Source organism: Papio anubis, chromosome 6, assembly GCF_008728515.1.
Source record: "Papio anubis isolate 15944 chromosome 6, Panubis1.0, whole genome shotgun sequence".
Taxonomy (NCBI): Eukaryota; Metazoa; Chordata; class Mammalia; order Primates; family Cercopithecidae; genus Papio; species Papio anubis.
The window spans coordinates 49,683,853-49,755,941 of record NC_044981.1 but is presented as its reverse complement, the minus strand read 5'-3'; the positions used below and the strand labels follow the sequence as shown (position 1 = coordinate 49,755,941).

Sequence of the window (72,089 nt, the reverse complement as noted above, 5' to 3'; positions counted from 1 at the left end):
TCTGCAGACTGACATTGCAAAAAAAAAAAAATACTTTGAATATGCAAACATGCTTGGGCAGACCTTTAGTTAAAACAAAGAAAGAGATTTAATGCATTTCCAAAACTTGATTTTTTTTTTCTTTTTCAATGAGAAATTACTGGGGAAGGTAGGGGAAACTTTGGGTGATTAGAGATGGCTTTACAATTCATGTTCAGTTCATTTCTGGACTCAATTTATCTAACTCTATCTCCTCTTCTCGCCTTTTCTGCCACTATATTAACCTAAACTGCTAACTGCAATGGCTCACCAATTGACAATTCATGGATTAAAGAAAAAATCCCATGAAAGATAAATGAAACTTTCTAGTGACTAGTTAAATTATTTTCATACCCATATTTCTAGAGCATAGTTTCTTAATCTTGGCACTGTTGACATTTTGGTATGAATAATATTTGTTGGGGGGTGCTGTTCTGTACATTTCAGGATGTTTAGCACCATCTCTGGTTTCTACACGCCAAATGCTAATATCATACCCCCAGTTGTGACAACGAAAATGTCACTGGACTTTGTCAAATGTCCCCTGGGGTGGCAGAATTGCCCCAGTTAAGAACTAATGATCTAGAGGCTCCAATCCCCTCCCCAAGCCATCTGGGAAAATAACAGCCATGGAAAATACATAATTGGTATTTTCCCAGACAATAAAGAAGCATCAGTTTGTGTTCTTTACTCCACTTTCAAGTTACCTGCAGCCCTTGCTTACCTCCCTGGTCTCTTCAAATCCTGTATAGGGCTATAGGTATATCTATTGGCCGTTAGTAGTATCTTGGGATTTGGAAATAGGAACTGGAGGATTGGTGTTTGTTTTTATTTGATAGTTTTTGAGGATCTGTGTCTATTGATCTTTGATGTCTTCCAGATGGAATACACAATGACATACAATCCAGTTGCTGATTTTTTAAAAAAGGACCATACAGCAGTTCCCCCCTCCCGCAAGAAAAAAATTCCAGAAAGAAAATGGGTGTAGCACAAATCCAGCCACAAAGGAGAACCACTGCAATGGGAAGTAGTAACTTCAGAGATGTAGCATAACAGAGCTATAGCCATTGAGGAGGAAATCAGAAAAATGAAGGATGTCTGCTTGACAACCAAGGCTGTGTACCTTTCAGCACTCTGGGACAATAAATAGATTCAGTGTTCTCCTAAGATTGACTGGCACTTATACTATATTATGAGTGAGTGTGTCAAGATAATAACAGAAAAGTACTATGAATATGCAAAGAAAATGATTGCACAACAGTCTCCATAACTCGGGGGGTGGGGGTGGGGTGGAAAAGACAAGTGGCATAGCCACACGCTGTGTGCAACAGTGTGAAACTGGTTTTACTGGCCTCAAAAGCCGCCCGGCACTTGGCACTCCTCAAATGCCAGCACTGTCCTGAACCATATGTAAGGATATAAATGTAACTCTTGTCTTGTAAAGAGCCTTGATTACCAGGTAACTTTGTGGGATATTTTGGCAGTTTGCCCAAGCCCCCAGAGGTGTGTGCTGTTACATGTCAGCTATGAAAATATGCTACTGACATTTTTTTTTTTTTTGCTTGAGTGCTATGCACTGAAATAGTACATTTATAGTTGTCCTTACCATCTCACATTTTTCTTAAGAACTGAACTCAGAAGAGACTAAGGAATAATATATTTGGGAATGTATGCCTTTAGACTCCCCCACTTTGCCTGTGCTAACAGTCTGGGAAAAAGCAAGCGAAATTAGAATGAAGATGAGAGATAGGCTAGATTCAAATATTTTCTACCCAATTGTTGAAAGGTCATTCTAAGCTTCCATCCCTCCTCCTCACTTGCCAGTAACTTAATTCTTGCAAGGAAATAAGAATGTTCATTATTTTAGCATTAAGTAAAGAGCAACCTGCTGGTTCCCAGGGTAAGTTTCTCCTTGTGTAAGCATTTCTCAGATTTATAGTTAACCGGTCAGCTGTTCCTCTCCAATGCCTTTTCCTTGCTCCCTATAAAGTATCTAGAAATACCCATTTTCCCAACTTCTCCCATACTTCAAACACCACCAGTGTTAGTATGCCCACTTTGTGGCTCACTAATAAGGAAGAGCACAAGCTCCTTTTTTTTTTGAAGCAAAGACAGCCATGTTGAGCCTACAAAAGCATCCCCAAAGGATAGTTGGAGCTCTGGCTTTGCAGAGAGGAGAAGAACCTTGGTACTTTAAGCCATGTACAGGTTATAGTCATAGCTGGACTCATCTCCTTCAAAAATTAAAGAGCAGCAAATGTATATTGTAAACACCTCAAAAATTCACGAACTACATTTCACCTCTAACAATAGTTTTGACAACAACTACAAGACAAAGTTGTGCTTTGGAATTTAAACAGGCAAGATGTTTAATCCAAAACTTTCTTTCAATAGATATCTTGTTTATTTATTAAGTAAGATACCTAATAATGGTAATATAATGGTTATTTGTTTAAATAGCAGCTCAGTGTCTAGTACATTATTTTGGCAAATCATAGATGTGAAATAGAGGCAAGTTGGATGAAGGTTTGTCCACTATTGCCTGTTCACTTTGTTAAAGTTTGTGATAATTGCATTCTGCATTTAAGGAGCCTTCACTACCATTGTCACAATAAATGCTTGAGGTTGCTGTGGCCTTGGGCATTTTTTGTCACATGAGCAAAGGAAGGCGCTGAAGAGAGTTCATAGTGTGTGGAATGATCACAGAACACAGCCCGCATTCACATCTTAGTTATAACTTTTGCTTGCTTTGTGACATTTTCCAATTGACATTTTTTAAATATTGAAGATAGATAAAATTACATGAACAGTCCAAGTGCAAGTATTAAAGAAATAAATACATAGTCAATTTTGTGACAGGTCACATGCTTAAAATATCTTGGGAACTGGAGCAAGACTAGTATGTGGAATGAATGGGAAGATTGCTCTTCCCAGCGATCTCTTTTTGGAAGCATTATCAATCTGAAATATTTCTTTCTTTGGTAGTAAGGGCAGATGCTACATTTCTTTGACAATAGCTCTTCTCCAAGGGAAAACTTTCAACTTTCAGATAAAAAATGTTTAACTTCCGTATTTTGCTTGTTAAGAGAGGGAGAAAATAAGTTACTTATTTCTGATTATACTACTTTATGCTATTACTCTAGGCAAGAAGACCTTTGTAGAGGATAAATAGCTAAGCTATTTAATTAAATTAACTAATTGATATATTTGAGGTATAATAATACTTGTCCTAGGCATAATTATCAATGTGGTTTAATTATTTCCTTTTTAATAGTGGTTTGTATACAAAAAGTTACTAAAATAGAGATTTTAGTATAAATCCTTAAAAGAGAGGAGAAACTATTTTTACATGAAGTCTATATTACATGACATTTGAGGGGATCCCCATATTTTTTCACATATTTTAATAATTTTGCAGATTGAAAAGCTAAAAGTAATAGCTTTTTTGAATACTGGTTATCTTGTCTCCAATTCTGTTTTTTTTATTATTATTATTTTAATAACAGGGTGGTACTTTTCCCAAGTCTCCATGAGTAATAATGTATGAAAAAGAAAACAAAACACTTTTACAAATTTAAATAAAAGGAAACCAATACTACATTATAACAAAGAAACACAAATTCTATATAATTGCAGAAAGGAAATTTGCTAATTTATAGCCAACATGTTAAAATACTAAATATTAATACATTTCAGTTCTGCCTTCACTTAGAACTAGTTGAATCATGAGCCTTATCAAGGAACCATTAAGTGCCTGAGGTAGGCCCCATAGGAAGAGAGCAACCCTCACCTGTTTGCTACTTCCTTGAGGCTCAAAAAAATCAATTTAAAAAATAATAATGTGAGCAAAATCTTTACAGAAAACAGGAAAAAATACAATAAAATCATCGTGGGTCCCATGTATAAAAACTTTAGCTTCTGCACAGCAAAAGAAACTACCATCAGAGTGAACAGGCAACCTACAGAATGGGAGAAAATTTTTGCAATCTACTCATCTGACAAAGGGCTAATATCCAGAACCTATAAAGAACTCAATCAAATTTACAAGAAAAAAACAAACAACCCCATCAAAAAGTGGGCAAAGGATATGAACAGACACTTCTCAAAAGAAGACATTCATACAGCCAACAGACGCATGAAAAAATGCTCATCATCCCTCACCATCAGAGAAATGCAAATCAAAACCACAATGAGATACCATCTCACACCAGTTAGAATGGCCATCATTAAAAAATCAGGAAACAACAGGCGCTGGAGAGGATGTGGAGAAATAGGAACACTTTTACACTGTTGGTGGGACTGTAAACTAGTTTAACCATTGTGGAAAACAGTGTGGCGATTCCTCAAGGATCTAGAACTAGAAATACCATTTGACCCAGCTATCCCATTACTGGGGATATACCAAAAGGATTATAAGTCATGCTGCTATAAAGACACATGCACAGGTATGTTTATTGTGGCACTATTCACAATAGCAATGACTTGGAATCAACCCAAATGTCCATCAGTGACAGACTGGATTAAGAAAATGTGGCACATATACACCATGGAATACTATGCAGCCATAAAAAAGGATGAGTTTGTGTCCTTTGTAGGGACATGGATGCAGCTGGAAACCATCATTCTCAGCAAACTATCACAAGAACAGAAAACCAAATACCGCATGTTCTCACTCATAGGTGGGAATTGAAAAATGAGATCACTTGGACACAGGAAGGGGAACATCATACACTGGGGCCTATTGTGGGGAGGGAGGAGGGGGAGGGATAGCATTAGGTGATATATCTAATGTAAATGACAAGTTAATGGGTGCAGCACACCAACATGGCACATGTATACGTAAGTAACAAATCTGCACGTTGTGCACATGTACCCTAGAACTTAAAGTATAATAAAAAAAAGAAAAGAAAAGAAAAGAAAGGGAAGTACGCTACACATAGTAGGCATTCAGTGAAGTTTTCCTGATCATAATTACCAATTGTTTATTATTTTATGGCCACAAGTTACAACCCTGCAGCTCTGAAATAGACCTGATACTTAGTAGAAAATCTACAAGGGATCTGTAAGTAGTCAAAAGCCAAAGAATCCACAGTCAGTCTTCCATGCCTCCTTAAAAAGACTTCACATACTGACAGGGAGAGTTGTATGCCTATAATTGCTCCCCTCATAGAAATGCAGAGAACAGCACCACTGTTCTATAAGAAAAAGGGAAATGACAATAAGATTAAAAGCAGGGAGTGTTGATCATTACAGCCCAGAAAAAGAAAAAAAAAAGTTTAGTTCTCCCCAACAACTACCCCTCCCTCCAAATCTAACAAATATCAGATACTGATGGTACCTCTTTTGCTATTTGTTCTTGGATGCAGAATTCTTCATTAAAGTTGAGGGATTAAATATAGCACTTTAGCTAATTAATTATAGTTTGATCGTTTTGACACCTCCAAATGACTCAGCCACATACCTTGAAGCTTTGTCAACTCAATTGCATCTTTATTTTTGTTGCCTTTAACCAACAATGAAGACTAATGCCACTCTTTCTAGTTTTCAATCACCTCTACAGAAGTGCTCCCCTGGCAATGTGCAAGGACAGACCTAATTAATCCCTCATCTGCCCTCTGTGGTGTCTATACATCACACTGGCAGTTGGAACTGCTGCTTGTTTTAAGGCTATTGCTGGAATGAAAAGCTCATCTGTTTTTCAATAATTTTACCACAGGTGGTGATTTGTAATTAGAAAGGGCAGAATCCAAATTTTGGTGTGTGTGTGTGTGTGTGTGTGTGTATGCACGTGTATGCTTGCATGTGCTTTGTAATTTACAATAGGCGCTTATTGTAAAAGAGAGAAGAGGAAAATAAGCAATAGTATAGCAGGAGAAAAGCATTTTTTTGGCATTAAGCCCAACAACAAGATTTTTTTAAAAACTAGTAATTTTCATTTTGATTTGTGTTTTCTCTCTTTTTTTTAATTGATAGAGTCACATAGAAATTAGAGATTGAACACCTGGAGAAACCCAAAAGACTCTGTAAAGTCCAGGAAACTTTAGGACTCATTGCTGTTCCCTGGAGGAGGTGTATGCTGGTGGTAAGTGTGGAGGCAGATCAAGGAGAGTCAAGGTGAAAACCTCCTCTTTTGACTTTAGTCTCTTTTGGTTATCTATTCTATCCCTGAAGAGAGGCATTGTGTTCTCATCGCCATCCTAGGTGAACCTTGCTGTGACTGGAAAGATAGTTTACCTTAAAGGAAGCAGTCTGGTGAGCTTTAACAAAACAGCAGAAAAGGAGATTTTCTTTTAGGTGAATGGAAAAGCTCGGATAAAGGAAACTTAATACCTTAATACCAGGACTTGGTCTATTAGCCGTCACTATATTGCCATCCCCTGACTCTCACCTTGATCACTCTCTTTGCTCTTCTTGGTCTCTTCAGATTCTACTCTCTACTCTTCAAGGTATTGCTCTTCCATGAAGCCTTCCACGCCCAGCCTAGCCTGTCATTCATCTTCTACAGACTATGTGGCTTACGGTCCTTTCTCTGGCCTGGGAAGATATCAGGTAGATATCCCACCGGTACCATCAATTAACAGTCTGGGCATCAATGTCTTGCTTTTCCAACTAGACAGCAAATCTATAGAGGAAAACGGTGCTCTTTGGGGTTTTCTCTTGCTTCCAGAACCACATTGTAGAGTTGGTTTATTGATACATATAGGTCAAATTGAATGGGTCATTAGGATTGCCGGTACGAATTGCACAATGGATACTGAAACTTTACTCACATGCTAGAGGAAGGAAGGTTATATGTAACTGTGAGAAAAAAGTCAGGAGAAAAATTCCTTAGAAGAATTTTAGTCTGAGCACTAACAGAATTTCCTAGGCTGCAAGCATTATGAATCATCAGAAACAAATTTTCATATAGTCATACGCAATGTTTTTTTGTTTTGTTTTTGAAGAACAGTCACTTTACTTTCCAATTATAGTTTGCTTTGGGAAAGGTGAATAAACATAACTTCAGTATAGGTTCCTTTAAAGTCATAGGCTTGTATAATTGTGGAAGCGGGTGTTGATAGAGGATGGTAGGGTAGATATGGAGATATAGAACACTAATCAGAAATAGTTTTTGCCAATCTGTATTCGTTTGAATGGGAAGAGTCTATCTTATCCTCCTTGGCATCATGAAAAGAAAATGGCACATTGTGCTTCAGAAACATGAGATCCATGTCAGAGATCAGGACACTCTTTCACATCAAGAGATTTCTCCTTTAAAAGGAAATCTTTGTCTTGTTTTCTAGGGCTGTCTCTCTATAAGAGCAGCTTACAGAACCATATTCCATTATGTCTTTATCCCCTTATACCTGGTGATTGTGGGAAAGAGTTAATACAAACAATTAGAGGGCATCTGGATCCTATATACGTTGTTCTCTCATTTAAATAGTCAACTGGATTTTGAGTGTAGCAATATCCTCACATTCTTAATTTAATATACATGAAGAATATTGTCTGCTATTTACATCCAGTAGAAAAAGTGAATGCAGATCCTGTAAATACAAAGAATAGCCTGGATCAAAATTTTTAAGGGCTATATTTTTTACATTTTTGCTTTGAATTTTATGGTTTAGACGTTGGGTTTTTTGGTTGTTGTTGTTCTCCAAAACACCTCATATCTCTCAGTTCAAACTGGCTTGCCCAAATATTAATGCTTCACCGTATTCTCTATGCAATATTTATTTTCAGCCTGATTTCTGACTATTTCCCTACATGGATCTTCTTTCCTAGTTAGATTTCTGTTCTCACACCCTACAGACATGTATATAGATCCTCATTTCTAGGCCTTTGCACACACACCATTCTCTTCACCAGTGATAACCTCCTCAGATCTTATTATCGTGTGAAAATGTTATTTTTATTTAATGAACTATTCCAGTTGACCATGGTGCCTTTTTATGAATTCCCTCCTGCTAGCATTCATACCATGCTAAAAATCTCTACTCCCAGTACCAGGACAATAAATCATATTTTTCTGCAAGACATCTCTGTATCTCTATAGTTATTGCTATTTTATTCTGCTAGCATCATTTTACACACTAATGCTTTATTTCTCTAAATTGTATGCTTTCCTTTTCTTTTGTCTTTCACAGTACTTAGCATGAAGCAAACACTAAATAAAGATTTGATAATTTGCTTTTAAATAACACATTCAGTATAGTCATTTCATTTTATGAATGTGTACTGCAATTAGAGAAGGGGAAAACATATGATATTGTACATCTCTGCAAGAGGATCATAAGCCTAATCCATATACCATAGAACCAAGGTTGATGGAAAGAATTGTACTTTTGCAAAATTGAGAAAATTTTTCAGACTTAGACCTACACTGAGCTGCAAGAGATCTTAGAGCTAATCTTCTGTAGCTCTTTTTAACAAGTGAGAAAACTGAGACTCTGTAATAAGTTATTTAATTTTATATCTTTTCATTGTGTAGCTGGATAAAGTATCAATATCAGCACAATTTAATATGCTTCCTGTTTTCAAAATCATTTTCATATACACTGATTTTCCTATTATTGTAGCAATGTAAAACATTATTATCCTTCTTCTTCTTTTTTTTTTTTTTAGATTAGTAAACATCTAAAAGTTCACTTGCTCAGTTCACAATGGAGCTAGAACCAAGACTTGTATTCTAGGCCATCTCTCCCTGGAAATCTCTTTCACACTCCCAAAAGTCAAATTTATGTTGCCAACTCAGAACTCATCTCTGATTACTTCTGTGTGTCTGTGTGTGTCTGTGTGTTTGTGTATGTGTGTGTGTGCTCATGTGTGTATCTAGATAATTCTCTGTCTTTCTCTCTCTTCTTCTTCCCATTTCCACTTTGGTGTCTCAAAAGCACATCAAACTCATTGCATTCGAAGACGAACTCATTATGTTTTCCAAATAGGCTCATACCTGGGCCTGCTCCAGTCTTTTCTAACTTGGTAAAGAATGTCCCCATTCATCAAAATGTGAAAGCTGGAAGTCTGACATTTACCTTGGGCAACTCTCTCACCCATCAAATCAATTTAGCACCACGGAAGTTTAGAGATTTTACCATGTAGATATCTCTCCATTTCACTCTTTCTTTGTAGAATGACTCTACCCTCGTCCATTCTGCTTTTGTCTCTTGCCTCACTATACAGTTTCCTACCTGGTCTCTGTAGTTCTACTCTGTCTACCAACTTTACTCTGTTCCTCCACACCTCACCAGGATAATCTTTTAAAAATATATAATTTGATTATTTCACCAACCTGCAAAAACCCTGCAATGACTTTCTATTACTCTAAGTATTACAACTAAAAATCTTTAATCAACTTTAGATCAATGCCTCTCAAATTTTAATGTGTACACAAATCAGCTGGAGATATTTCTAAAATGCAGATTTTGACTTGGTGGGTCAGGCTAGGGCCTGAGATTCTACATTTATGACAAACTCCCTGTTGATGCCAATGCTGGTGGTCGACAGATGATGCTATAAATAGCCAGGTCCTGGAAGATCCTTACCAGTCTGGCCCACTACCTTCAGGTGTCCTTCTGCTGTTGTCCTCTGTACTCCAGTCACAGTGGCCTTCATTATTTGAAGTTGTCATGCTCCATCTCAACTCAAGCCTCTGAATATGTCATTTCCTTTCTCTAGGGTGTTTTTCATCTGTCCCCACTTTTTTCCAACCCCAATTCTCATGTACCTGGTTTACTCACATTCATCCCTTACAGTTTATCTTCAGACCAGATCTGATGCCTGATTATATTTTCCTTCATGACAGTTAACACTTTGGATTCACATTTTTACATTGTGTGATTATCTGGTTAATGTGACCCCAGACTTTGTGAAGACTGAGAAGTAAAAGCCAAGAACTGTGCACTCAAGGTTTCAGAACCTCTGTTACAGGTTCCTCTCTTGACTCCCTCAACAAAGAGCTGGATACTAAAAGATGACATTATTTAATTACTGGATCAAATTAAAGATGAGCACCAGACACCTGAATGCAGGCCAACGCTGCTAAGGAATAGAATTTTCTGCAGTAGCAGTTAAGAGGGAGCAAGACCCTCAACCAGGTGGCAGGCTCGTTGACTACTAGTTCAGGCTTCAAACCTGGAAACAGTCCCAGCCCCCTAAGGACTTTATTTAGCCCTGTTTGGCCTTGATTCTGCTGTGAAAACCATCCACCGAGGGGCCCAGGAGGAGTAACACACACTAGTGCTTTAGAACACAGGTCTGGGCCGGGCGTGGTGGTGCATGCCTGTAATCCCAATACTTTGGGAGGCTGAGGTGGGTGGATCACGAGGTCAGGAGATCGAGACCATCCTGGCTAACACAGTGAAACCCTGTCTCTACTAAAAATACAAAAAATTAGCCAGGCATGGTGGCAGGCACCTGTAGTCCCAGCTACTTGGAGGCTGAGGCAGGAGAATGGCTTGAATCTGGGAGGCAGAGCTTGCAGTGAGCCAAGATCATGCCACTGCACTCCAGCCTGGGAGACAGCGAGACTCCATAAAAAAAAAAAAAAAAAAAAAAACCACAGATCTGCTGATATTGGTCCCAGCTGTCAACCCAAAACTAGCCTATAACTGGGCTCTAGCATCCTTTAGCTGCGGTTTAAAGTCAGTCCTACACATACGAGGATGCAGAGGTAGATACATCCTCCTGAGCCCTGGGGCAGGCACCAAAATTAGCTGCTGAAAGGGCCTTAAATCTTGGCTTCAGCCCATCTTGGCTATGATCAGGAAGTAGTTCTACCCAGTCAGGCACCTTCCAGGACATGATCATCTGGGTCCCTGTACAGGCTTGCCAAGCTTGATCCCTTAGAAATTCCTGAAATAGCCCTGTATCTTGGCCCCAATCCCTCTCAGTTGTAATCTAAGAGCAGTTCTGCCTGTCCTGGGACCCAGAGGGAAGCATGTATGTCAGTGCCCCTGTAGGCTGACCTGATGACCTCAGTCTCAATGTGGATCTTAAAATGGCACTATAAATCAATTACATCCCCTCTCAACTGCAGACTGAGAATGGGTCTGCCCACCCAGGAGCTCAACAAAACACACACACACACACACACACACACACACATATAACCCCAGAGATAGATCTGAAGACCTCATCCTTGACTGTGAGCCTTGAAGCAGCCCCTGTGACTTGGCTCCAGCCCCTCTAAGCTATAGACTGGAACAGTACTTTTCTATGTGTGAACCCCAATGAGTGATCTGGCAGGTGCCTTCCCAGGGAACTTGAGAAAGCCACATCTGTCCACATACCTTATAATACGTTCACTGTCTGCATATCCATATCTTAGTGCCAGTTCAATGGACCAATCTAGTCCACCCTGGGACAGACAGGTTCCACGCTCACTAGAAACACTGGATAACAGATACACCAACTTACTGGGCCCCACTGTGGACCTAGAAGCAGCCATGTGACCTGGCTGCATCCCCACTTAACCATGATCATAGAGGCAATCCCATCAACCAGAGAACTATTATAGCAGAAGAAGACCTGCCAGAACCAGTCTATAAAGACTGGAAGAGGTATGTGTTCCTTCTATTGTACAGATCAATATAAGACTACACAGATAACAAATAGTCAAGCAAACATAGCACTAGCAAAAATAACCAATGAAGCTCCAGTAACCGACCCCAAGGAAACAGAGGTCTATGACTTGCCTGATAAATAATAATGCAGAATAATAATCTTAAAGAAGCTCAGTGAGATGCAGAATCCAGCAAAAGTTAGAAAAATAATGCAAGAAAATGTTAAAATTTTAATGAAGAAATTAAAAACATAGAAACCAAATAGAAATTTTGAATCTGAGGAATACAGTGATAGAGTGAAAAAACTCAATAAAGAGCTTCAATAGGAGACTCAATCCTGCAGAGAAAAAGAATTAGCAAGCTTGAAGATGGGTTACTTGAAATTAGTCAAATAGAGAAAAAAAAGAAATAAGATTGAAAAAAGGGTAAAGAAAAAGTAAGGAAGCCATGTAACACCTTCAAACGTACAAATACATTGATTATGAAAGTCCCAGAAGGAGAAGTGAGGGAGAAAGAGGCAGAAAACATATTTAAATATTTGCTGGCTGAACACTGCATATATCTTGGAAAAGATGTGAACCTCTGGCTTTATGAAGCTTAAAGGATCTCTAGAAAGATCATTCCAAAGAAGAATGTTCCAAGACACATTTGAATCAAATTGTCAAAAGTCAAGGACAAAAAGAGAATCTTGAAAATATCAAGAGATAAGAGATTCATCACACAAAGAGGAACCTCTTCTATAAGGCTTTCAGTGGACTTCTTAATAATAAGCAAGCCAGGAGGGATTGAGATAAAATAGTCAAAGTGCTGAAAGAAAAAAAATCTGCCAACCAAGAACATAATACCCATAAAAGTTATTCTTCCAACATGAAGGAGAGATAAAGGCATTGCAAGACAAAAGCTAAAGGAGTTTATCATCATGAGACCTGCCTTCCTACCTTACAAGAATTGCTAAGGGAAGTTTTCCAAGTTAAAACAAAATAATGCTAAGTAACAACATGAAAGTATAAAATTCATCAGCATAGGTAAATATATAGTCAAATTCAGAATGCTCTATAGTGTAATGGTGGTGTGTAAATTACTTTTAACTCTAGTATAAAAGTTTAAACAATTTAAAAATAACTATAACTAAAGTAAGTTTTTAATGTCTGCACAGTACAAAAAGATGTAAAGTGTGGCATCAATAGCATAAAATGTGTGTGTATGGAATAAAAGTATAGTCTTGTTAGTAGTTGAAGTTGACTTGTAATCTGCTTAAATTAGAATATTAAAACTATAAGACATTTTATATAAGCCCCATGACAATCACACCCACACAAAAAACCCTCTAGTCAATACACAAATGATAAAAAGAAAGGAATCCAAGTATACCACTACAAACATTCAACAAATCAAACAGGAAGACAGCAGAATTGGAAGAAAGAACAAGGCAACTACAGTTAGTAAACAATGAAATATCAACAGCAAGTCATTACCTATAAATAATCACATTAAATGTAAATGGAGTAACTTCTTTAATTAAAAGATATAGAATAAATTAACAAAACAAGACCCAGCAATATGCTGCCTACAAAAGACTCACTTTAGGCTTAATCACACAAAAACTGAAAGTGAAGTCGAGGTAGAAAAGGATATTCCATGCAAACAGCAATTGAAAGAGAACAGGGGTGGTCATATTTATATCAGACACAATAGAAAGTCAAAAACTTTCCTTTAGGCAAAGAAAGTCATTATATAATGATAAAGGGGGTCAATTCCTCAATAAGATATAACAATTGTAAGTATATAGGCACCCAAGATTATAGCACCTAAATACAGAAAGCAAATATTAATAGATCTGAAGGGAGAGATATAGTGCAATATAACAGTAGCAGCAGACTTTATTACTCCACTACTGACAATGGATAGATTATTCAGACATAAGATCCATAAAGAAACATTAGACTTCAACTACACTTTAGAACAAATGGACCTAACAGACATATGCAAAACTTTCCATCCAACAGCAGCAGAATAGATATTCTTCTTAAGAGCATATGGAACATTTTCCAAGATAGATCATATATTAGGCAATAAAAAGGGTAAACACATTTAAAAAGATTGAAATCATACCAAGTATATTTTCCAACCAGAATGACATGAAACTACAAATCAGTAAAAAACAGGAGGAATTTTAGAAAAATCACAAACATGTGGAATTCAAACAACATGCTCCCGAAAAATCAGAGAGTTAAAGAAGAAATCAAAAGGGAAATTTAAAAATATTTTTAAACAAAAAAAAGAGAGATGCAGCATATCCAAACTTATGGAGTACTACAGCAAAAGTACTTTTAAGAGGGAAGTTTATAGTGATAAACATCTATATCAAAAAAAGAAGATTTTGAATAAGCAACATAACATTACACTTCAAGGAAGTAGAAAGAGAAGAACAAATTAAGCCCTAAGTTAGTAGAAGGAAGAAAATAATAGACATCAGAGCACAAGAGAGAAGACTCAAATTAGTAGAATTGAAAAAGGGAGCATTACAAATGAAATCAAAGAAATATAAAGAGGCCAGGGACACGGCAGACCATGTCTGTAATCCTAGCACTTTGGGAAGCAGAAGCAGGTGGATCACCTGAGGTCAGGAGTTTGAGACCAGCCTGGCCAACATGTTGAAATCTTGTCTCTACTTAAAATACAAAAAATTAGCCGGGCATGGTGGTGCATGTCTGTAATTCCAGCTACTTGGAAGGCTGAGGCAGGAGAATCACTTGAACCCAGGAGGCAGAGGTTGTAGTGAGCCAAGACCGTGCCATTGCACTCCAGCCTGGACAACAGAGTGAGACTCCACCTCCAAAAAAAAAAGAAAAAGAAATATGAAAGATAATAAGTCTCTACTATGAACACTTATTTGCCACCAGATTGAATAAGCTAAAAGAAATGGATAAATTCCTAGAAACATGAAACCTATCAAGACTGAATCATGAAGAAATAGAAAATCTGAACAGACCATAACAAGGAGATTGGATCAGTAATAAAAAGTCTCCCATTAAACAAAAGCCCAGGACCTGATGGCTTTACAGCTGAATTATTCTAAACATTAAGAAAATTAGTATCAATTTTTCTGAAAGTCTTTTAAAAATGGAAGAAGTGGGAATACTTTCAAACTTACTTTATGAAGCCAGCATTACCCTGATACCAAACCCATACTACACTACAAGAAAAGAAAATCATAGACCCATATCCTTGATAAACAGAGGTGAAAAATCCTTAAGAAAATACTATAAAAATGAATTTAATAGCATATTAAAACGCCCATTCACCATGATCCAGTGGGATCTATCGCTGGAATATAAGGATTTTCCAAAATATGGATATTAGTAAATATGATATACCATATTTACAGAGCAAAGGACAAGAGCCATATGATCTTACCACTAGGTGCAGAAAAAGCATTTGAAAAAATTGAACATTTTATAATTAAAAACTCTCAATAAATTAGGTATACAAGGAAGGTCCCTCAACACAATGAAGGCCATATATGACAAGGCCACAGCTAATAGCATACTCATGGTAAAAAGTTGAAGACTTTCCCTCTAAGATCAGAAACAATAAGGAACGCCCACTCTCACGACTTCTATTCAACAGAGTACTGAAATTCCTAACCAGAGCAGTTAGGCAAGAAAAATAAATAAAAGACATCCAAACTGGTAAGGAAGAAGCTAAATTATCTGTTGGCAGATACGTGATCTTTATGTATAATACAAACCCTAAAGACTCCACACACACACACACACACACAAACTAGAACTAACAAATCAATTTAGTTTAGTAAAGTTGCAAGATACTACATTAACATACAAAAGTCACTATCAAGCATATCTATGCCCTAACAATAAACTACCCAGAAAACAAATCAAGAAAACAATTCCACTTATAATAACTTAAAAAATCAAAATACTTTGGAACAAATTTTGTCAAGGAGGTGAAAGAGTTTTATATTAAAAACTATAAAATATTGATGAAAGAAATTGAAATCACAAATGGAATATATTCACTGTTCATGAATTGGAAGAATATTGCAATTCATGTAATATTCATGAGTGGGCATACTATCTAAAGCAATCTACAGATTCAATGCAATCCTGATCAAAATCCCAATGGCATTTTCCAGAGAAACAGAAAAAACAATCCTGAAATTTACACAGAACCACAAAATACAATGAGTAACCAAAGCAATCCTGGAACAAAAGAGCAAAGCTGGAGGCATCACATGACTTGATCTCAAAATCCACTATAAAGCTATAATAATGAAAATAGCATTGTACTCTTATAAAAATAGACATATAGACCAATGGAACAGAAAAGACAGCCCAGAAATAAATCCACATGTTTATGATCAACTGATCTTTGACAGAGTTACCAAGATCACACAATGGGAAAGGATAGTCTCTTCAATAAACGGTTTTGGAAAAACTGGATATTCACATGTAGAAAAATTAAATGGACCTTTATCTCCCATGATATATGAAAGTGAACTCAAAATGGATTATAGACTTAAACATAAGACCTGAAACAGCTAAACTACTCAACGAAAATATAGGCCAAAAAAGCTTCCTGACATTGGTCTGGGCGAAGATTTTTTGCCTGTGACACCAAAAGCACAGACAACAAAAGCAGAACTAGACAAATGGGAGCACATCAACCTAAAACATGTTTGTACTGCCAAGGAAACAATTAACAGAATAAAGACACAACCTGCAGAATGGGAGAAAATATTTGCAACCATAAATTTGATAAAGGGCTAAGATTCAAAATATATAAAGAGCTTAACTCAAGAGCAAGAAAACCAATAACCCAATTTAAAAATGGGCAAAGGACCTGAACAGACACTTCTCAAGAGAGGACATACAGGCCAACAAATTCATAAAAAAGTGCTCAACATTACTAATCCTCAAGGAAATGCAAATTGAAACCACAATGATGTATCTCCTCATATCTATAAAAATGGCTTTATCAAAAAGTCAAAAGATAAGTTTTGGTGAGGATGTGGACAAAAGGGAACCCTTGTACACTGTTGGTGGGAATAAAAATTAATTTAGCCACTGTGGAAAAGAGCATGAAGTTTCCTCAAAAAATTAAAAATAAACTACTGTAGGGTCCAGCAATTCCACTTGTAGGTATTTATACAAAGAAAAGGAAATCACTATGTCAAAGAGATATTTGAATTTTCATGTTCACTGCAGCATTATTTATAATATTCAAGATAGGAATCAACTTTTGTCTATCAACAGATGAATGGATAAATAATATGTGGCATGTATATACAATAGAATACTATTCAGCTTTTAAAAAGAAGGAAATTCTGTTACTTGTGAAAAACTAGACAAATCTGAAGAACATTATGCTTAGAAAAATAAGCCAGTAACTGAAAGACAAATAATACCTGATTTCATTTACATAGAGAATCTAAAAAAGTTTAACTCAAAGATGCAAAGAGTAGAATAGTTGTTAACTGGGGCTGGGAGTGGGGAAGAAGGGGCAGAGAATGGGAAGATATTTGTGAAAGTGTACAAAGTTTCAGTTAGACCTAAGGAGTAACTGCTACAGATCTATTTTACAGCATGGTGACTCTAGTAAATAATAATATGCTGTATACTTGAAAATTACTAATGGAGTAGACTTTATATTTTTATAATAAAAATAAGTATGTGAGGTGATAGATATGTTAATTATCTTGATTAAATAATTCAACAAAGTATACATGTATCAAATATGTTAATTATCTTGATTAAATAATTTAACAAAGTATACATGTATCAAAACATCACATTGTACATACATACATACATACATACATGTATCAAAACATCACATTGTACATACATACAATTTTTCGTTAGTCGATTAAAAATAATTTTAAAAGTTAAAAAATGTGAACTCACTTTTAATAATACATTTTATTTAAACCAAAATATCATTTTAGCATATTTTTTGCATACGTTTTACTTTTCAAACAAACTCTTCAAAATCCAGCATATACTTTATGCCTAGAGCACATATTAGTTCAGATTAACTACATTTTAGGTACTCAATAATCACATGAGTGATTTTAGGTACTCAATAACCACATAATCACAATAATAACTCACTAATCATGGTTAGTGGCTACCATATTGGACAACACAGCTTTAAACCATTTGGCCTCTTTATATATTTCTCAAATGAATATATGATTGAGAACATAAGCAAAATGAACACCTAGAAGATGGTACAGGCAACAACTGCAAATCTGCGTCATCTATGTTGCTATAAAAATGTCATCTTTTATCTGCTGATATTTAGTGTATGCACAGGCTCCTCCTAGTTGAGAGCCTTGTCTTGTAAGCAACTTTCACTATTGAGAATATTAAAATGAAACTGGAAATAGAGACTAAATGCATTTATTTCTGTACCAATATGACTGAATGGTAGAAATAGTTTTAAAACATATTGTACTTGATTTTGAATCTCAACAAAGGTGACTGAAGGATTCCTGGTTTTATATCATTTGCACACTCCTAATGAGCAACTGACAATTCCAGGTAACATACGCAGCCTGCATATATTTACATGCATTAGTACTGGCTGATGAGTAGAAACAGCTTATCAATAAAGCATTTAAGACAAATTCTTTATAATTACTGAAAAAGCCATTCATAAACAAGTGTGTAACTTTGAAATTAATCAAATGCACTCCTTAATCTGTGCTGCAAACAGTGCATAATATATACTTTTGCCAAGTATTGTGTATTTTCATTCGTTAACTCTAGAGATCTTAATTTTACATACAAGATGATAGATGCATCCATTCTATTAATTTTTTCATTCTTTCGACAAACATTTATTGAGTACTCTTATGTGCATGGTGTCATGCCTGTGACTGAGAACACAGTGACCAATAAAGCAGGGTACCAACAGTTCATACTTTAGATAGTCTAATTTGGAGATGTAATTCTTGCATATTAGTCAAAGAATTTTTACATGCATTTTAAAGACATTGAAAAATAAGCTGCTAAACAAACATAACAAGTGTTTTTGTTAGGCCTGTAGAAGTTTCCCATGCCAACAACCTAAGAAAAGTGTTCCCTAAACCTCACCCTCTAAATTCCAAGAGAAGGTCACTTTCAGGGTTTGTCCACAGATGTACTGATCAACATATCCATTAACCACATAGTAAAATAGCCGTTTACCCCAACATCACTTGTCCTCAATCTCTAGGGTATTAAAGGGTAGAGAAATGGGAAAGAAAAGCTGTTTCAAATATCATCAGAGCTCCACTGCAGTTCAATTTCAGGCCTTCGTGTAGGCCATCTTGCTATGGATTTCTGAGGCTTAAATGCCCACTTTTCCTGCTCACACAATGAGGTGGGCCCAAACTAGAACTCTAATGCTGCATCATCTGCTTGCCAGCAGCATTGTTCCTTTCTCTCATTTGTTCTTTCTCACTCTCTCTGCTGGCTGTCACTATATGGAGTTTCTTGCCATCTTTTGTGTGCCTGCAGGTCTCCAAAGCTCACCTTTTCTTTGGTCGAAAAGAAAACAATACCCTTTTATAGTACCTAACTCTTTCAGAAGGGAGAACCATAGTAGAAGTTCTAGGGCCTCTATTGAATCACAGCACTGTTTCAAGATAGTCTTATCCTTAGCACGGTGCATATTTCCTAGCAAAGGGGTTGGATATGGGAGGGTCAGAAGTAGTCTCTCCCCATATTCTGAATCTCTTCTATGCCCCCACTCTCCGGCTCTGCTACTGGGTCTAGCCCCACTTGCCAGACATTGCAAAAGAGTTAATACTTTTCTCCTAATTTATCTACTACCCAGTGGCACTCTGGATTCGATCAAGCTCCCTCTTCTCCCCTAGATAGGCTGGCATATATGCATAGTGGACAAGACTCAAATATTTACTTATGGAGCTCCTTGGCCTTTGGTTGGACACTTATTTATTTTATTTTTATTTATTATTAATATTATTTGAGACAGGGTCTCACCCTGTCACCCAGGCTGGAGTGATCTCGGCTCACTGCAATCTCCACCTCCCAGATTCAAGGGATTCTCATTCCTCGGCCTCCTGAGTAGCTGGGATTGCAGGTGCACGCCACCACACCCAGCTAATTTTTGTATTTTTAGTAGAGATGGGGTTACACCATGTTGGCCAGGCTGGTCTGGAACTCCTGACCTCAGGTGATCTGCCTGCCTTGATCTCCCAAAGTGTTGAGATTACAGGTGTGAGCCACTGTGTCCAGCGTAGACACTTGTTTAATTGTCTCTGAACATTGTGTGACAGCTGAGGGGGTTGTGATCACCAAGAGAACATGAAGCATTGCCAGCAGGTGTCAGCTCTCTCTATGCTGAGAAACCCTCTTGTGCTAGACGCTTACACTTTACATATGTTGGGCATTAGTGTTCATAAAGCTTAAATAATAAGCCTCCAAATTTCCAGTTTTTATTAATATGGTTATATTAAAGAAAAAGGAAATTGAATTTGTGCATGTGTCTCAATAAGAGTAGTAATTTCAGTAAATCTTTGTGTGCACAGTGCATGAGAATGTGCAGATTCTCTGTGCCCTCCCAAGGGGTAGCCTCGCTGAAAGAGAAGTGAGGGTTAGGGAAATGGGAATTTCAATGTAAGTGATCATTAAACTAAATAATAACACGTCAATCCAGCCTTTGAAAACTGAATTTCCTCTTTAGCAACTAATTAGTGTTTGTTGTGTACCTGCTCTTCGAATACAGGCCTCACTTAGATTAACCTCTTTGTGACAGGGAATAAATTCTTACAGAGATCATCACACTCAGGGTGTGTTTTTTCTGAAAAAATAAATGAAGAGAATATATTCCATATAAGATCACAGATTTTTATTAACTTTCATGGTCATTTTAGAGAAGCTATCGCATATGAAAGTTAATAAAAAATTAAGTTTTCAACTTTACATTCTAAATATATTTTGATTTATTAATATATTGCATTTATGGCTTTTCTTTTCTAATAACTCTGCCAAGAATTAGATGGATGAATAGATAATCCACATAAACTCAAAATCCTTTCTCAGGATTTTGCTCTATATTAGGCATTCTTATGTGCTTTCTGGGATTTGTCTATTGAATCAGCGGCTTTGACAATATTGAAATGAAAAAGTCAATTGAAAATGTTTATTCTGTAATATCTTATATATTATAAACCGTTATAGTTCCTCCCAATGAGGCTCTCTGCTTTCTGTAAACATTGGCAGGTATCAATACTCACTTCATTGATAACAGAATATTGCTAAACTGTTGGGTTTGATGTAAAGGATGAACTTATGTTTGAGTGATTCAGTAGGGGACAATCCAGTGAATCACTGCTGGCCCCTTTCTGTAACCTTCCAGAATAGATGACTTAGGGTGATGTGCTCTGAAAGATAGCAATGGACACCTTTGTTAAAGTGAGGCCCAATATTCCCCAAGTAATTTCATGTAAGATGAGATTACTCACAAATACTTCAAGGTATTAAATCATACTCTTATTACCTGTGCATATCAATACTATATTCCTAATTTCCACTCCATATCACTACCCACAGGCATTGTGAAAATATAAATTATTAAGTAGAAAAACAATGAATGGTCCATTGCTTACCTTCTTCCTCACTTTCCACTCCTCTGCTCTTGATGAAGGGAAAGAAATTGGAGAACAGGATGCCAGTGTACCCGCCTCTAGTCACAACTTCACTTCCAACCCTTGGACTCATTCCTAACTTCCAGTTTTACTACCTACCTGGGAGAATAAACAGACAAGTTTTCTGAACATTTCTGCAGACTGCCTTAAAGATTCCCTATCAGCCCTTATGTTTGTATGCTTTATGCCTTGGAGGGGATTTGGCAGAATTGAGATTTTTACATCACCTCTGGGAGACACGGCCAGAAATCCAATAGTGTCTCTCATTCTCTCAAGTAATTTCCTTCACCATTGACTTTCAGTTCTAGTGTCAGATGGTATAGTTGGTAAGTCGAAATCCTAACAATCAACCAACTGTGGTTTGAAGTGGCAGCTGACTGAAGCCAATGTGTGCTGGGCCTGGTGACAGCCGCTGTGTAACAGACCTTGTCAGAAGCACAAGCAGGACCTCAGGTTGTAAGTGTGGGCCTGACCCTTCCAGATGAATGGAAACTGACAAGAGTGATCTCTGCAACATGGACTGGAATGATGACATGAAAACAATGACATGTTTGGGATTAAAACACTGGGTGCAGATATGTCACTTATAAAACAGAGAAATGACAAGTGACTGGCATTAACTTTACTTGACTTCAGTTTAAAGATATCCTTTGTACTAAGAGCCACAGCCAGCTAGCAGAGTTAATCATGTAGTAGCAAAACTACTCCACCCCTGGCCATTGCCACCATAAGTTAATCTGTGCCACACAACAACTGGCTTCCTGTGCCATTAAAACAGTGCTTCTGAACCCTGGCTTCATATTATAATCACCTGAGCATTCATGACATGGCCCCAGGAGGCTCTGATTTCATTGCCCTGGGATGAGACACAGTCATTGGCATGCCTTCCGAGCTCCTCCAGGTGGTCATGATATGCAGCAATGGTTGAGAACCACTGTGTTAGATGATTAAAAACGAAAAATAAATGTCCTGGAAAATGGGCATAATTTTCTTTTCTTCTTCATAGCTTTTCATATTTTATTCTATTTATTTCATATTTTAATGGGCATAATTTTCTAATCATAATAACATAATGAATCTCTATTGCTCAAGGAGCTCAAGCCTCTTTTTATTTTATTACCTCATCACTATATTTTTAAACTTTGTTGGCACACGAATCTAAGCAAAGTTAAAAGAATTAGCTTGGCGCACCCAACTCAGTAAGTCACTTGGTTCTGGGGACATGTTTCATCCCCTTCCTCACCCTCTTCACTTCTGTAAATTTGAAGTTAATGCTCATTGTTAACCCCAGACAAATAAGTATTTTTAATAGCTTGACCCTAGCCTTGACCCTAACCCTAACTGAACTTTGGGTCTCAAAGGGTTGAGAAGAGAAGTACACCCAAACCATTTATTCAATAATACAAATGTGCTGCCCTTCTTATGTGGCAGTGATGCAGATCCACAGGTGGTAGAAAAGGCAGCTACTTCCTTATTTCCATTTTAGCAGAGGCAGTAATTTCCACACTCTTTTGCATTCTAACTCAGACATGGGAATGTGTCTGGGAGGGTGCATGGAGATTATGACAAAAACCAAAGCGAGCTGATCCTCTGCTCTCCTACTCCCCTGTTTCCCATTTCAGATTGAATCCCCACATCAAAGCCTGTATCCTCAAAAGGATCCAAGAGGTATCATTTTCTGAGCCTAACTTAGCCTGTATCTGTTCTTAGGGTTATTTACATTTGAAACATTATCTCTAATGTAGACTAAAAATAATGCAGAGAAAAGGTTATAAATACAGATAGGTAGATGAGACAGACATGAGAGATGGTAGGTTAATACCTTGCTAGATGATGAAATATTATAGATGGTTTGATAAGAATTTTCATTGTTTGAAGATGCCCCATGGAATTCCACAATGTAGATATCTACCCTTGCGTGGTTGTGAACATGTTAGGATATGAATATGAAAACTAATCTTTACATCTTCTTTCTATGTGACCCAACAGGATAGGAGAGAAAATTTATGTACACGGGGTATGGTTTGGTTAAGAAACTTCAGATTATATCACTATAACTGTTGCCTTAAGCAACTTGCCACATTAAGTAACTTGCCCAGTAGTAATTGCTACTAGGACATGAAAGTAATATTAGGTATTAATGTGTTAGAAATTGAGAGAAAAATTATAACTCAAAAATTATTTTTTACCAATCCATTAAATAACAACTCAAAGAGCCGTAATTTCTGGTTTATGCTTTATAATGAAAAAAAAAGAAAAAAGAAGATTGTGAAAAAGGCTGTTTATCCTAGGAAAAATGGTCATATTATTTCTTGGTTGTGAGGACCAATGACTAGGGTTGAGAATTATAACTGTCATTGAGATATTATTCTCCACACATATAAGTGTCTCTATTTAAAATACACCCAGAGCATGATGTGCAATTATAAATATGTGCTTGATTCATTTTCATCTAGTCAGGGGAACAGAAAAACATGCAATGTTTCAACAGACTTGAAAACTAAGGTCTGCTAGTTGAAAACCTTATCAATTTCATGGAAGAATTGGCCTCAACTGTAGGATAGCATGGGTGGATGAATCAGGAAATCTTAGTCACCAAATCGTGTCAAAACCCATAAAACAAAGCAACTAAGCTAAACTAGTAAGAAATGGTTAAAAAAAAAAAAAAGACTAAACAAATTCAGTCACCCCCCTCTGTAATGCCTCCATCCCCAAATTATCCTATATCAAAAAAATTGGGCTGTATCATCAATTATTTAGTCTAGGTTTGACCCCAGTGATTCAGGTGCTCAGATGTGTCTGCTCCCTCCATGAGTTCTCTGTTTTCAACTCCATCAGGATCTCTGTTGTGGTGTCCCTCTGAGAGACGATGACATCAAATATGCAGTGGCCGGGAGTGACAAGTGGTGAATACTGATATCCAGCATCCTGGAATGTTCATCCTGAATTAGATGGGTAGAGGGAAGAACAACCTGCCTCTCTAGCAAAAGAACTGCAGGCTATTTTTTAAAACATCAGTGGATATATTAACCTCCCCAGATGACAATCTGCACAGTGAAATCACTGAACATGTTCAAGAAAAGCAACAGGAAGGAAGTAAAAGAGACAAATACCTAGATATATTTTATGCAAACTTTCAATTTTCTGGAACAAATTTCTTAAAAGTCAAGTACCAGACAAGGGGGGAAAAAAAAGCTAATTTTAAAGAAATAAGGTTGATCCCAGATTTCTTTTCCAGAATGGAAAAGTTTACATTTTGAAAATATTTTATATTTGTAGTAAACATAGATATGAAAATTTGTACTCAGTTATGTGCCAAAAGTAAGGCCATGTGACATTTTGAGAGGCAGTGAGAGAGATACTCAATATTATTTGGCAAAGGGTGTAAGTGAACAGAATTGTTTTGGAAAATGATTTAGTTATACATGTTTAAAAATTTATATTTTTTGACAATAATGATGCAACTTAAAGAATGTATGTTCTGAGGGTAGAAGAAGACATAAAATGAAGGTTTGGGTATAAAAGCAATTTCTTCCATCAGTATTGGTTAGAGGAATAAGAACACAATAACATAAATTACCAACAATCAATGGATGTGATAAATTAACTATAGTACTCTTTCATAAGAGCATTATTAACATGTTATTAAAAATGTTTCCAAATAATGTTTCATAAAATTGTGAAAACATCTATAAAATATTACTGAAAATGCATGATATAAAATATATATGCCTAACAGAATTCTAAATTTTCAAAAATTGACATGGAATATGTATATAAATAATCTGAGATGGTTCTATTTTTTTTAACATGAAAAAAATATTCTAAGGAACTTAACTAATATCTCTTTATGATGTTAGAAGTTTTACCTTTTTTGTAATAGGATCAAAGGTAATTTTTTCATAGTGTGTTATATATTTAAATTTTTCTAACTTAAACCTGTAATATTATATGCTAAAAAATTATATATTTTTAAGTAATAGAAAATGTTCATCAGTTAAATTCAAAAGCTAGTTTCTTTGGTCTGGGAACTGAAGCATCAAAAAGCTTTTAAATAGAGCCATAAATGTCAAATTATTGATACGAAGAATGAATCTGCTGGAAATTCAGAAGAGAGAGAGCTAGTTGCTCAGGGAAGATGAAATATCTCATGAAACATAGTTGAAGTCAGATTCAGAAGGCCTTGAATGCCAGACTAAGAAAGATAGACTTTATTCTGATGCAAATGGAAGTCCTTGAAGAGATTTTTGTAGCTCCAATTAATGAATTTCCTTTGTTCCTCTCCATTAAAGCTGGTACATTGAAAATGTATATGCATATGTATATTCATATCTGAACGTATGTACACCAAATGTATTCACCCCTAGGTAGGAAACAATGTGTCTATAAAGAAAAAACAGGAAGAACGATTAAGGCATTCATTAATTAGGGTACATTTACATTTCCAGAGTCAGCTAAAATCATCCACTTATTTAAGTGGAAATCTCCTCAGTTTATTACAGCCATTATTATTCAGCACTAAGAGATAACTAGCTTGAATTTCACAAGTAGAGAAAATTGTATTGTCTGTTGCTTCTCTCAGGGGTCACTATTAGTCAACTTTTGAGTAAAATTACAGTACTTAGGCAAGAAAATTATTTATTGAGTACCTACTACGTGCAGAACCATTTGATAAATTCCATATAAAATCCCATTTACTCCTCACAGCAATCTCACGTGATGGATATTTATAATCCAAATCTTATCAGAAGAAAATCTGCTAGAGTTTAAGATAAGCAACTGGCCAATATGAACCTACTTTTAAACTCAGAATTGTTTTACTCTCCACATTCTGTATAAGCCAATAGATGAAAACATCACATTAGAGCACACCCATTAGTTCATGCATTTTCTAACATTATTGCTAAAGTATATATCTTTTGAGAATGTGTGTATAGATATGCAATATGTAAATATGTGTCTATGTGGGTATAGTATGCATTCACACATATCATATAAATGTGTAATATAAATATATAAACATTCATTATAATAAATTTACACATATAGGAACTTATTGAGTATTTATCATGCTATGCTTTTCATATGCATGTATTGTTATATATACATATATAAATAGATATTCAATAAAATATAAATATAGATTATATGTAAATGCATATGCATATAAAATGTATACATAAATTATATATGAAATATATTTAAACATAGTAATTTTATACATATGCACACATAAAAAATTATGTTCCTATTTTCTTTACCTAGAATAAAAAAAACTGCTATGCATTTGGAAAGCTTATTTCATAGTTGAGGAAATATTACCCTTACAATGAGTAGAGGGTAATGAGTTCTAACTCCACCTCCAAGATTGCAGCCCCCAAAAGGAGTTGATGCCTCTCTCTACTGTTTAGAGGTCGTGCACCCCTAAGAATGATCTACGAATCTTCAGATGTCAGTATGAAGGACATCCTTTCCTCATTCTTCCATCCCTTGTGTCTTTCTCCCCCAACATCCACCTCCCCTAACATGCACACAAGAGTCCACAGGTGGAGGAGGGATGACAGAACCCTTCAGCCCTGACTCTAATTCTATTCTATATACGCAAAAGATCAACTCTAAATCTGGTCCCTGCAGTGAAAGGACAATCGCCTACTAGTTAAATTCATTCAGCTCTTTATTCAACAAAACGATGTAGGATTTTCATCAGTGGACCAACTGAACAATCAACCCTACAAAAAATAAAGCATTGGCTGGAGCAGAAAAGAGGCCTTCATGGGAGTTTGCAGTTCCACACAATGGCTAGGGAGGCTGAGCTGTCACTGCTTTTCTTCATCCCAGTACCCCATGCATAGCACCAGCTCTAGCGTGAAGGGAGATTTAAAAGCAACTAAGTACATATAAACATTTCTCATTCATTATCTGGGGTTTCTGCTACTGGGTGACATATCATTAGTCCTAGTGTAAGGCAAGCTTTAAAAACGTAATTACTTAATCATGCAGTTAGCTTCCCATCAATTCTAGCAGCATTTGTTCTTAACTAGCTTTTAAGAACAAAATTAGGAGTAATTTGTAAACAAAAGTAATTGAAGAAAGGCAGATATTGCCAAGGTGTTGACAGCATTAACAGACATTATTGTTTCCCTTAATACCACCACAGCACTGCAGTTAACAATAGGTAGCTGGCAAAAAGCAGAGCGGGGGGAATTAGTACGAGGCTACCTGAGGAAGTGTAGCAGTAGGCAAAGTGGTCCTTCCATTGGCCCTACAGACATCCAACTCTAACAGGTAGGTTGACTCTGCTCCTAAACGATTTGCATTTTATGCAACTTACAAATGTGATTATTTGTAGGTTGGTATAATTTAACACTTTTAACATGACCATGGAAATTATCTCATCTTATTTTTTATGCCTTCTTATTAGAACCTATACATTTTTCCCAGGATGGTGTCGTCATATTTACAAGAGCCATAGATGTGCAACTTCCATCTGGCAAGAAAAACTTAGGTAGGTAGGTAGAGACAAAAGAGCTTTGCCTGCCCTTATATCTCATTACATGTTACAGGTTCATTGAACTTATAATGACCATCATCTCTGGGCCAGATATTTTCCTAGTCACTTGAGAAATGGAAGTGAGCAAGAAATGTACTCAATTTTCATGGAGCTCCTGATTTTGTAGAGAGAGAAAAATTGAAACAAAACATGATCAAAAGACTTAAACCAAGTATGTAATCACGTCAATATTTATTTTATAACTGCCGACTGACTAGAGGCTTTACAGGGTCTTTAGCAGAAATCATGAAGAAATGAAAGACTTAGAGTATAAACAAGAATATGTCTCATTCTAGGAATGAGAATATCACTATTCTCGTTTTATAGAGGAAGTAACTGAGTCTGAAATGAACAAAATAACTTATCAAAAATCACATTCATAAAGAAGAGCAAAGTTGAGATTCAGACTCAGGTATTTATGTTTATTGTCACTATTCTGTTATGACAATGAGTCCAAATATCTTTCCAGAATCCAGTAGAATTCAACAGGAGTGCTGAACCTGGAATTAGAACACCCAAGTTTGATTCTGCCTCTGAAGTCTTCTACTATGACTTTAAGCCAGTCATGAAAACTCAATGAGTTTCAGTGGCCCCATATGTAAAACTTAGTATCTTGGTACCTTTAGCATAATCTGTTGACATAAGAATCGAATAGTATATAGGAATGCTATCAAATTTTGCACATTTATTATGTATCCTGAGACTTCGCTGAAGTTGCTTATCAATTTAAGAAGCTTTTGGGCTGAGATGATGGGGTTTTGTAGATAGAGGATCATGCCATCTACAGAGAAGATAGTTCGACTTCCTCTCTTCCTATTTGAAAACCATTTCTTTCTTTCTCTTGCCTGATTGCCCTGGCCAGAACTTCCAATACTATGTTGAATAGGGGTGGTGAGAGATGGCCACCTTGTCTTGTTCCAGTTTTCAAGGGGAACGCTTCCAGCTTTTGCCCATTCAGTATGCTATTGGCTGTTGGCTGGTCATATATGGCTCTTATTATCTTGAGGTGTATTCCTTTAATATATGGTCTATTGAGAGTTTTTAAATAAAGAGATGATGAATTTTGTCAAAGGTCTTTTCTGCATCTATTGAGATAATCATGTGGTCTTTAGTTCTGTGTATGTGATGAATTGTGTTTATCAATTTGTATATGTTGAACCAGCCTTGCATATCGGGGATGAAGCCTACTTGATCATGGTGGGTAAGTTTTTTGATGTGCTGCTTGATTTGGTTTGCCAGTATTTTGTTGAGGATTTTTGTGCTGGGTATAGACACAAAGGAATATAAATCTATTATAAAGACACATGTGTGGATGTGTTCACTGTAGCACTGTTCACAATAGCAAATACATGCAGTCAATCTAAATGCCCATCAGTGATAGACTAGATAAAGAAAATGTGGTACACATACACCATGGAATACTATTCTGTCATAAAAAGGAATGAGATCAGGTCCTTTGCAGGCATGGATGGAGCTGGAGGCCATTATCCTTAGCAAACTAATGCAGGAACAGAAAACCAAATACATGTTCTCACTTACAAGTTGGAGCGAAATGATGACAAGACGTGAACACATGGGGGGAAACAACACACACTGGGCCCTGTCAGAGGGAAGGGGTGGGAGGAGGAGGGGGAGAATCAGGAAGACTAGCTGATCTACACTGGGATTAATGCCTGGTTAATGGGATGATCTGTGCAGCAAACTACCATGGCACATGTTTACCTGTGTAACAAACCTGCACATACTGCACATGTACCCCTGAACTTAAAATAAAAGTTGTACATTTAAAAAGATAATCTAATGAAATAATAAAATTAAAAGTGCTTTGTAATTTTATGGCCAGAAGTAAGGTAGTAATGCTGTACAATTCTATTTATATGAAGTTCAAGAACAGGCAAAATAACCTGTGGTAATAGAAACTAAAATATGGTTGCCTCCAAATGGTTAAGAATTGAGTGGAAAGGGGCATTAAGAACTTTCTAGGCTAATGGAAATGCTATATATTAAATGTCAATACTCACCAAGTTGAGCACTTAAAATCTGTGTACTTTATTGTATGTAAATGATGCCTTAAAATTGCACTAAAAATAATATATGATTATTTCTATTTTTCTTCAGAAACTGAATATAAGTCTTCATATCCATTTATACTATCTTAGGAGTGAGTTGAGGTCCAGTGTCCAAAATGAATGCTCCAAGGGAATCACTTCATGCACCATTAGACCTCTGCAGAGACAGTACATATCCTTACACATATCCTTTAATTTAATTCAAGAGAGATATCACCTTTTCTTTACATCTTTAAAAACCAAAGCATAAAGAATCATTATGAATTTCAATGTTGCTGAAGCTAGCATATAGACAAAATATGAAAACTCACTGCTTTCTATCTTTTCAATGGAGAAAAAATTGGTAAAACTTAAATTTACCAATCAGAGAATTATAATAATATTACCTTTGGTTTGGGTTAAGATGTAAGAGATAACTTTTGATTCATTGACTTGTAGGACAACATAAATTGTTACAAAAGAAAGTATCATGTATTTTCCCATCATTTTGTGTTACCTTATTTCATTTTTCTAATGACTATAGAAATTTTTACTCTCTATAGTGTTTTATGACTCTAACATGAGCAGCAGTAAACAAACATGTTTTTCCTGAGTGCCCAGGGCATTTGGCCTTCAGAATTATTGGGTCAAGTCTTCATAGTCAAAGGTAGATCAATCAACAAGTTTCCATTGAGCGTCTACTATGAGCCCAGAACAGCAGAGTTAAAAGGGTTGAGATAATTATCCAGGCCCCAAAGTGACTTTTATTGGTTTCCATAGATCTTTGAGGCAGAAGAAGGCTTTTCTCTTTTAATTATCTGTAAAACTAAATCACTATATTACCAGATTGGCCTACTTGTTAAAAAGATTAAATAAAAATTACTTGCAATAAATGTAAATACTTTGGTTGGGAAATTCTTTTTTACAAACACTCAGAACTTTAAAAAAATGCATGAATTTAGATTTTAATGTTAGCCAGACAGGTGATGCTTGAACTACTCAATAATGAGGAGTGCTCAACTTTTACAATAAGAAAAATATAGCTTATTGCCTTGGCTTCAAGAGGAAAAAATAATTAGCTGTCCTGCAGTGGCCAAAGTATAACTTTGTGTACCTGTGGACAAAGTTGAGCTTTGGAGTGAGCCAAATATATATGGATCACCTATATGCTTTCCTATGTGTTATGAGAATCTCAGGGCAACCACTTGTCAAAAAGCCCTTCTCCAACTAGACACTGCAGCAAACACCTACTTCTCCTCCATCATCATCATCTTCATCATCATAACAATCATCATCATCCTCTTTAAAACAATTTTTTGAATTATTTTATTTCCTATTTTGGTTTTGGTGGAACAGGTGTGTTTGGTTACGTGAATAAGTTCTTTAGTGGTGATTTCTGAGATTTTGGTGCAGTCATCACCCAAGCAGTGTATACGCTACCCTATGTGCAGCCTGTTATTCCTCACCATCCCTCACCCTTTCCCCCAAGTCCGGAAAGTCCAATGTATCATTCTTATGCTTTTGTGTCCTCAGAGCTTAGCTTCCACACATGACTGAGAACATATGGTGTTTGGTTTTTCATTCCTGAGTTACTTCACGTAGAATAATAGTCCCCAATTCCATCCAGGTTACTACAAATGTCATTATTTTATTTCTTTTTATGGCTGAGTAGTATTCCATGGTATATATATCACATTTTCTTTATCCACTAGTTGAATGATGGGCATTTGGGCTGATGTCATATTTTTGCAATTTTTGTATCTTTTTTATATAACGCCTTCTTTTCCTCTGAGTAGATACCTAGTAGTGTTATTTGTGCATCAAATGGTATATCTACTTTTAGTTCTTTAAGGAATCTCCTCACTGTTTTCCAAAGTGTTTGTACTAGTTTACATTACCATCAGCAGTGAAAAAGTGTTCCTTTTCACCACATCCATGCCACCATCTATTGCTTTTTTGATATTTTGGTTATGGTCATTCTTGCAGGAGTGAGGTGGTGTTGCATTGTAGTTTTGATTTATATTTCCTCTATAATTAGTGATGTTGAGCGAGCATTTTTCCATATGCCTTTGGCCATTTGTATATCTTGTTTTGAGAATTGTCTATTCATGTCTTTAGCCCACTTTTTGAAAGGATTGTTTTCTTCTTCCTGATTTGTTTGAGTTCCTTGTAGATTCTGGATATTAGTCCTTTGTCAGACATATAGATTGTGAAGATTTTCTCCCACACTCTGGGTTGTCTGTTTACTCCCCCGATTGTTTTTTTGCTATGTAGAAGCTTTTTAGTTCAATTAGGCCTCATCTATTTATCTTTGTTTTGTTGCATTTGCTTTTGGGTTCTTGGTCATAAAGTCTTTGCCTAAGTCAACACCTGCAAGGGTTTTTCCAATGTTATCTTCTAGAGTCTTTATGGTTTCAGGTCTTAGATTTAAGTCCTTTAACCATCTTGAATTGATTTTTTAATAAGGAGAGATATGGATCCAATTTCATTCTTCTATATGTGGCTTGCCAGTTATCCCAGCATCCTTTGTTAAATAAGGTGTCATTCCCTCACCTTACGTTTCTGTTTGCTTTCTCAAAGATCAGTTGACTGTAAGTATTTGGCTTTATTTCTGGGTTTTCTTGGGTTTTCTATTATTTTCCATTGGTCTATATGCCTTTTGTTATGTCAGTACCATTCTGTTTTGGCTAACTATGGCCTTATAGTTTAGTTTGAAGTCAGGTAATGTGATGGCTCCAGATTTGTTCTTTTTGCTTAGACTTGCTTTGGATATGTGGGCTCTTTTATGGTCCATATGAATTTTTAGGATTGTTTTTTCTAGTCTGTGAAGAATGCTAGTGGTAGTTAGGTGAGAATTGCATAGAATTTGTAGATTGCTTTTGGCAGCATGGTCATTTTCACAATATTGATTCTACCTATCCATAAGCACGATATATGTTTCTATTTGTGTGGTCTATAGTTTCTCTCAACAGTGTTTTATAGTTTTCCTTGTAGAGGTCTTTCACATCCTTGATTAGGTGTATTCCTACGTGTTTTTATTTTTTTTTCAGCTGTTGTGAAAGCTATTGTTGAGTTCTTGAATTGATTCTCAGTTTGGTTACTGTTGGAGTATATCAGAGCTACCGATTTCTGTACATTAATTTTGTATTCCAAAACTTTGCCGAATTCATTTATCAGTTCTAGGAGTTTTTTGGGTGAGTCTAAGTTTTTCTAGGTATACGATCATAGCATCAGCAAAAAGCAACAGTTTGATTTTCTCTTTACTGATTTGGATGTCCTTTATTTCTTTCTTCCCCTTGTCTGATTGCTCTGACTAGAACTCCCAGTACTATGTTGAATAGAAGTAGTGAAAGTGTGCATCCTTGTCTGTTGAATAATGTTGGCTGTGTGCATGTCATAGATGGCTGTTATTACCTTAAGGTATGTCCCTTATGTACTGATTTTGCCTAGGGTTTTAATCACAAAGGGATGCTGGATTTCGTCAAATGCTTTTTCTGCATCTATTGAGATATCATATGATTTTTTATTTTAATTCTTTGTATGTGGTGTATTGCATTTATTGACTTATAAATTGATTTCCTTTTGGAGTTGATTTCTAATTCTATTTTACTGTGGTCTGAGAGAGTATTTGATATAATTTCAATTTTCTTAATTTACTGAGATCTTTTTTGTAGCCTATCACATGGTCTATTTTGGAGAACGTTCCATGTGCTGATGAATAGAATGTATATTCTGCAGTTGTTGGGTAGAATGTTCTGTAAATATCTGTTAATGTAAATGTATCTTAAACCATCCTGACATCCTTGGTATGAAATCCACTTGATCATGGTGGATTATCTTTTTGATATGCTGTTGGATTCAGTTCCCTAGTATTTTGTTCAAGATTTTTGCATCTATGTTCATCAGGGAGATTGGTCTGTAGTTTTCTCTTTTTGTTATGTCCTTCCCTAGTTTTGGTATTAGAGTGATAATGGCTTCAAAGAATAATTTAGGGAGGATTCCTCCTTTTTCTTTCTTTCGAAATAGTGTCAATAGGATTAGTACCAATTCATTGAATGTCTGATAGAATTCAGCTGTGAATCCGTCTGGTCCTGGACTTTTTGTTGTTGTTGGTGGTAATTTTCAATCTCGTTGTTTGTTATTGGTCTGTTCAGAGTTTCTGTATCTTCCTGGTTTAATTTAGGAGGGTTGTATATTTCCAGGAATTTATTCATCTCCTCTAGGTTTTCTAGCTTATGCACATAAAGCTGTTCATATAATATCTCCTGTTTCATTTCTAATTGAGCTTATTTGGATCTTCTCTCTTCTTTTCTTGGTTAATCTTGCTAATGGTCTATCAATTTTATTTATCTTTACAAAGAACCACCTTTTTGTTTCATTTATCTTTTGTATTTTTTTTTGTTTCAATTTCATTTAGTTCTGCTCTGATCTTCATCCTGTTTTTCTTCTGCTGGGTTAAGTTTGGATTGTTATTCTGTGAGGTGTGACCTTAGATTGTTTATTTGTGCTCTTTCAGACTTCTTGATGTAGGCATTTAAGTCTATGAACTTTCCTCTTAGCATTACTTTTGCTGTATCCCAGAGGTTTTGATAGGTTGTATCATTATTATCATTTAGTTTAAAGAATTTTTAAATTTCCATCTTGATTTCATCGTTGACCCAACAATCATTCAAGGAGCAAGTTATTTAATTTCTATGTATTTGCATGGTTTTGAAGGTTGCTTTTGGAGTTGATTTATAATTGTATTTTACTGTGTTCTGAGAGAGTATTTGATATAATTTTGATTTTCTTAAATTTACTGAGATTTGTTTTGTGGCCTATCATATGGCCTATCTTCAACAATGTTCCATGGGCTGATAACAGAATGTATATTCTGCAGTTGTTGGGTAGAATGTTCTATAAATATCTAAGTCCATTTGTTGTAGGGTACAGTTTAAGTCCATTGTTTCTTTGTTAACTTTCTGTCTTGATGACCTGTCTAGTAATGTCAGTGGAGTATTAAAGTCCCTCACTATTATTGTGTTGCCATCTATCTCATTTCCTAGGTCTAGTAGTAATTTTTTTTATAAATTTAAGAGCTCCAGTGTTAGGTGCATTTATATTTAGAATTGTGATATTATATTTTCCTGTTAGACTAGTCTTTTTATTATTATGTAATGTCTCTCTTTGTCTTTCTTAATTGCTGTTGCTTTAAAGTTTGTTTTGTCTGATATAAGAATAGTTAATCCTGCTTGCTTTTGGTGTCTATTTGCATGGAATATCTTTTTCCACCCTTTTACCTTAAGTTTATATGAATTCTTATGTGTTAGGTGAGTCTCTTGAAGACAGCAGAAACTTGGTTGGTGATTTTTTATTCATTTTGCCTTTCTGTGTCTTTTAAGTGGTGTATAATCTTTGCCACTCTAGGGATACCTGGTTAAGTATTCAGGTTTCTCAGGTGGTGGGCAGGGCCATGAAGTTCCCAAAAGATTAAGACTTTTGTCTTTGACTACCAGGGCTGGTAGAGAAAGATCACCAGGTTAGAGCGGGGATAGCCATGTCTGAGTTCAGTCTCTTTTTGGGCAGGGCTTGCTGTGGCTGCTATGGGGCATAGGAGTGTGGTTCCCAGTCCAAAGGAGTTATATTCCTAGGGGTATTATGGCTGCCTCTGCTGTATCATACAGGTCTCCAATGAAAGGTGGCAGTCATGGGCCTCACCCTGCTCCCACGCACCTCACAGTCCTGAAGGCCAGTCTCACTCCCGCTGTGCTCCCATAACAACATCAAGTATATTTCCAGGCAACTGGTGACCAGGGCTGAGAACCTGTCCCAGACCACACGCCTCTCCATTGAGAAACTAAGCAGACTCACAGTTTTTTTGGCATGTCAGGGAGCCTGCAGTGGTGGTGATCCAGTTCCTTCAAAGGATCTGTGGATTCTTTCCACTTTCCTGGTACGTTTCTGTAGTAGTTCTTGGAACAAAAGTTCAAGGTGTGAGTCTCCACATGCTGCTCTATCTGTCTGAGTAGAAGCTGCCAGATAGTCTTGCCTCCCATATGCCATATTAATCTCATCATCCCTCTTATGTAAGGCTCTGTCATTCTACTGAAGTGACTATGTTCAAGTTTTGAAAATTCAAAACTTGTCCAAGGTCAGTCCCATAGCAAGTATAGATAGGTAGTTCTGGTATTCCTGTTAAAGCAGTCGGTCTCCACAGCCCCCTCCCTTCATACCTATGCCTCAACCCTAATTTGTCACCTGAGAAAATGCGGATACTTTCTACATGTTGGAGTTGTCATAAAGACTTAAGATAATGTATAGAAAGCTCCTGCCACATGCTATTCAGTCAATAAAATACTAAGCATTATATTACTGGGGACCTGATCATAAAACTATCTTGGTTAGGATGGTGTCTGTGACTGCTGGTCAGACTCTTTCTCCAAACTGGAATATTCACCTGTATGTTTAGTTAAGGCCTAATTTACATGAAATTATGAAGGAAGGAAAATAATTGAGCATTTATTATCTCTCTGTGTTTCTGTCAGTAATATACTAGCATACTTAATTTTCAATATAGTTCCATGAAGTAATCACATTTAACAATTAAGGAAATTTAGATTCAGAGAGGTAAAGTGATATGCACATGGAAATGCAGCAAATAATATGAGTAGGTCTCCGGATTTCAAGGAGGTCATATATAACTCCCTCACCAGACTAGATGCTCCTGGAGGATAGAATTCATGCATTCAAATTGTCTGTGTATTTCTAGAATTTATTGCTACTTGGCACAGATAATATATATCTGCACATCCTACATGTATCTTCAATAAATTTTAGTTAAATCGATGAGAAAAGTAATAAAGTTCAATTCTCTTTCTAAAATATCCTGAAACCTAACTGAGCTTCAAGACAAAATCCTGGTATTATAAGTATGACATACAATGCAAAACTCTAGAAAACACACAGAGATATCTGCATCAGGATTAAGAATGATCGTATGACATTATTTCTGTTCAGAGAATAAATTGGTCAGAGAGCAATAGGACCAGTTTCAAAGGTTTATCCTTCAACATAAAAGCAAATATTTGCTAGTACACTTCCAGGGCCTTAGTATGTTTGGGAGATTCCCTTAAAATTAACCAATCAATTAATCTACTAATGTTTATTGTGCTGAGCTAGAAACTATGGGGCATAATAGTAAGCTTTACATTTGTGTGAGGTCGACATTCATAAATGACTTTCAAATATACTCTTTTCTTTTTAATTTTCAGTACAACTTCTTGAGTTTTGAATTATTCTCCTCATTTTACAGAAGAGTATTCTGAGGTTCAAAAGCTGTTCCACTTTCACTGGTTTACACAGTTGGTTAGAATCAGGGCCTGAACTTGAACTCATTTTTCAGTTCCTAACTTATATTAGTCTTATCACAGCTAAGAGAAGAGGCTAAAGATACATGAACTGAAATCTAAGACTCTGTGACCTAGTTATGATGATATCACAAAGCTTGAGAAACAGACTACATGGTAAAGAATAATGAATGTATTAGTAAAGGAGGCAGACTGGAGGCAGCAGACATCAAGAGGCGAATACACTGTGCCAGAAAGGATGTGCTTAGGCCATGCTATTTGACAGAACTTGGGAACTGGAAAACTGATGAATCCAAAATTTCATTTTCTTTTCACCACATCCATGCCAACATCTGTTATTTTTTGACACTTCTACACTGTTGGTGGGAATGTAAATTAGTACAACCACTGCGGAAAACAGTGTGGAGATTCCTTAAAGGACTAAAAGTAGATCTACCATTTGATCTAGCAATCCCACTCCTGTGTTTCTTCCCAGAGGAAGATAAGTCATTATACGCAAAAGATACTTGTACACGCATGTTTATAGCAGCACTATTTGCAATTGCAAAAATATGGAATCAGTTCAAATGCCCATCAACCAACAAGTGGATAAATAAACTGTATATACACACTATGGAATATTACTCAGCCATAAAAAGGGAAACAATAATGGCATTTGCAGCATCCTGGATGGAATTGGAAACCACTATTCTAAATGAAGTAACTCAGGAATGGAAAACCAAACATAGTATGTTCTCCCTCATAAGTGGGAGCTAAACAATGAGGATGCAAAGGCATAAGAATGATACAATGACCTTTGGGGACTCAGGGAAAAGGGTGGGAGGGGGATGAGAGATAAACACTGGGTACACACTTGGTACAGTGGACACTGCTTGGGTGATGGGTGCACCAAAATCTCAGAAATCACCACTAAAGAACTTACTCATATAACCAAACACCACCTGTTCCTCCAAAAACCTACTGAAATGAATAAATAATTGAAAAGAAAGGAAAGGAGGAAAATACTTTAAAAAAGAAAACAACGTATTATTTTCTGTGTGTCTTATATAATTATTAATATGCTAGCATTAAATATTAATGTCCTAGTATTAATAACACTAATAAAAAGCAAACACATGGTGCTTTGCTGTTATAGAATACAATAATTTTCTTTAGTAAAAGATAAAAGATGATTTCAGCAAAAATAATGAACTTTGATTTGAACGGACTGAGTTTAAGTCAATGTTAGAACATCCAAGTAAAAATCGTCAGTTGGGTCTTGACTTTAAGTTAGAAGCCAGAGCTTCTGATTTATAGCTACCACTCTTTGATCTTTTCTGAGGACAAAAACAATATTTTAAAAATTGATCTTATTTTTTATAGCCATTGTTTATCTTGGGCTTGTAACCATTTGCCTGGCACATATTGTGACTAAATAAATATGTGTAAATTATTTGAATGAATAAATAATTGACTTAATAATTATATCTGTTAACTTGCAGTAACAACAAAGGTAGTTGAAGCCAAGATAGGTGATTCCAAACACTTAAAGGAAATAATATACAATTCACTGTGGTTTGTACATTCTCTCATTGTTCTGTTTTCATGGGAAACTGTATATTCAGGCAAACTACTTGCTGCAAGTCAGATCTTCTGATCATCATTGGGGAGATGAGAAAAGGAAAAAGAAGTGCTAATAACCTTCAATGCAGCTGAGGACAATGTAGACAAAATACAATTCTCTCATGTGGAATGTTTTTGGTTTTGTTGTTGTTTTTGTGTTTGTTGCTAGAAAAATATCTGTAAGACCCTTCCATGTATTCAGGACTCCCAAATGCCTTGCAACTTGCAGATTCTCCTAATCTCAGAGGATGGCTCTTGTTTAAAAACTGCAAAATGTAAATGGTATCTGGTATTTAATGAAAAGCACTGAAATTGCTATATGGTGCCTCAGATTCACTGCTGAACATGTCATGAGGCAACATTTTATAGGCATTGTAAAATCTTTTTACCACACACAGCTGCATTACCCCAAATTACTCAAATCTGCAGGGCATCTGAAACTTACTCTGTAACAGTAATAGGCTTTGCTGCTTAAAAAGTGATTATGACTAATGTGCAAAAACAATTATCACTAAACTCAATTGCCAAGAATTAAGATTATATATATATATATATGTATGTGTGTGTATATATATTCTCACTGAAATTTGAGAAATCACCAGGAAAAACTAAGTGATTTTCACAATGTATGGAATTGTGAAGCAGACATAGGAAAAAAAAAAACTTTCAATCAGTCAGTTCATACAAGGAAGACTTTACTGGCAGTATCTTTTACAAACTCCAAAACTTTATTGCTTTAATACCCACTTTAGGTGAATTAGAGAAATTCTGGAAACATTAATAAGTAAAATTGCCCATATAGGGCTGGCCCTACAGCAAGAGGTAACAGCATGAGGTGTCAGGAAGAGACTACAAATGGAATTCAATGGACTTGGTCTCCCGTCATGGTTCAGTCCTGGGTAACTCTTTTAACTCTCTGGGTCTTACCTTCTCCTTCCATGCAAAATTAAAAGAACAACAACAAAAGTATAAACAAACAAACAAAACTTTGAGCTAAGCATTATTAGGGTCTCTTCCTATCCTAACTTGCTATAATTTGATCTTAGGAGACCTAAGGTAGAAAGAGTTAGCTGTTCACCTTTGTCCCCCACCTTCTGAAAGAAAGCATGAAAGAAAACAGTGAAAGAGTTGGCATTGTGCTTTTCCTTTAAAGGGTTTTAGATGAAAGAAAGTGATTTGGATCATTTAAAATAGAATAAACAGTCTGATAAAAACAACATGGTGGGAAAGTACAGAGGTGGTTCCAAAGGGGCTATTAAGGTACACTGAGAACTGATATTAGAAAAATTAAAGTTAATAATAATTTTTATTTTTTCCTATAAATAATGCAAAGAGTTTCTAGATGTTCAAGAAAGTCCACATTTTCCTCCCCTACCTGGCCTCACAATTATATGTTCACATTGTATATGTTCTAACAATGGAACGTGAGTGGAAGTGCTATGTGCCACTATGGTGTCATGTCCATAGAACCACCCTGACACTTTTCCATGCTCTTTTCTTTTGGCTAACTGAATGAAGATCACCCCAAGTGAAAGCCCCAAGTGATGAAAGAATGCCCCATCAGCTTGAGAGCTAAATCTAAATGAATTTGTGGAGCATAGTCATCCAGTCAACTCAAACTGCTCAGCACATTAGGCAAACAAGACAGAAACTCAAACAATTTGAACACTGCAAATTAATAGAATAGTTGATGACATATGAACTGTCAGCATAGTCAACTATCATCATTCACCACCTAGAGAGACACTGATGTGGTGTGGTGGTGCCAGAAGGCAGAGTCCATTGGAGCAGGATAGAAAGGTGGTTTACCACGAAAAGCAATGAGGATAGCCTACATTTATCCATCTAAGCAAGTTGAACATGTGTTCTGGGACTAAGGCCTGTGAGTTCAGGCTCTGGGATCAAAAGAACTGAACTTGCTTCCTGGGCCCAGCCTTAGAAGACATGTGACCTTGCACAGGAATGCTTGATACAAATTGTGTCATTTAATTTTCATAGTGACCCTATATGGGAAATATTTTTGTTTATTCTATTTTAGAGACAAGAAAACTAAGGCTTAAATAACCCCTGCATATTGTCTAAACTCAAACATGGTAAACGGTAAAACTGCAATTTAAACCCAGGTCTATCTGATCCAAAAGGGTGGAGTATGTGCTTGGTTAGGAATGAAGTTGCTCAGTTACTTGGAGCAACTAACAGCCACCTTCAAGTTCAGGCATGTGCTAAAAGGTTAGAGCTAAAAGCTCAGAAGACCGAATTGTTCTGAAATTGCACTGGGCTGTGCTATCTGGGAACATTGACCGGAAAGAATGATAGTCAGAGGCCTCTGAGCACAAAGCATCACTGGCACTTTGATCATTAGGCCCATCACTGCCCCACATCACATGAGGTGAAACTAATGTCCCTTGCCACAAAGAAATCCAGAAATAGTTATGAGTCCAAAAGAACAAGTCATTCCTAGCTCACATCTCTGCTCTAGAAACCAACTGCAAGTAAGTTACTGTTGCGTTTTATTGCATTTTACTAATTTCTCACTTCAATGTAGAAATTGAAAGTCTCTCCGAAGCCCTCATAGGTTATAACTAGGTGGTCTTAATGGACTCTGGTTGGATAATTCAAGTAGGCCTTTTTTGTGTGTGGCTTCCACTGCCCTTGCAATCCTGGCCAAGGTGAAAGTCCCATGATTTCGTTAAAGGACTTATCGAATTACACATAATTGAACATCTACTGTGGACTAGGGAGTTTTCTAGGAAATTGGAATCCTGGGAAACATAAGACATGGCTCCTGTATTTAAAGAATACTTTACCTAGTGGAGAAGGCGCACAAGTAAAAGACTAGTTGTGGTATAAATGTTTAGAGCTTGGGGCAAGAGACAGGCTACATCAGTTGGAATCCTAACTCTTAGTTACTACTTGTGTGTAGACTTGGGCAAGTTACCTCACCTCTCAATGCATCAGTCATTCATCTGTAAAATGGAAAAATGCCTCATAAGGTTGTTAAAACAATTAAATGAGCTAATACATTTGAGGTTAGCTACTGTTAGCTTTTTATGATAGCCTGATGAGCATTTGAAAAGAGAGGAATCAAACACATCAGAACAGCTGACTTTGTCACTTTAGGCTTCCCACTGGAGGTGATAATGGAATTGAGCATTAAAAACTGAGTAGGCATTAACAGGAAAGTCAAAGTTATAAAGTCCTTTTAGGTAGGAGGTGGCATGTACATGGACACTGTGAAAGAGGTCATTACAATATTAGGGAACCTCCAAGAAGTCACATATGGCAGGAGAGCAGTGTATCTGAGGCAGGTAAAATAGATGAAGGGGAAAGAAAGGCAGGAGGCCCTCACAAGGAGCCTATCAGTGAGGATCAGGGTTCAGGCTCATCCCTGGAGTCAGGTAAGTCCTGTCTTTCATCTGCCTTGTTAGTATGTGCGGGTATTAAAAAACAGAAATATCTATATGACACCTGAGAAAAGTGAAGCCCTCTGTGTTCTGTTGCCCACCTCAGATTTCACCCTTTCTCCTAGCCTCATATAAACTAAGAACAGAAAGGATCTTCCATCCATGCCTGCCCCGAGGGTACCATACGGGCAGAGTGCTGAATTCAGTGCAATGGAGTTAAGAAGAAAGTAAAAGATCAGATCTTTGTCCTGGTGATGTTGTATTCTAAGTGGATGAGAGAGAGAGAAAAAAAAAGTCATACAGAATTACATAGAAACATAAGTGAAAACTAGTTCCTAAGCACATAAGCTTCTCATCCACAGTAGTGTGTCTTCAAAGTACAGTTGGCTGGCACCAGTATCAGACTTACATGGAATCCTTGTTTAATATGCATGTGGCTGAGCCCCACGATCCCTGATGAATGAGTATCTGCATTTTTAATAAGTATTTCAGCCGATCTACAAACGCTAACGTTAGAAAACAACCTATCTACATCATCCCTTATCTTAAATAAGCATGCACAGTTTATGTACATCAGTGATCAACAAACTAAGAAGTATTATTTATCTATTTGGAAATATTCTACTCCCTCAACTTTAGGGAGGGATGATTCTTATTCTCTTATGCCTCATCCCTTTCATATTATTCTGTTCTCACACTGCTAACAAAGACATACCCAAGACTGAGTAATTTATAAAGGAAAGAGGTTGAATTAGTTCAGCATGATTTTAGAGGCCTCAGGAAACTTATAATCATGGTGGAAAGGGACGCAAATGTCCTTCTTCACATCGTGACAGCATGGAGAAGTGCAAAAGGGAAAAAGCCCCTTAGAAACCATCAGATCTTGTGAGAACTCACTCATTACCACGAGAACAGCATGGAGGTAACTGCCCCCATGATCCAATTACCTCCAACTGGATCCCCCCCATGACATGTGGGGATTATGAGAACTACAATTCAAGATGAGATTTGCGTGGGGACACAGCCAAACCATATCACCTTTCATAGGGCATTTAAACCTTTCAACATTATGAACCAAGGTTAACTGTGACAGATAAGAGAATCATACAAGTTATTGGTTTAAATGGTAAGAAATTTCAGTATTTCCCAGCATAGTAACCATGTTTGAAAGAAGATCCAACTTCTACAAAATGACTTCCATTTAGGAACAGCCTTTTCATTATGAAGTATCTATAGCTGCCAGTACTAAATCCATGGGCTATAAAGAGGGAAACGGGAATAAGACATAATCTCTGCCCTAAGGGGGCCATAGACTTTTTTTTTTATATTTCCTTATTTTTTAGTCAGAAGAAGGGGATAGAATTGGGGGAAGATGAGCCCACTACTAGAGGTGCTACAGAGACTCTGGAAGCTGAGTGGTAGAAAACCTCAAAATATTAAAATTAGGGAAGGTTTCAGAAAGGTTACCCCTGAGCAGATGCTGACATAAAGATAGGATGTTCCTCTCTAAGGCATCAAATGGAGGAAAGGAATTGCAGGCCAGGACTCCCATGCAGCAAAGCAGAGCAGCATGCCATGGGGGAAACACTAGTACCTGCCTTTCCTTTGAGGGCTCCCACCACCCAGCCTTCTTCATAAAACTTAGGTGATCTGACCAAATAGTCTTAACATATGTCAGACTTGCACTATTTATAAGTGCATAGGGATACTTTGCCTTCAAACATCAAAAAATTAAAATTAACCTAAATAATTTCATTTAAAATCAATTAGCATTTTCATTTACTCTGCCTGATAAAGAAAAAGCCTACATTTTCTTTACAAAAAGACATTTCAAGACATCCTGTACAAATTACTAAAACGAAAAATAACACAATATTGTAATTAGGTTAACTCTATTTCCTCAGTCCTCCCTCTGTCCACCTCCTTCCCAAATAGATCACTTTAGAAAAACTAGCAGTTATTCAAAACAAAATATGTTGGTGTATCTTGCAGTCAAATAATATGAATTGACAGGGCACAATAATGTGAGCCAACCTTGAACTGATAAATTTGCGCAGTAAAAAATGTAGCTTGAGCAGCTCTGTTGATCATTTGAAATGTTAATGGTAATATGCTTCTTTATTATTGAGATATTTATGACTAATGGTGTGATGTTATTTAAATTCACAACATTCATTAATTTCAGCTGTTTTTCATCATTAGGAAAAATAATTCAACAGAAACTTCAATATTTTTTAAGAGCAACATATGAAAAAACACCAGAGTGCCACCAATCACAGAAGGCCCCTTCCTCAGACTCGGTTCTGTCAAAACCAAGCCCTCCAAAGAAGACTTCCTCTGGGTAACTTCTGGGTTGCATTCAGATTTTTAAAGACTTAGAAAGAACTCTTCTAATTCCTCAAGTTAACTTGGTATCAGAACATGATTAGTCCTATTGTGGTTATGATTAGCAATATATAAAGGCCACATTTATGCCCCATGTAAAGGAGGTCAGATGACGAAAGTGATTTTTTTCCCTTGGGTTCATGGGTGACTCAAGACTATTGTAATGTTCACATTTTATAACAGGAAATAGAAAGTTAATTGATAGCTATTTAGAGCCATCAAAATCCTTTTTTAATAAACCTAGTAAGGCAATAAAGAATTACTTTGTGTAAGATTAGAAAGACCATAGGAAATCATTTATTAGGACTGATTTCCATATGGGTTGCTGAGCCAAAAGACGACTGGCGCTAATTGTTGACTTAAACTCAGTCACTGTAACTCCAAGTCGAAATGTTTCCTATGGTTTGAGATTGGCTTCAGCCTTTTACCTCCAAGAATGGAAGGACATGAAGGTTCCACAGGATATCTGCTCTATTTTTTCCTTTTTTTTTTCTGAAAAGATCTTAATGTTGTGTGAGGTCAGGGGTTTTATTTTTTCTCTGTTCTACATAATCCTGTCTTTATCCATGTTTATGGATATGGAAAGAGTTACATTTATAGCCATCCTTATCTAAAGCTCATTGACTTGTTGATTCAGAATAAGGTTAAAGAACACAGTTTTTGTTACCAGTTACTTCAGCAGTAAGTAATATACAAATACTAATTATAAACTATTGCCAATCTAATATATGATAGCAAATGACATAATCAGACTTCGGTTGCCTTGATATGTTAAAAAGAAGAGATCTCACTCTGTGATGATCAATTCATCAATGAATATCCTGTGTTTTACAGTCATGGTTATCTAATCTGAATAAAATATACACATTTGCAGAATCACGGTGATGTAAAAATGCAGTCACCAACTGCTGCCAATAAAGATGAACATCATTTGACTGATTGACAATAACAATAAAATACTTAAATGAAGATGCCTGAAACTGCAAGAAAAAAGAGGCAGGGAGGCATTAGCAGAATGCCCTGTGGAAGATAATTCATGATCAGATGTTCTTCATGGCTCTTATGAGAGATCATTGAGCTCAGCTCTGGGACATCTGGAACTGGATGGCTGACTTATTCCTGAATTTAAGTCAAGAGTATGTGAAGAAACAACCTGCTTCTAGTTCACAAGAAAACCTCTGAAATTTAGGAAAAACCAAAGAGAAAAAAAAACAGAGAGTGAGGGATAAGTGATGTCTGGAGTACCAAATTTGGCATCAGGAGAATGGTTGGAATAGATTGTAATCTCTTAGCAAAAGAGACCATTCTGATCAACTACTACTGCATTATAAACCACCCCAAGTTTAAAACTATTGTTTGTTAACATCTCCCATATTTCATAATCTTATGGGCTCGCCTGAGAAGTTCTTGCTTGGCGACTTTTGTAAAATTGTAGTCAGATGTTGGCTGGGACCACAGTCATCTCAAGTCTTGACTGGACTTGATGTTTATCCAGTCCAGCCACGGCTGGCCCCTGATGCTGGCTGTCAGTTGGGAGCTCAGTTGGAGCTTTCTACTGAGGTACCCTACACATGACCCTTCCATGTAGCTTAGGTTTTATATTATGAGGTAGCTGGGATTTTAGCAGGAGCATTCCAAAAAAGAGCTTCCAAAGAGATCCAGTGAAAAATGTAAGAAATTCTGTGACCTAGCCTTTGGAAATCATACTATCACTTCTGCCACACTATATTGGTCAAGCAAGTCACTAAATCCAGCTTAGATTCAAAGAAAGGGAAATGTGACTCTATCCCTTGATATTAGGAGCAACATGTGTACATAGAAAGGAAAGGAATTGATAGTAGTCATCTTTGGAGAGTCACATAGAGGTATTGTTTCTGTCTTGAACACATGAAACATAGTCTGTAGATCCTTCATGATGGATGTGAATTGTATGCACATTATGTGACCACAAATATTGGAACAAAGCAAAGGGAGCATTCAAATAAGATCATATTGCCCCTCCAATGAAAACTAATCAATGTTTCCATTATGCTGAGAATAAAGTTCAAATTTCTTACCATGGCCTGCAAAGCCCTTCATGGTTTGCTCCATTCCAACTTCCCTGACTTCTTGTCCTCCCGCTCTTTCCCTTGCTTACTTTGCTCTAGTCAGGCTACCTTTCTTGCTTTGCTTGCAACAATACAAGCTCATTGTGTTGTCAATTATGCTATTTCCTTCAGGAAAACTCTGCTCCCAGATCTTCCAACATCTAATTTCTGCACTTTATTAAAGTTTCTGTGCAAAAAGTCTCTCAGAAAGGGCATCCCTTAAGCGCACCCTCTTCAGTGATCACTCGCCTTATGCCACTAACTTGTCCTCATGTCTTCATGATCTGAGACTCCCTTGTTCATCTCTCTGTTTAGTTTTAGTGTCAGTTCCCCTTACCAGCCCATAAGCCCCACTGGAGCAGGGATCTGAGTCATCTGGCTCACTTCCATTCTTGCAGGACCAGGAACAGTACTGGTACATAGTGATATCCAGTCCATATTATTGAACTGATGATGGTGCCTGAGTTTTATTTTCAGTTGGTTATCAAAAGAAATGTCCTAAATATCCTTTAAAAATTATGTGAGCCTTATGTGTAATTCATTCAGCTTTCACTTCTACCTACGATTACCCAATACCTTTCAAAATTATTTTTTCCTATTTATTTTCTGGATCCCATATTTTTCCCCTGCTCATAATTTGGTGTTTGTTACCTTAAAATCTACATTATAATCTCACTAGACTACTTACATTTCCTTTGGAAATCTGGATTCTCTCTCTACTTTATAACTTTCTGGAATGCTGTTTCCTCCTTTATTCCTCCAGCTAAGTACCTTTTATCCCTGAACACTTGTTTCATGTATCTATTCATTTGGAAAGACTTACCCTAACAGTCACCTTCACTTTCCATTTCTGAATCCTTTTTGGATTCACTTTTTTGTTGTAAACTATGGTACAGTGAGGCAAGTGCAGCTGCTCTCTTCCACCTTTGAGTTCTTTGGCAACGAGAGCATCATCTTATTTGTTTCTCGAGTTCTTGTACCAGGTCTAGTGCTTCGCACACAGCATATACTCTAGGAGTACTTCTTGAACTGGATAGAATTAAATTGAAACAAAGGAAAGGAGGAAAACAACAGGGAATTGGACAGTGGTAGATAATGTCAAGAGACCAAGAAAACATTGGCTCCCTCTTCCTTTTATACACACTAATTTATTTTTACTCTGGCCCAATTATATGTGCTTTGTTAGAAATGTCACCATTGGTCAATATGTTAAGAAAATAAATTAAAACTTTAGAGTTATTTAGAAGGCAGGCATGAAATCAGGCATTTTCTACACTCCTTTTTTTGTCATACTCTGTACTCTTCCTTCTGTTCATTTGCATTTTCTTGCTCAGTGTATTGGGTGCAGGTGCAGAAAGTAGGCACCAGGGTATTCTATAGAATTCAATGTTATCTCTGATAAAAGAGGCTTTCTAGCTATGTATTTTTACAATTGTACATTTCCCTCCTTTTCATATCTACTTAGGTGCATCTACATTTATGAAATTATATCATTTGTGTGTAGTTTTGGGGGTGTCTTTCACAGGCATATAGAAATTGGATGTGATATCTATCTCAATACATGAAACTAAGTTATTGGCAATAGTTTTTTTTTTTTTTTTTTTACTTTAAAGGGAACATATTGATACCGCATTGCAAGAAATTAAATATGTAAATGAAATACTTTCCAAAACATTGCTAATGTGGGCTCCCCCCAACACTTTTTTTAAAAGAGTGAAAACAAAAGCAGTCTTCCAGCAAGCTAATTAAGGCTTATTTTTTTCATTGCACACAGCGAGCATTTAGAATTGCACCTAAACAATCTTCAGTTAAGCACAGTCATTTAACCCTCTTTAACTGTCCTAGTGTGCGGCCCCTTTGAAATGCCCCATAATCAAAGTTTTCCAGGTGGGAAAGACAGCATAAATAAAAAATGACAGGCTTAGCTCTTATACAATGCTTGCAACACTTGCAAGGATTTTCAGTTATTTCACAATGTGGATTGATGAGCAATTGTACGATAAGTTTTTCTGCAGTCTGAAAAATTTGGATCAGTTGATGGTGAGGGATGGTGGATGATTTAAGTTACTGGAAAGAAAAACAGACCTAATTAATAGTAGAATTTATGATTTTGTGGTAGCTTGGAAAACAAGGAGTTGTGCTTTCTGGTCCAAGATTTTCTATGAAGTGAAAGTGGCTACTTAAGAAATACACTTCAGTTCTTTGCATGTATATTTATGTTAGTGGAAAGAAAAACAGACCTAATTAATAGTAGAAATTATAACTTTGTGGTAGCTTAGAAAACATGGAATTGTGCTTTCTGGTCCAAGATTTTCTATGAAGTGAAAGTGGCTACTTAAGAAATACACTTCAGTCCTTTGCATGTATATTTCTTCATTGAAAAGATGGAACTGGTGTCAAGTTTTTAAATACTACAGTGGAAGAAGTTTTAATGTGTACTATAGATTACAGACTAAATCTTGCACTAATCCTTTCACTTTCATAAAGAGTACAGATACTCCCCCTCCAAATGCCCACTACTTCCATCAGTGCACGTCTATTAGAAGCCAAGACAGATGTACCACATTTAACTGCGCCTCAGCTGTATGGCTTACTCTGTAATCTAATGCCAGCTCCCATAAAATTCAAGCTGTAGCAAGTAACCTTGCAAAATATATCTGAGCAGTTTTGTCTCTTTGAGTTTATGAACAGAGGACAAGGTCATCGTCTAATTCAGCTTTTTATTTACCCAGGAAATGAGAGGATGCAATGTGAGGACTCCATATTCATTTAATAAATAAATAAATGGATAGATAACTTTGAGAGACTACATGGTATGAGTTAATTTTTGAATGTAGCAAACAAAAATATAATCAGTTAAGATCTAAAGTTACATGGAGAAGATCATCTAATTTCAGTCACCTGAATTTGTGACCAGAGGTCAACCTAAAATATACAAGAAACCAGAACGTGGGCATTTAGTATTTTAACATGCTCATTTAAAATGAACTCAGAAATTTTGTGATAGAGGTGCCAGATATTACCAGTTGTCATACTACATTGAGAAGAATGTTCAGACCAAATCTGTGCTTGGCAACAAAGAATAGCAAAATGTTGATGGGTAGAGGCATGTCTTTGAAATATCCGATCAGATTCAGATACTTTATTTTGAAAATCATGAGATGGAGACCACAGAGGCGGGGTCAGCTTTCTAAAGTCACATAGTAGTAGCCAGTTGTTATCAAGATTCCAATCAAGAGCTTAGTTCTCAAGACTCTAGAACGGCCCTAGTGGGGAGGAGTCTAATGAAAAGGATCCTGCTGAAATAAGGAAAAACCCTCATCCAATTCAGAAGTAACCAAGCCTCCCAACCTGACCCAAGTTTCTATCACTGTCAATGCCCATGGTTATCAAAGTTACAGGGGATGGAGGGTGACAAAAGTACTGGGGTAAAAGAGGAGGATCTACCCTAACAAGCCCGAGCTTCCCAACACCAATGAAGACTGCATTCAAAGGCACAGGAGTCAACAGAAGAGATGTCAGTGGCACCTCCAGACACCATTAAGTCTCCATGGGGCATTCTTCTTGGTGCTGCTATAGAACAGACCCAATTCCCAAATTCAATATATTTTGCTGCTCTAGTTCTAACTTCTACTCAGAAGCCTAGTTGCTCATAAACAAAGCAAAACAAAACTTATTTATATTTTCTATATGGACAATTTCACACATACCAAAAGTATGGAGTATAGTATGATAAAATCTCTTGTATCCATCCTCCAGTAAGACTTTTCTCAACGCTTGTATTCATCATGTCTGTGTCTCCCCAGCCCATTTCGTCATTTTGTCATGTGTGACTAATCCGCCAGCCTTAGCCTAGACTAACAAGCAACTCAGTTTCTCATCAGATTCAGGCACTTTATTTTTAAAATAAGATGGAGACTACAGAAGGAGAGCTTTCTAAAGTCACATAGCAGTTGTTACCAAGGTTCCAATCAAGAGCTCAATACTCAAGACCCTAGAAGGGACTAGTGCGGAGGAGTCTAATGAAAAAGATCCTGCTGAAATAAGAACTTGGTCTGATTTATCATAACCTTCCCAAGACTTGTATCTTGCCTCAACCCCAGCCCAACAGGCTATCATTTGTCCATTCACTCATTTTCCTCTTTCATTTATCAAACTTTCATTTAGCACTTACTAAGTACTCGAGTACTGTGCTTATTGTTAGAGATACAATAATTGATAGTTGTCAGCTGCCATCCTGACAGCTGGAGATAACGTGTGATCTAATACAGGTGTGCTCTAAGTACTACAAGGTCTTTGGAAGGAGACTGTGGGCCTTTTCCACTATAGCTAAAATAGTCGCAAGGCAGAACTAAATCCTAAATTCTAATGCACCCCTATAACATCAGTTATCTACTGGGAAGGTATTGCATTTCTATAACATTAGTTATCTACTGGGAAATAGCTTTTAATTAGATATATGTTATTTATTAGCCTAATATGCAATTAAGCCTGTATTTTGGATGAAATAATTTGTATGCCATTTGGGTGGCACTGCACATGAATGTACTACTCCCTCCAAAATCCGTTAGGTAATATGTCCTGACTAAAATGGAAATGAGGAGTAGTGCTAGGAAATGAAGATGTCACACTACTTCTAAGTAGTGAGAGTGATATTGCAGAGAAAACCATATGGTGAACCACTGAGAGATGTGAGTTCTAATATTGCCACAGCCTGTAATTAGATGGCGACATTGGGCCTGTACTTACTATTCTCTGGCCCCTAACTTTTCTATTGTAAAATATACAAGTTGCATTTAATAATCCCTAAGATTTCCCATATGTTGTATAACTATAATTTTCTCCAGTTTGATCTTAAGGAGAGTAAATGGCTGCCATCATGTTATGGCTAGGATTGCCTGTGTGGTGCAATCATTCCACCAGACTCCACTTTCTGGGGGCTGACACTAGAACATATAGGCCTTCCATAAAGCATGACCATGTTATTCCTCATAAATATATCATGCACTGTGACAGTCAAAATGCTGTTTCATACATCATCTCTTTCCACTTACAAAGCTTGCTGGATCAGGTATCAGTGTTCTCCCACTTTAAGAAGAGAAAAATTGAGACTACAACAGCTACCCAATAGCATTTGAAAGGCAATTGTCTTTTCAGCACTTTTCAAATGCCCACGTATAAATTACCTTTCTGAAATACAGTAGATACTTCCAATACCTTTACTTTCTTTTTTCTTTTTTAAACTTCTTGTTAGAGTTGATGTTAGAACAGGGTTAGTCAGAGTTATAGACATGTTTAGATGCATTTTATGCTATAGTGAAGGTACAGTCTGAAACAATTGCGTATACATAGTTTTTAAATCAAATTTTAAATATTCTTAGGGTATATTCAACGGAGACAACTTTTATACAGTAAATAATTGCACCTCATGGCACTCCCACCCCAATGATTTGTTTTGGAAACTTAAATTTTCCACTATAGTGTATACTAAAATAGAAGAATAACTGCATTGCAATGTGGCCCATATGGGCTTCCTAATGAGACCATCTCCTCTTCAATAACATCCTGCTGAATTTGGGGTTCAGAACCTAAAGCCACCTTGCTTTGTTCAACACATTCTCTCTGCGGTTGCACCTATTTGGAGACCCCATACTTCTTGGCTGTTGTGCTATTCTTACATAATTTTAAGTCAATTAAAATTATTAGTGCAGTTTTAATAGCCAGTGCTCCCTCAGGCCAGGTAACAAATGGTGCAATTTGAAGAAAATTGAATAAATAAAATAAGAAAGAGACAAATTAAATACTAGGCTAGGAAAAGAATGAGAAAAATATAGTCTGCTAGCAAAGCTATCTATATTAAAATACTAATACTAATAGGTGCTACTTGAAAAACTAGCCAGGACATAAGCCGGATGCGGTGGCTCAAGCCTGTAATCCCAGCACTTTGGGAGGCCGAGGCTGGCAGATCAAAAAGTCAGGAGATCGAGACCATCCTGGCTGACACAGCGAAGCCCCATCTCTACTAAAAATCCAAAAAAGTGGCTGGGCGTGGTGCCGGGTGCCTGTAGTCCCAACTACTCGGGAGGCTGAGGCCGGAGAATGGCGTGAACCTGGGAGGCGGAGCTTGCAGTGAGCCGAGATCACACCACTGCACTCCAGCCTGGGCACAGAGTGAGGCTCTGTCTCAAAAAACATAAAACAAACAACAACAAAAAAAAAAAAAAAAAAAAAGAAAAAGAAAAAAAAAGAAAAACTAGCCAGGACACAAGATAGAACCAGACTTAAAAATACACAAAACTGGTTATGACTGATAATGCTTTGATTTTGAAGACACTGAGCAACCCCCAGAGCCTCAACCCATCTCCACCAGCCTCGCTGGCATTTAAGAGGATGTGACTGATTTCTTTATTCCACACTAAATGTGCCCCTTGGGAGGGGCAATGCATTAACACTTTCTTTTATACTCATACCATTGTGGGTAGGATGTTTTCATTTATAAGTTTACCACTTTCATTTTATTTCTAAATAGGCAGTCATACCAAACTATCTGTAAATTCTTAAGGGGCTATACTATGATCTCTGCTTTCAGAAAGAAGTCAACATGAATATTAAGAAATGTACAATTTTACGACATGAAAGTAGGAAAGAAAAAAGATTAGGGTATTAAATTTATGCATATTTAAACAGATAAGAGGTTTTCCCAAATGCCACCTGAGCCACTTGCTGGCTTTTGGACCTTAGACAAGTTGCTCAGCTTCCATGAGCATCAGGCTCTTCATCTGAAAAACAGGGTTAATAGAAGAACCTACTTCAGAAATTTGTTGGGATGACTAAACAATATCGTATTTGCAAAGTATCTAACATAGAATCTGACATATAATAAACACAAAGTAAAAGTCAGCCATTATTATTTTATTCATAAATGGGGAGAATTTGCATCATTAAAAAATGTACAGAAGGGTGAGGCTGGAATTCCTGGAGGTAACATCAGCAATTTTCTATTTTTGCTAAGGTCTAGGTTGCTTTAGCACTCTGCTATTTATAAATCACAACAGACAGCATTTGATGAGAGCTTTCTTTATGGTTGGCATTGTTCTGCATTCTTGCTATAAGTTTCCTCACGTAATCCTTCCAGTGACCTCTGAATTAGATGCTATTATTGCATAACCATTTCACAGATAAGGAAACTGAGACATGGAAAAAGTAAATAACCTGCCCAAGATAATAGACCTGCACAGCTAACAAATGGTAAACCCAAGATTCAAACTCTAGACACAGCCTGGGTGTGGGTACCATGCCCTCTGCCACGGCACTATGTCACTGCTATTGTCAGCTGAAGCTCAAATGGCTGTTAGAGACATCAAATCCTGCTCCAGTTGCTGCATGAAGTCCTGCATTTGTGCAAAGTGAGTGTGGACTGAGGTCCCACTGAGGTGGGGGTCTGTAGGGATGTGTCCACTGAGAGAGGTGACTTTTCCTAATCCACTGGCTCAAAGGGGACAGTTTTCAAATTCTCACAAGAACCATGCCTGGGCCAAAGTAGCCCCGGGGTCTCAGTTACCCCTTCTTCACGTACTCTTCCAATGAAATCAGGCTCAGCAGCTTCCTCTACAGGCAGCGTTCTGTCCTCCAAGCAGGTGTGCCTGGGAAAAGATGAATCATCTGAAAACACTGGCCATGAGAATGGATGCCCTGGTCTCACTTGATCAAAAAAGACAAAGCTGTTAATGTACTGGAGCACTCTCACTGCGGAAATGAGTCACACCACAGAGCCTGGCTGCTGTGGCATCATATGGAAACTGTAGCAAAACTCAAGGGCCGCTCTGGAGTGAAGGAGAGCTTGGCTGATGGCCAGGAAAAGGTATGTAGGGTGCCAGACCCCTAATAAAAGAGGCTTCACAGTCAAGCCTCTTGCTATAACTGTCTCTCCCACTTTCTCTTTTTAAAATTCTTTTTCCTATTGTAAATATCCCATTAAATGAAGACTATTGTCTCTCCTTTCACATAAGAGACCCATTCAGAGCCATTAGCAGTAATGAAAGGGAAAAGCACACACAATCAAAAGGATGAGGGGTGTGGTGTGTTCCACCAAGAGGGGAAGCAGGAGGTGGAAAAGGGTTGGGGTTGGGCTGAGTAAGGAAGAGCCCTGTGTGTCAAGCTGGCCTGGCCTCTTGGAAAATCCCATGTGGAACCTCCCCATGGATAATGCTGGTTACAAGGAAAAGGGGAGGCATAAAAAGGGAAGAGAAATGGAGCGAGCTGTGCTTGTGGCTTCTAATACTTTTGGGAGTCAGAAAAATAGGTAGGATGCTGATCCATGCAAACAGAAGAGTGGATCTGATAACCAAAAGAACATAGTTTCCATAGCCTTCAATTAGATTTAATTCCAATTAATCTTAGCTTTCCTGGGCATCATTAGAATGAGTTTCTCTGACATTATGCAAGGTAGACATTTTATAAGACAGAAAGTCAGTTGCTTTTTTTAAAAAAGACACTTTTTTTAAGGCTAGTGAGAAAATTAAAAGTTATTTTAGAAATAGGAAATAGATTTTTGACAACGCTATTGATTTTTATTCTTTTGCTTTTTTATAATCAGGCATCAAGACCAGATTAGCCAACCACAAAATTTTTCTCATTAATTCTTAAAACATAGGTGATACATCTGTTTTGCAGGACAGTAAAGAATGACAGAGATGATAGGGTATATTGGTTAAAAGAGAAGGCTGTGCAACAAGACTATATGGATCTGAATCACATGTATTATTTCCTAATATGTAACCTTGGACAACTTACTCAATGTCTCTGGACCCCAATTTCTCATCTGTAACTTGGAGAAATAGAAAATACTACAGAAAGTTGTTGTCTGGATTAAATGGTTTAGTTTCAGTGAAGCACTTGAAAAAATACTTGGCATGTTATAAATGCTCCATAAATGTTTGCTGTTACTATTAACCAATGACAAATAGAAGTCCAGCACGTCCCCATACATTTTCACATAAGAGTAGATAACACACACAATGGTTCTTACCATGAGTTTACTCTCTTTGACCTATGAAATGTGACTGCTTAAGATTTTGTTCAGAACAAAATGCAAATCACACTTGGATCTTCTCTATGACTTTGAAGCATTTAAATGTAGCTCATCACCTAGGTTGGATACAGGAATGCCAGCAATGAAATCTCTATTTACTCCTTGTTGTTTAGCGAGTGTTACAAGGATGCATGGAATCAGGGTGGTCATCTCAAACCCTATATTTGGGAAGTTTTGGTAGTTTGGGCAATGACTTTGCAAGCGAGGGCAAATGAGTCCTAAGAAAATGTCTTTGAATCGTGCTCATACTGTCATTCTCTGCTGCCCCCAAATCACCAAGCAAAGTTAAAAGACTATTCCTTCTTGATAACCCTGAGATTATATATTATACTTTGGTGACATTTTCCCTTGAAAGCTATCTCTTCGTATATTTTAATATAATTTTCCTGTGTACAAAGTTTCACTAGGCCGTATGTGAACCACATTAGTAATGAGATTGAGTACAAAAGGATGTTAATTATTGAGGCTGCTTTCTGTATGACATCTATATATATATCACTGTGGCATTATCCTCATTGCTCACGTGGTCTGGGTGGCAAGACTAACATGTTGACCATTCCTAGAGTTTTACACTACCCTGAGTAGACCAAATGTGCCAAATGTTTGAGACCTATTTACATTATTACATGTATGATATGACAGCTAAGAATACTCAGCATATGGAAACATTGTTAAGTTGCTCTAAATACGAACAGAACAGAATTATTAATCTCAAATTAAATAGTGTGCTATTGCTCATTCAAATTCATTAATTGGAGGTTGAAGATCTGGATAAAAGCAATATTTAGTTCATTTCCCATAACAGTGGCTCTCAAGGAGAGAAGTCTAGTCCCTGAGTGTGCTTTGGAAATTTACAGGGACAATTTTGGTTGTCCCAATAGTTGGATGTGCTGTTGGAATTTAGTGGGTGAGATCCAGGGATACTAATGTCCTGCAATGTTTGAGCATTCACACAATAAAGAATTGTCTTACATCACTCATGACTGTTTTGCGTATCACTGGCCATTCATGTATGCAAAAATATGGTAAGGTGATTGGCATTATATCCCTAATTCAGTTAGGATTACTTCTCTCTTGCTCTCATATTATGCCGATAAATTCAGCCTGTTATTATGTAACCTAATGCTAGTTTTTAGTCTAGTATTTGTTTATACCTCAGTTCTTTAATTTTCCTCTTTGGCTTGACTGCAGTGACTTATGATCTTTTTATGACTCCTAATCCAAAGTTAGTCATTGTAAGTGGGTAAAGAAAAGAATCTAATTAATCACCATGACTTCTAGTGTAGTCATGTCCAAGATTTTCCAAATTGGAATACATATTATTTTATTATAATTGCTTTCTTTCTATTTCTCTTTTATTAAAGGGCATTTTATGAAACATTTAAATGGCATGTGAAATCATTTCATATTTATGAATTTCAATTTGGAAGAGAAAGGGGAGCACATTTATAATATATTATACATGTACAAATATTTTTTAAACTGTTATTTGTGTGTGTTTTATCCATGTATTCTAAAGTTGTGAACAGTTATGAAGAGTTACATCTTCTGTTATATAGAGATATGTACATATATATATATCATATGGTTTAGGTAGACATGTTATGTAGATATATATTTTGTATGCTATAAATATTTATGTGATATATGTTATATAGTTACCTACTCACATAAATATGCAATGTATATTTATATATGTGCATACTGTGCACACATGCCTTATAATACATAAATATATACATATTACATTCATATATGCTACATGCAACATGTGCTATAAACATTTTGCATGCATGCATATATTTGCATCACATATGTGTACATGTATACATGTGCTGCAGAGATATGTGATATGTCACATAGATTTGAAAAACACGTGTATCTTATACATGTATATGTTATATGATATGTACAGTCATGTTACATGTTTGTATATACTTATGTGTTGTCTATTAGATAATAGAAAAGACATACATTTATAACATATTTTTATAATAAGGATATGCTTCATGAAGATAAAGTGACTACAGAGGACTTGCTACAATGTTAATTTATTCTGATATCCCTCCTCAAATGGGAAGTTATGAGTTTATAACTTTTAGCATTCAAATTGTATTCTTAAGGTATATTTCAAGTGAGATTCAACAAGTCTAGGTATACTTGAGAAAGAAAGGCAGGAGGTATATGAATGAGGTAATTGATACTTATTCACTGATTCATCTACACTAACATGACCAAAGCTTTGGTGGAAACTAGAACATTATAGCCAGTTTGCTTATATCCTTGTCTTTTCTCATTCCTAGGTCTGTGGCAGAGGCACAGACCGGTGACTCTCATTTGCATTTCATATTTGCATATAACTCAATTTCCTATATCCAGCTAAGGGTAACATCAGAAATGCCCGTATACATTTATCTAAATACACTGGAAGTGGAAAAGGCCCAGAAGCGCTCTTGGGAGCTCCAGCTCACACAGACTCATTCCCATTCTCCTTACAAATTCTCTCAGGTGACAGACGCCATGTGACTCTTCCACCTCCTTATCTTGGCATGTGAGTCACTGTATAATCATGTACAAGAAACTGAGGATTGATACTAAATATGACTCAGATATCAGGCCATCTAGTAGACCAGTAATTCTCTTCCATGTAGTCAGCCTCAAGGTAGGTATTAAATGGTCCTCTCAAGTTTCATCAGGTAACAGTTGGAAAATGGGATTTCTTAGCAGATCACTAAGGCTAATGAAGTCTTTGACTGAGTCTAGTTGTAGCCGATTTAAGGCTGTAAGATATATTCAGGCCAAGATCCATTCCTTTGTGTTGGCTTTTAGCCTTAACTAAGTCAGAGATTTTGCTTTCTAAATCTACAGGAACGCTTTGTAAGATGTATTTCTAGCCCCCATTTGCCTGGATTCTCAAGGATAACCTTGTCTAAAGGTAATCATAGCAAGGACCCTGAGGACAAAGACACATTATTAAGAGCTACTGAAGCCAGATTAACCATTAATCTGGAATGGTCAAATGTTTAGTGAAGTCAAACCTTTAGGAAATCACCTACATTTATGCTGCAAAGCAATCAAATAGGTAACTAAGAGCTCACAGGGCAGGGATACAGTAAGAAGTAGCAATAAGTTCTTTGACAGCTTCCTGAGAGCCTAAAATCCTATCCTTATAGTATATCATAACCACTTTAATGGCCTACCACTGACGTACATAGTCCCAAGTGTTTCACTACTCTTCATTGGTCTTAATGCATTTCAAGGACTACTTTGACCTGTTGGACCTGAGACATTGGACTGAGAAGGATTAGAAGCCTGAACCCAGACTCAGCTGTTGTAGGAGTGTGTGTGTATGTGTATGTGTCTGTGTGTGCAGTTTGTGAACCATTTGAAATATTCACATCAATGGGATAGAAGAGGATGGAGACACCAAATTTAAGTTTCTTTCCATTCAATACATTCTTCAAAATTAGACGCTGGTGAATATCCATTGAATATTATTGGACCTTTTCTTTTCCCTTTTCTCAGAGAGAGGATAAAAATAAACAAAAAGGAAATACAGTCAACCTTCTCTCACGTATTTTGCTATCTGAATGGACTCTGACTCTCAGTTGCCTAGAGCTCTCCTGGTTAACACAAAAAGCAAAATCATGGAAAACTCTTTCTCTGTCAGTGGTGGATACACCCTGGGGACCCACATGCAAAGACAGGGAACTGATGCTTTATGTGGCAACAGCATGAGCTCAGGTTAAGGAAGAATTCAGGTGGGCTTTCAAGAACATATTTCTTCCTTATGTTCTATATTTTATAGAAATTTTCTGTTAAAATGTATATTTCTGCTTAAGGGAGAAAAGAAACAGAGACTATGCCTTATTTAACTTTGTATCCAAATACTTTATGTACTAAGTGGCACTCAGTAGGCACTCAATAAACAATTCTTGAATGAGTGAATGTACAAGTAGATGAATGAATGTCACTCAGTTTCCATTTCTTCATCAGTGAAATGAAGATAGTAACACGTGCCTCTGGGTTTCTACAAGTATTTTTAAAGATAATATACAGAAAGTGTCCAATTCATAGGATGTGTTCAATAAATATTAATACCCACTCATTGTACTATTCAACTCAGGACCTGGTTGAAACCAGGAAAATTATCGTACCTGGCCAGAGAAATAGTATGTGTAAAGCATTTAGGCAGAGTGATTTCCTATCTATGACTGTCATTACTTCTACGCAGATTTCAACTGAGGAGTATTCTCCTAGCTCTGTTACTGTCTGGCACGACTTTATGTCCTTAAGGTCCTGTCCCTTCTCTCTGAATTTGGGGCATATGGGCTTTTAGTATGGTCACTGGTGTCAGGATAAGTCCCTATAGAGCTTTTTTTTGACCCATTTGTTTATAAATATCTGTTTGCCTCTGGATAGTCTCATCTTCTTCAAGTTGTGCCTACATCCTCCAACATGACACTCTGTTTGCCATTTGCACAAAGTTATCTTCTGTTTGTCAATTGAGATGTATTTCCCACTCTTATTCATCCTGTCTTGCACTCAAGGACTATGTCAATGGGCACCCTTGTTGGCCTCTGCTGGTTGGATGCAGCCAATGGGGTGGAGGATAAATTGATATGGCACTGGCAAAAGCTTGAAGGAGGATGGGAGGAAAGTGGTCTTTTGTATTTATTTCCCAAATTATCTCCCTACACAGTCATCCCCGTTTGACAACTCCCATAAACCAAAAAGCCATCATGTTTGTCAGGCAGCCCTCTCTATGCAGTTATGTAACCAGGTTGTGGTGACTGCTTGTTCCAAGTACCCATTCAGTTAAGGGTTAGTAATGGCTCTGGTGCTGTCACGAGGCCTGTAGTGCTGCCCCATCCCTGTGGTTTCTCTACCTTTCCCCTTACCTTTATAAATAGTCTTTGTTGAATCATCCTTGATTATTCATCCTGTGTGTGACACCTGCTTTTTTCTCAATCCTAACAATACAGCATCCATGCTTTTGGTCTTCTAACTCTCTTTTTTGACAATATCCTCTTTCTGAAATATTTTATGGTATAATGAACATGGTAGAAAGAATAATAGCCCTTAAAGATGTCTATGCCCTTGAACCTGTGAACATGTAACTTTACATGGCACAAGGAACTTTGTAGATCTAATTAAGAATAGAGACCTTGAGATGAGGAGGCATCCAGGGTTATCTGGGTCAGTCCAATACGATTACATGAATCCTTAACAGCAGAGAATATTTCCTAGCTATGTTCAGAGGAAGATGTCACTCCACAAGTAAGGTCAGAGATATGCAATATTGCTGGCTTTGAAAATGAAGGAAAGAGTCTGTAAGCCAGAGAATGTGGTGGCCCCTAGAAGATGGAAAAGTCAAGAGAATGGATCCTTTTCTAGAGGTTCTGGAAACAAATGCAGCTATGCTGACACCTTGATTTTAGCCTAGTGACAACAATTTTGAACTTCTGACCTACAGAACTGTGACATAATAAATTGATGTTGTTTTGAGATACTAAGTTTCTGGTAATTATTATGACAACAATAGGAACTTAATACCATGATAAAAGTCCTGTTTTGAGATCCAGTCCAAAGATGTTCTCCTCACTCAGAAAAATGATGATTTGACCATACAAGTAGCTGAAAAACACTAAATGCAATGAATGAGGGAAGCAGTACAAGACCAACATATGGCAACAAAATTTGAGAGACATTGGAAGTTCCCCCGTCAAAAATTATTTCCCCTAATGTGTATGAATCATCACTATTATACAATTACTTTTCATAAAGATAATATTTTCTAACTTAAGGCAAATGTCTCTGAGAAAGGTAGTACATTATCACTTATCAGATAATAGCACCATAAATAGAGGTTGATGAATGTATAAATATAAACTGTTAGTATTAAGATTTATTAAAAGAGTACTTAAGATCTAGTCAGTGCTGCACTGTTTAATAGGCTTGATTCAAGCTTATTCATCAAAAATATTTATTATGATATATTCAACAACATGTTGAATGGCAGGGGGACATTATAGAATTAAAATAAAACACAGACTTCTCTCCAGATTGTCTCACTGTAGCTGAGCAATGGGCATATGTGTCTGTAAGAAGGAGAAAAAAGGAAATGGGAAAGGGTTGGGAAAGAAGCCAAGGGAGATAGAAGACTCAGCACTATTTATGCCCATGTAGAAGAGAAAATAAGAGTAAGAGGGCAGCTCTACTCCCATGGAATATACCCCCGATCATGGCTCCATGGGAGTCAGAAGGCAATAGACACAGAATATTCAGCTTTGAGAGTAGCAAGACAAATGGGCTTTAAAGAACAGAGTAGCAACAAATTTGAAGGCCAATCTTAAGATCTTTCATGGGTTTAAAATGTGCTTCCAAATAATAATTCTAAACCACACCAGGTTTTCATTTTTAAGTTTTCATTTTCATTTTCTAAGTCTGCAAATAGGATTCAGAATGCTGATTTTCTCATAGCACTTGGTCAAGTTTTCAGGGGTGGGTGGTGGATGGATGCTTGCATGGAAAGATTTATCATGATAGTCCTCACTAATATTAATCACTGACTTAGATAAGTAAAGACAGTGTCTCTAAAAGCTCACTTTAAGTTTTCAAACCTCAGTATGAAATAGCTAAATTCACTAACCTCTTGCTTTGATTTTAAGAAAACAGTAATTCACTGGGCTTGCACAGACATTGCCATAAGGCTGATAAGTTAATGATGGACTCAGAGGCCTGGAAAAAACTTCAACAAATCACCTAGTTCCTTCTTTATACAAAGTTGGAGCTAATAAGCAATTATATATCTTTAAGAATGTAAATAATCATTATATTGTAACAGAATATTTCTCTCTTGATATGAACATGGTTTGAATTTACTATAGGATTGGTATACTTTTGAAAGCCAGCAAATTTGAGGAATAAATCTCATCTAGTGAAGCCAGACAAAAAAAAAAAAAAAGTGAAGAAAAAAATAGAAACCAAAATGGATAGGAAGGACAAAGTTGTCACAAGCCTCCAAATACTTAATTTCTTTCACTAATTTTCAGAGCCTCAAACCTTTATATTACACATGGAATTGAATATCTTCTCATTGTGTTATTGGGAAGCACAAACTTCTTTTCATTGTGCTTCATACTTTATTAATTATTCTGGTGCAGTGTTATTATAAACTGTTGTTGATTATCTAACTCTTCTGGGCATGTGAATGATGCCAGAATGTCAGTTTTACATTAAAAGGCTGTCGTTTGTGAAAACTTAATACCAATACAGAAATAAAGTATGTGTTTAATTAAGGCTTTAATCTTCCCTGAGTTCATTTTTTAGAAAGGAGGGTGGAGCCCTGGATGCCAATGGGGTTAATAATATTTTCCTAAAATGACTCTTATTCCTGTAAGTATTAGTAAACATCCATTTGTGTTAGTAATTAACTATAATGGCTTGATATTATTTTACCTCTCTTGATTGTATGTTCCAGTCCAGATACTTATAAACTGTGCCACCTATGTGTATTGCCAAATTAAAAATAAAATGAAAATAACTGCCCACTTAGCAGACAGCTTCAAGAAAATAACCAGGTAGACAAATAGTGATGGAGTGGAGGAGACATGGGAGCAGATGAGGGTGTATCTGAGGAGCTGGGAAGAGAAGGGAGAGAATTTAAAAGAGAGAAATAAGAACAAAATCAACAAAAAAAGACCTGCCAAAGCCAGGGAGCTGGAAAAGAAGGGAGAAAACCATACAGTGTTGAACTAAGGCCAGGATCTGCTAACTTCATGCCCCAAGTGTGCAAAGGCATCTCCAGTCTTCCAGTGACTGACAGCCACAGCAGAGGTTGGGGTATGCCAAAGCTTGCAGCTGGTTCTTCATATGGAACAGGTGATGGTAAAAGGAAATGTCAGAAAATTAAGCCTACCACTAGAGGGTATTTTCTTTTACAGGTTTCCAGGGAAAGCTTTGTTTCCTTTTAATAGGCCCCATTAGTAATGAAAATGTACTCAGCATTTCCACTTCGGACTTCCACAGCTCAGTCATGGGAAGGTTTCCTTTTCTTGTTTTCATCCCTCACCTGGATGTAATGCTACCTAGGTAAAGAGTCACATGGCTCTGGAAGCATAGGAAGCACATCATCGCTGTTGCTGGGGATCCATTTCCCCTCCTGTCTGCAGAAGGTGAAAGGTAGTGGGAGAAAGATGGATGGGTCCTACTGACTTTGAAGGGCTGATTGTGGCTAAGTTCAGAAAAACAAACAAGCTCCTTTACCATTTGTGAGAATAACCAGCAGATTAAAAAAAAAAAAAAAAAAAAGGTATCTCTTCCAAAATAGGTCAAATGTTGAAAGAGTATTAAAAAATTAATTTTTCCTTTTTTTTTTTTTTTTTTTGTTTCATCCATGGCCCTGGAATGCTTGCTGACATAGCCCCACTTAGGTTTCCGTTTCTGGAGAGTGCCCTTGAGTTCTAATGATAACCATAATGATATTTTGCAGGTTCCCCACTGCTTAAACAAAGACAGAATTTATAATGTGCCTCAGAGCATCAAAAATGGATGTTGGAAAACATTAATATTACTATTTTTATCACTATTTAGTGAGCAGAGCTGGAAGATATTAATATTACCATGATCATTATTACGGTGAGATAACGAAAAAGTGGAACTCCATGTGGCAAAGAGATTGTTGAGAGAGAAAAAAATGGATGAGCCTATTTTTCTTTAAGTTCTTTAAATCAGACTTAACTGGAAAAATAATCGCAGTGGCTAACAGAGTCAGGAGTCAGGGTAATTAAGTGAGTAAATGAGGCCGGTGTCATTTGAATTTATGCATTTTCCTTCATCCCTTTGTTTGCTCTGCCTTTCTCTTTCACTGGGTCTCCACTGCAATGTTGTTTATTCATGGAGGGCATGCCACAGTTTTTAATACTGGGGGGAAAATCTGAAACCCTTCATCCGACTGGCCAATGTGTAGACTGGAGAGAACACAGGGGGATCAAAGTGATATGAAGACAACAGGGGTTTCATTAAAATGTTCCGTTCTCTGCCTGAGGACAGAGCAGTGAGAAAAGGGTGGAAAAAAAAATCATCTAGCCCAAACAAGTTTAACTTAAAAAAAAAAGCAACGAACCACCTGTGGTCTCCTTGGAAACAGGCAAGCACACCCTCCAGCCACCTTTTAATGAAACCCCAGAGCCCCTTTATTAATTTATTAAAGAATCTATTTTCTGAAGATTCATAAACCTCATATAACTCATATTCCAACACATCTCTGCTATGCTAATGGCATGCACTTCTATGAATAATTAATTATATAATTAGTAATAATTAGAGGTTGTTGTATAGGTCAAACTATTGGACTGACAGCATGCTATTGTCAAAATGTCACTCGAATTAATGGAACAGCATTTAAACAGAGAGTGATTCATCGTTTAGGGTGGTTACCTACCTACCCACTCCCTCCCTCACCCCCAAATATATTTCACAGCATATGCCATTATAAGATTTGTATAACATGTAAAACGGATCATTTAATATTGAGTGTTCTACAGAAAGAGTATAGCCTTTAATACTTCATTAGACACATAGGACAGGGTGAGTTAAGTAACTGAATTCAAGACATGCAGACAGGACAGAAATAGTACATGAGTACATACAATTTACAAATAATTTCTAAGACTACATTTATGCCATTGGACGTAAGTGATCATAAAGAATTAAATATACTCAAAGTGGATAATTGCCCAAATATATTTGTTGGGCAGCTCTGGTGAAATAATCTTTAAAGATGATTATTCAGAAACAATCTAGTATTATAGTGTCACTACTCTGTGCTGAGCCAGGCCTTTATGCTGGCTTTCTCATTCAGTCTCTCCTCCAACCCTGCCCAGAGAGATACTCAGTCTTGATAGGCTGATGAGGGAACTGAGAATGCATCTTCCTTAGTAGGGGAGACAAGCTTTGCTGTTTCTGGCAGTGACACTCTAACCATGTTAATTAAACTGGATTTTTCCATTTCCTTATTTGTCACAGGGAACCAATGAGAGTAGCTCCCTTTTGGTGTAAGAAATCAATGAGTTCATTGGTATAAACAGCTTAGCAAAACACCTGACTCATTGACGAGTTGTCAATGAGTGATAGTTCTTGTTACTTCATATTTTAAAATATCACTTTTATGTACATCAAACAATATAAATCTCATCCGGTAAACATTTATGTCCTCATTATTCAAATCAGATAACTAAGGCACAATATATCTTATCCTGTAAGCCAGGGATCATAAACTTTCTGTAATGGCCAGATAGTAACTACTTTCATCTTTGCAGCCCATGTGGTCTCTGGTGTAAAAACAGTCACAGACAGTATGTAAACAACTGGTTGTGATTATGTTCCAGTTAAACTTTATTTACAAAAGCAGGCAGTGGACAGGATTTGACTTTTGAACTGTAGATTGCCAAGCTCTGGTCTAAGCCATGTTGGGAGCAGGTAGAACATAGTAGTAGTTCAATAAATAATAGTTGGATTAATGAAACTATGAATGAATGAATGAAAGAATGAATAAATGAATATGTCCAAGATAAGACCCCTGGTCTTAATTATAGTGTTGTACTTGATTCAGATAGTATCCCTTTAATTAAATTTACAGTACCTAAAACAGAATAGGACATACTTTTAATTTTTACATGCAAAAGGCAAATTTTCCTGTGAGTATGCATCTATAGATATCCTTTAAGGGAATCCTACAATGAAAACATTTAACACACTTTTTAAAATCAAGCTTTTTTAAAGAAAATTCTAAAAGATTATTTGAAATACATACAGCATCAGCACTGGGTTTTACTTAGAGCTGATTGGTGATAGAAAATAGAATAACCTGCCTTCTATCTTAAAAGAGCAGAATTTATTTTTATTCATCCTTCTTCTTATCCTCCTGGTTGTGGAAAAATATCCAGAGTGGGCCAGAGGGAGAGAGCTTGGACTCAGTGTTGCACCTCTTGCTCTCTGATCCCAGTTGGAGCCCAAAACACCCCTTCCCTATTTTCCCTCTTCCTGTGCTTCATGGTCTAGCCCTTCTTCACGGTTTCTTCATAGCCTGCAATATGAATAGGTAGTGTGGGACTCCTTAGGTAGAAAAAGTAGATGTGATTGAAGCCCTTATACTTCAGTTGTTCGGTAAAATAAGATCCCATGAAAGCTTTAAAATAAAAGCAAAGCATACAAGGAATGGTTCCTAATATTTCATGAAATTTTATAAGCACAAACATGCAGCTGTTACATTAGCTGCTATAAATGGGAGAAAATTTCTGATAAAAAGAGGTCAGAGGAAATGACAATAGTATCAAGGAGTCAGGAAAAAAGATACTACCAGTCTTTTCCATGTGTTTTTTTAAAAAATGTGAGTCAAGATATTACAATAAAATATCAAATCATCCTTTGCCCCTATTAACGAAATATTATATAGCTGGGTCAATAAAGATTTGGCAACTGGAAAATCCAATAGCTATCATTTTGTATTTTTTATAAATAATTGGATGCTGAAAATGCAATTGTACCTATGGAAGATCAATGATGAAGTAATTGTCAGATCAGAGCTAACTGGGCTGTACAAAAACCATGTGTGACTAAAAGTACATAAAAATACAGCCCAAAGCCTTTGAAACTTGAAGATCACAAATGTATCAGCTTAAAAAAACCACACTTATTATTTTACAGTTTCTGTGGTTTAGGAGTCTGGGCATAACTTTGCTATATCCTTTCTTTAGGCTTACAAGGCTGCAATCATGGTGTTAGCTGGGGCTGGGTTTTCATCAGAGGCTTGACTGGAGAAGAATTCACTTTCAAGCTTCCTCAGCATGCTGCCAGAATCCATTTTCTTATACTGTGACATTAATTAATTTGTTATATTGCTTCCTCAAAGCCAGCAATGAGGAGAGAGACTCTTCAGCAAATCTGCTACCAAGAAAGAATTATCTGCTAGTAATACAACATAGTCATGGGAGTGATATTTCATCCCATTTGTCATATCCTATAGATTAGAAGTACATCATGAGTCCTGCCCACAGACTCCTCAAGTGAAGTTTATACAAGGGCATGAACAACAAGAAGGAAGGGATGACGGAGGACACCTCAAAGCCTGTCTGTCACAACTCTGTCACATTTTACAATAAAGATGCCTTTGAATATGAAAACCTTGGATCTACCAGCTTTGTGACCACAGGAACGATTTTTACCTCTCTGGGACCCGTTTTCCTTCTATGAAAATTTTAGACAATAACAACTAGTTAATAAGGTCGTTACATCTAAAATATAACAAATGTGAATGTGCCTCATAAACACTAATTTCAATTAATATCAATTGGCCACTCAAGCCTCCTCTTTTCTTTGCGTTTTCATCTACTCTAATTGTTCTCTACCTATACTTTCATTGTATATGAATCTCTACAATGACTAACTTCTGAAGCTGATACCTGAGAAGACTTAAAAACCATAAGAGAGTGTCTGCAATTCATACAAAAATATGAAGAACTAATTGTAAGGTACAGGACTTTGCCTTGAAAACTCTCCAGGGTGATTCTGGGGAAGTGGAATAAGTCCTACCTCTCTCTTCCTAAATCTCCCTACTATGGCAAAGCTCAATTACTAGTTGCTAGAAGTTCATGCTTCCATTGTGGGAGGTACAGTTGTTGCTGGATTGCACTGTCCACCCTGGGATTATCTTTTCCAGTCATCCCTTGCATCTAGGTGGAGCTGTCTGACTGAGTTCTGACCAATGGAATGTGGGAGATTCACCACTACTAGGCCAGGACCAAGAAAACTGCTCAAAGGATTCTCTACTCTCTCTTCTCCCTTTTGCTACTGGATGCTGATTTTCAGGATGACTTTCTTTGGAAAGCCATTGTTGCAAATAGCAGTCTCTGTCATCCCCAAGCCATGACTGTGTAAAACACACAACTTCTACCACCAATTGGACTTTTACTTTGAACGAGAAATATATTTGTCTTGTGTTAAGCCAAATATTACTGAACTCATCTTTCATAACAATTAGTGTCTCGATTAATACATCTTAAAAGGGATCAGTGAAATTTAAAAAAATACACATACTTCTCCCTCTAACACAATGCATCTCAAACTTTATTATGCATAAAAAATAATACATGTTCTTGTTAAAATGTTGATTCTCATTTGGTGAGTCTGAAGCAGGGCTGACTTTCTGGATTTCTAACAGACTTCTCAGTGATGCTGCAACTGGAACATACTCTGGGTAAAAAGGCTCTTACACAATGGTTCTCAAACTTCAGTGGGCGTTAGAACCCCCTAGAGGGCTTGTTATGATATGGATTGTAGGACCTCAATCCTAAAGTTCTTCTGTCAGGCCCAATAATTTGTATTCTAACAAGTTCCCAGATACCATACTTTGAGAACCAGTGGTCTAAGCAATTCTGATATGAACCCTTTCCTAGCTTCTGTTGCATCTCATGTGTCCTCGGGCCAGTGTCTCGTTTATCATAGGTGTATTGGGTAACAAGAAAAGAACACATATGAACCAACGCCTTAAAGCAGTTGCAGTCACCTGGAGTATTTTTTATTCTTGTTTTTTTGGTTTTGATTTGTTTTTTCTTTTAATATTGATTCCCAGGTCTCAGTCCAAACTAATTGAATCTGAGTCTTGGGGTGGGTGAAAACATTGGGCATTACTATTTCTTTAAAGCACATAATTCTATTAAGTAACTGGGTTTTAGAACTACTGCCTTAAAGAAATGTCAAGTATCAATAGTTTGAAAGAGAAGACTCTTGCTGTTCTTTAAACTATTTATATGAAGACCAGCCTTATCTAATTCTTTCTCTAACTAGTGGGAGAGAGCTCAATTTCTCTAACATATGGTTTACATCAATGCTATTAAGTAATTCTCCTTTGGCCTTTGACAGGAGATTAAGTGAGGCTGAATGAATGCAAAAGAAACTCAAGGAGGTTCTCCAATTTAAAAAAAAAAATGCAGGTGAAGGCTAACAACAACAGAAAAGAAAGACAGAAAAAGAGAAAACACAAAGACACAGCATTTTATCCTGAGGAAATGGAAATTATTTTCTCCAAGTCAAAAAACACTTCCTTAATTCTATTATAAATTATTTAGCAATTGTACATACTGGGTGGGAGTAGGACCTCCAAGTGCTTTACTATTAGCAATAAAACCAGGTCAAGGAAGATACAGCAATGGATTCCTTTGGAAACAACATTATGGAGGATGTTTTCACCAAAGAAAATTGAGGGTGATTAATGTGTGTTAACATTTCTTCATTATCAACTGCAGAAACCACTCATTTCCTGGAATATACTAGATACCAATATTATGCAGTATTATAGAAAAACATCGTATTATAAATAACTTTTTTTCTCACCAAGAGATTAATAGATAATGAGTATGATTAGCCCCATCATCTACTTCAGATCATAAGCTGTGTACTCCTCTAGGTAAAGTAGGATGCATTAGTCCAGTATCTGTCTCAATTCCTCATCCCTGAACCTGAATCCGAAGGAGACCTCATCCTCCCAGGAATGTTCCATGTAGCCAGCACATGTAGCCAATATCACATCCACATGGGGTGGTCCTTCCCAATACAGCTCTATGAAATAAACTGTGGTAAGGCAAAACAACACCATGCCCAAGAGCATGAGTTTATTTTGACCAGGCTTTGAAAATCAACTCTGTGACTTATCATCTGTGAGATCTTTAGCTAGGTTCCTTGAGTTCTCTGTGTCTTCCTCCCATGCAATTCTTACATAGATAAACAAGATGTTCAGAGCATCTAGTGTAGTGTCAAATATATGGTACACGTGAAGAGCTAGCTACAAATAAATGCAGATGGCAACCTTGCAGGAAGCTTCAGAAAAGCAAACACCTGTTGCCAAGGTCTCCATCTTAAGCCTCTCAGCGCCCTAGTCTACTTTAAGGATAGAACTTAGACTTTTTACCTCTCCCATGCCAGTTGTCTCCTTATGTCAAGGAGACAACAAGATATTAGGTTCAAAATGGTTTGAACAGAAACTACAAGAGGTGATTCAGTCTAAGATATCTGGATTATGCCTAGATAAAGGACTTTTACCTGAATAAATGTATAGGCAAATAATTCCCATATAACATGATTTAATTATAATATAATATAACATAATATAATATTATCTACACCATAATAATGGTGGGAACAAAATGCGAAGAGAACACAATCAAGAATAATCTAAGAAGATAGGACAGAAAATGCGGTTTTCTTCACAGAGTAGGGACTCCCAGTGATTGTCAATCTGCGACCTTGAGACCAGCAGTATCAGTAATACCCACGAATTTGTGAATAGTACAAATTCTTAGGCCCCACCTCCAATTGAGTGAATCAGGAACTCTGAGATATGGCACATCAATCTGTTTTAACCACCCCTCCATGGAATTCTGATGCACTCTGAATCAAACTACAGCCCTTAAACCAACAGGAAGGAAGAAAGAACTTGGGGCAGGGAGATAAATATGCAAAGAGTTTCAAATGTTATCATTAAGCCTTGTAGGGTGGGAGTGACCATTCGGGAGTTGAAATGCAACAAATGGGAATGGACCAAGATTAGATTGATGGATTTGAGGGGAAAAGGACTGGAGTAAATTAGGGTGGGTGTCCAGGGCAGTTAAGTCAAAGGAGAGAGAAACCAGAGTAGGAGTGAACCAGTCAGGAGCCAGGTTTGGTCTAGTTCATGGCCCAAACCAAGCAGGTAAAATACCAGGAACCTCAGCTCCGAAAGTTACTAGAGACTGAGACTGGTCAGGGTGGTGATGCACCGAGATGGGATGTATGATGTTATATCAACTGTTTTCTTTCTTAGCTACTCACAGGTCTTACTGGTCCAGGATCCAAAGCAGAGAGTCTGATATGGGTCCATTCACCAAACTAGGCTGTCACAAAAAAAAAAAAAAAAGGGGGATCAGAAGCAAGCCTGAGTATTAAGACTTTCAGCAAATGAGTATCCCGGTGTTTATTATATAACTAGGCTTAAAAATTGAGTTTCAAAATTAAAAATCCTCTTGAAAATTTAAGGCTGTCCCCTGGGGATAACTAAGCACCCCTTCCCCAGCACTCTTTGCTCAAACCCTCTTCTCGATGAGGTGGAGGCTCACCTCATGCTCTCTTGTGTCAGGACTCCTTCTGTCCACCAGCCCCACACACCAGGCAAGACCTCTTCCCCACAGATGATGCTTATGTAGATTTACCAACAGCTTGCGAGCTCCCTGTTCACCATGGCTTCTTGCATCTCACTCTTTCTGTCTGGATTTAACGTCCTTCTTACCTACTTAAAAAA

The 72,089-nt window shown here is 36.9% G+C and overlaps 1 long non-coding RNA gene across 1 annotated transcript; it reads right to left on the bottom strand.

Annotated features, from left to right (window-relative positions):
- Positions 1-20,603: 20,603 nt before the first annotated feature.
- Positions 20,604-55,235, bottom strand: LOC110743081. Its single transcript, XR_002521583.2, has 3 exons — positions 53,377-55,235; positions 21,205-21,342; positions 20,604-20,979 (listed from the first exon to the last, which is right to left on the bottom strand). It is a non-coding gene; the product is annotated as an uncharacterized LOC110743081 (long non-coding RNA).
- Positions 55,236-72,089: the final 16,854 nt, after the last annotated feature.